The sequence below is a fragment of the Cibotium barometz genome, chromosome 1 (genome assembly GCF_041138505.1).
Source record: "Cibotium barometz isolate CiBa-2024 chromosome 1, ASM4113850v1, whole genome shotgun sequence".
In the NCBI taxonomy this organism is placed as follows: Eukaryota; Viridiplantae; Streptophyta; class Polypodiopsida; order Cyatheales; family Cibotiaceae; genus Cibotium; species Cibotium barometz.
This window is the reverse complement of record NC_141046.1, coordinates 76,288,830-76,354,962: the sequence shown is the minus strand read 5'-3', so window position 1 is coordinate 76,354,962 and position 66,133 is coordinate 76,288,830. Positions and strand designations below refer to the sequence as shown.

The following is a 66,133-nucleotide window of genomic DNA, read 5'->3' as shown; positions in this document are numbered from 1 at the left end:
TGATGTAAGTGTGGGGTCTATCCCCCAGGCGGGTCATCAGTGTCTACCGCCTCACTAGATGAGCTCGATATCTCAACACTCCCCCTCGAGCTCAACTCCATCTCATGTACACCAAGCGAAGCCTTGAATCTGCGGAGCTTCTCTGTACCCAATGCTTTGGTGAAGATGTTAGCGACCTGATCCTGTGTGCTGACATAAACAAGGTCAATGTCTCCTGCCAAAACCTTCTCTCTGACAAAATGGTAGTGGACATCTATATGCTTCGTGCGAGCATGAAAAACTGGGTTCCTGGCCAATTGTATATTGCTAATGTTGTCACAGAAAATGACAACTTGTCCATCCACACCACTGATAGACCCAAATCTGCAAGTAGCTTTCTCAACCAAGCTACCTCACATGCTGCCATAGTAGCACCTCTGTACTTAGCCTCTGTAGTACTGGATAGAGCAACCGTAGGCTGCTTCTTGTTGCTCCAAGTCACAACAGCACTCCCCAAAGAAAACATGAAGCCACTAGTAGATCTTCTATCTGAGATACTACAAGCCCAATTAGCATCTGTGTACCCATGTACACATATCTCTGTCCCAGTTTCATAAAATAGTCCACAATGCAAAGTAGACCTCACATACCTCAGTATGCGTCTCAATGCATCCAAATGCGGCTTCCAAGGGACCTGCATAAACTGACTCACCAACCCAATAGCATAGCTCAAATCTGGCCTGGTGGTCGTTATGTAGATCAAGCTTCCTACTATGCACCTATACATTGTAGGATCCTCCAAAATCTCTCCTGAATCTGCACTCAACTTGCCATTCTGATCTAATGGCACTGAGATAGGCTTACAGCCTATCATACCATACTTGGATAACATATCCAAGCTATACTGTCTCTGCAGTAATCCAATACCATGTGGTGACCTAATCACCTCAATGCCCAAGAAATATCTGAGCTCCCCCAGATCCTTCATCTCAAACTTCTGTCTAAGCAAGATCTTTACATCAAAGATCTCTGCATCATGGTCCCCCGTAATGATCAGGTCATCTATATAGATGACAACAAGCACAACCCCTCTATCACTATGTCTCACATACAGCGAGAAATCTGCATTGGCTACATGAAAGCCAATAGTGACAAGATATTCAGAAATCTTGTCAGACGATGCTCTTAGTGCTTGTTTTAAGCCATACAAGGCTTTCTTCAACCTGCAAACATGCTCAGGGTGACCCACATCCTCATAACCAGGTGGCTACAACATATACACCTCTTCCTGCAAATCCCCATGCAAGAATGCATTCTTTACATCCATATGATGTAAAGACCATCATCATTGTTTTGACGCAGCCACTACTATCACAACTCTCACTATTGCCATCTTGGCAACAACTGGGCTGAAAGTTTCCTCATAATCAATGCCATATGTCTGCACATATCCTTTTGCTACCAATCTAGCCTTGTACCTTCTTATGCTTCCATCACTGTTATGTTTTACTTTGTACACCCACTTGCATCCAATGGCTTTCTTGCGTTCAGGCAATTGCACTAAATCCCAAGTCTCATTTCCATATAGTGCATCCATCTCCTCATCCATAGCTTTCTCGCAACACACATTTCCAACAGCCTCATCAATGCATATGGGCTCTACAACCTGTATAACTTTTTCCATGTATGCATAGTGATGTGCCACATAACCATCATAGGTAAACCTCTGCACAGGATTCTTCACTCTCCCAGATCTTCACAGCTTTGCATTCATGGCTTCCATAGCCTTCTTTACACTAGGTGTTCTCATATAGCTAGTATCCCAAGATTCTCATCAAGGCTCATCTCTGAGCCACTAGACTCTCCATTAACATGAGAATGCCCTGCAGAAATGTCAGGCATACTAAGGGACTCAACCACTTTCTTTTTGCCTTTATGTGATGTACTAATCACATTTTCAGGACTGGTATTATGGCGTAGCCTGCCACTCCATGGTCTACCAACTGAACCACTAGATGACTCTCCTGGTCCACTTAAAGACTGTGATTGCTGACTTGCATTCTGTGCAACCACATTTCCATTCACATCAGTCCCAACAGCTTCTTTTTCAGCAGCATACCAGCTGCTCATCTCATAAAAAACAACATCCCTGCTTACCCTCAACTCACGTGTAGCAGGGTTATAACACCTGTATCCCTTTTGCTCAAGGGAATATCCAATAAACACACATTTTTCAACTTTTGGACCCAGCTTTGTCCTCAGCTCATCTGGCACATGCACATATGCAATGCATCCAAAGACTTTCAGATGAGACAAATTAGGTTTTCTACCAGTAAACCTCTCCTCTGGGAGTTACATCATGTATGGCTGCAGTTGGAGTCCTGTTCATGATGTAAACTGCTGTAAAAATAGCCTCAACCCAATAGCGATGCGGCATATTCTTCTCTCCCATCAATGCTCGCGCAATCTCAGCAATGTGCCTGTTTTTCCGCTCAGCAACTCCATTTTGCTGCGGAGTGTATCTGCATGTAAACTGTATCTGAATACCATTCTTCTTCAAAAATTCAGAGAACTCATTGGAGTACTCTCCCCCTCCATCTGACCTTAGGCACTTTACGTATTTCCCTATTTGCTTTTCAACCATAACTCTGAAATTCTGAAAATGAGTGAACACCTCATCCTTCTCCTTCATGAAGTATACCCACACTTTCCTTGTGTGGTCATCAATAAATGTCATAATACTTGCAGCCTCCCTTAGACATGGTCTTCGTAGGACCCCATACATCTGAATGCACAACATCTAGTGCATTTCTGCTCACATTTCTGTCACGTGGAAATACATGCTTTGTTTGCTTTCCAAATTGGCATGCTTCACATATTTTCTGCATACCTTCAACTTTAAACTTTGGCAGCCCTGTCACAATTCCTTTAGTCTGCATAGACTTCATTCTCTGCACATTCACATGTCCAATTCTTTTATGCCAAATGTCTGTGTCTACAACAATTTCTGAACCATTTGCAAACATCACAGCACTCACTTCAGGCATGTTTACATTCAATGTAAACATTTTGCCCACTCTGTTGCCTTTTGCAACCAACTTGCACTTGTCTTTAAAGTCTTCAACATAACAACCACCATCAGGGTTAAACCGAACCTGCAAACCCTGCTCAATCATCTGGCCAACTGAAACCAGATTCTTTGTTATGTTCGGAATATGAAGTACATCTGCAAGGTACTTCACTTTGCCATCCTGCATAGACAATGGCACATCTCCAACATGGGCAATTGGATGAGCAGTGTCATCCCCTGTTTCCACAAAACCTGGTCTTTCAAGGTTTTTCATCTCCTTGAAACACTCCCCATGACTTGTCATGTGGTTCGAAGCACCTGAATCAACGTACCATACATCATCTTTATGTGTTGCTTCAACATTTTCAGACATGGCATTAATGACATGCTGCATAACAAACAACCTTTCATTATCCTCATTGTTTATGCTCGAGGATGCATAGTTGTTTTGCTGCAATTTTCCATTTTGCATGTCAGCCTGCTTCTTATAACAATTTGCCTGCACATGTCTAGGCTTACCACAATAAAAGCATCGACGTGTATCATTATATTGCCTTTGTCAATTTCTACAACCTCTTTGACTCCCCCTACCTCTGAATTGGCCTCTTCCACCTACGTGTTGTTGTTGTGAATTCTGGGACTGTTGTTGTTGCAGTTGTTGCTGATTACCTGTTCGGCCACCTCCTTGGCCGCGTCCATGGCCTCCTCTACCTCGTTGTGAATTCTGGGACTGTTGTGAATTCTGGGACTGTTGTTGTTGCAGTTGTTGCTGATTACCTGTTCGGCCACCTCCTTGGCCGCGTCCATGGCCTCCTCTACCTCGTCCTCTTCCTGAACTTGTGTAGAAGGCCTATTGCTCTGAATTGTTTTTGTTTTGTGAAGACTGTTGGTCTTCACCCAAGCTCTTCTCTTCTATAATCAACATAGACACCAAATCTGAGAAATTGGGAATGTTTTCCTAAGTCTGAATAGACGTCTTGAATGCCTTGTATTGTGGCCCGAGACCACGTAGACAAACTTCCACCTTATCATCATCATCTACTGAAATGCCAATAGATGCAAGGGATTCCACAATACCCTTGATCTTCAATGCATAGTCATTCACAGACATACTCTTTTTCTCCACAGTATGAAGTTTATTCTTCAGCTGTATCTTTTGGGCCTTGGTATTCATTTCATAAAGTTTTACCAAGGTGTCCCATGCCTCCTTGGGGGACTTGGCATCCTGTATGTGCCCAATCATGGTGTCATGTATACTGATAGAGAGCCAATACATAACTTTTCTGGCTCCTTGGTTCCAATCCTTGAACTCTTTCACATCTACAGCAGTCGGATTGATCTCCGGTATCTCCGGTGCCTCTTCATGCTCACCTTCTATGTAGTCCCAGTAACCTTTTCCCATCAGGAAATTTGTCAACGTGAACCTCCAAGCATGGAAGTTGTTCTTATCAAGCTTCTTAGCAACAATCTGGTTTATGCTATCATTTGACATCTTGCCAAACACACAAATTTACCAGAAACAACACTCTGGTTTGTCCTGCACAAACTGTTGTATTTTTTTGCAGTGGTACTGTACTACACTCAAATGTCACAACCAGTGACCTCAATGTACATACATACACCTAATGGCAACTGTTGACCTCCTTGCAGCACACACAATGTCTGCACAACCAATCTGTCTTCCTGTAGTTCTTAAAACAGAGTTCTGCATAGAATCGATGACTTACTTGCAATGCTCGAAATCGCCTGCTTTCTGAAAAACAAAGGTCCTAACGTGCCCAAAATGTGTTTCTGGCCCAAAAAACTCTGTCCAATATAGTTGCCCTATAGCTTTAATCCCGCGAAGAAAGCTCCTCAATCAGAGATCGTTTGCCGGTGCCTCCCGTAGAGCTCCCGACAAGGGTGTAGTCGCCAACACAAATAGGGAAGAGTAGATGAAGCTCTTACCCTCGTACCACTTCATGTGCTTCTCTTGCTTGTGGCTCAGCCCTTAGCATGAACCAGGCTCTGATACCATGAAAAGATGCAGGGGAGAAGAGAGCTCGAGATCTTGCAAGCACACACATACTCACAAAACCCTAAAAGAGAACACACAAGGTGAGAGGCTGAAGATCTTCTTCTTCTTCACACAACACTCAACACACCATATACAAAGATAAAAGTACACACAATATGAAAAGGTACTCAACCAAGTTATAGTGTGAACCCAACTAAATGAGCTGGCGCTATAACTATGCCAGTCTCTAGAATGGCTGTCACACAGCTTGTCATCCCACTGGCCGCATATCACCCATGATCTCACCAACCATACCAGTGGTGTAAGTGTGGGGTCTATCCCCCAGGCGGGTCATCAGTGTCCACCGCCTCACTAGATGAGCTTGATATCTTAACAAGGTGGAGCTGGAAAAGATGGAGGATGCCCAAATCATCCTGGAATGGGTCAAGTTCCCTCGAGGGTGGGGTGGTCGCACAACTAAGATGCTAATAGGATGGGACGAGGCTTCTCAGAGTGCTGAGATTGAATTCATGGATGGGAGGGTGGGATTACCAAGGTTAGCTGCCATAGGAAGAGGTGGAAGGGGGTCCCTAGGTGGTACATAGTTGAACCTCTTCCGACTACAGTAGCATATTGAGAGGATATTTTTGGATGGGCGATCGGACTACCACGGGAGCATGTATTGGGCATGCAGAGAGGACGCAACATAAAGACAGGATGAAATGCAGAGGAAGGGTGAGATAACAAGACTCCCAATTTAGAGAGTCCCACCAAGCATGCCAAATCTTAGTGTACTTGTAGTAGGGCTCGTTGCTCGACACACTTAGTGGTCACTCTTCTCTGGATAGTATGTCCAGAGTCCTCGATGCTCACAATGCAACACAAAAGACACTTGGAGTGGAACACAACACAAGAAGAGACAAAGACTATAGGAGGAACAAGAACACTTACACTACTTCAAAAACACTAATACATGTCCTTCGCTATACCATGGACACTCAACACAGATCACAGTGAAGAGGACGACACAACTCAAGTTGATGACAAGTGATTGTAGAACACAAGGTACAAAGTGGTATGAAGGATGAGCATGAAGCATGTCCTTCAGGATGATGGTGAGGGATGAAGGATAAAGGATGTCCTTCAAGGTGAGTAGAGGGACCATATATGCATGAGGCCGAGTCGGTGGCATCTCCAGTAGATGCTGTGAGGTGGTAGTCTTTGGGTAGAGTCTCCTATCTCTAGGGAATGCCATTGGAATGTCAATCGGAGTGGTAAGAGTGTCAGTTTGTTGGTGCCATTGGAGCTTTTAATGTTTTTGGTGCCATTGGAGCCTTCAATGCTGCTGCTGCTGCGTGCATCTCTTTGTGTTAGTTGTGTTGCACCTCCAATTCTGATGGTTCCAAATGCTTGGTGCCTTTGTTGACTCACTGTGGCGGTGTGATAATGTTACGTTGTTGTGGTTGTTCATCAATGTGGGAACCCTTGGTGGCTATACAATTAGCATAGCCATTGCTAAGTTGATAATTAATGACGGAACCCTTGGTGGTTATAATTAGCAGAGCCATTTCTAAGTTGATAATTAAGCCAGTTGATCATCCGATCATAGTATAGATCTCCCTCTCTCTCCCTCTCTCTCTCTCTCTCTCTCTCTCTCTCTCTCTCTCTCTCTCTCTCTCTCTCTCTCTCTCTCTAGTCATGTGTCATGTGTGTGTACGGGTAGTGGGAGTGTTTACTGGCCTCTTCCTCCCCTCCTTAGAGTTGCCAGTCTCTTCCTCCCCCCTTCCCTCAAATTTGCCAATTAGTGCTCTCTCTCTCTCTCTCTCTCTCTCTCTCTCTCTCTCTCTCTCTCTCTCATGTGGCAAGGGGAAATTAAAAACGCAAGGGGAAATTAAAAACCTTTTGAAGCTTATATAAACATCTCTCTCTGTGTGTGTGTGTGTGTGTGTGTGTGTGTGTGTGTGTGCACGCACGAGAGAGAGAGAGAGAGAGAGAGAGAGAGAGAGAGAGAGAGATTACTGTAAATATTGCACACACACACAGAGAGGAGATTAATGTAAATATTGCACACACACACAGAGAGAGAGAGAGAGAGAGAGAGAGAGAGAGAGAGAGAGAGAGAGAGAGAGAGAGAGAGAGAGATTAATGTAAATATTGAAGTGTTAAAAAACATAAAGAGATTTTAATGTAGATGATTAATGTATTATTATAATTAAATCAGGTTATCAAATTATATAATTAATAATTTGAGATAAATATATTATATATATATACTTATATTGTACATACAAATACAAAATTCTATGTATTTATATTATACATAGGAGCATATATATCTAGATTACATATATTATATATATTAAATATTGAAGTGTTAAAAAACATTAAGAAATTTTAAAGAAAGAAGTAGAATAGACATATACATGCAAAAATTTAGAAAAACAACCTTTCCTTTTTGTTTTTTTATTAAGTTTTTATAATGTAATTATTGAAGTGTTCAAACACATAAAGAGAATTTAATGTATTTTTATAATGTAATTATTGAAGTGTTCAAACACATAAAGAGAATTTAATGTATTTTTATAATTAAATTAGATTATTAGATTAGAAAATAGATTATATTAGATATATATAATAATTTGAGATAGATATATTATATTTATGTAATTATATTATACATAGAGATACAAAATTATATGTATTTATATTATACATAATAGCATATATATCTAGATTACATATATTAAATATAATATATATTAAATATTGAAGTGTTGAAAAACATTAAGAAATTTTAAAGAAAGAAGTAGAATAGAAAGATATATGCAAAAATTTAGAGAAACAAACTTTCCTTTTTATTTTTTTAAAACTTTTTATAATGTAAATATTGAAGTGCTAAAACACATATGTATGTTGAGCTTCTACTTGTGGTTGTAGCTCTCCTTCAGTGATAGCCTATGTTGTGTGAGTGATGACCTCTACAGTTTGCTTAATATCTCACCTTCCTTCTACTTGCCCGAGTATATGTGCTGCTTCTTCTTCATTTAACCATCTACCAACCCAAGCCATGATAGAGGTTTTGCACTTTGTTTTGGTGAGTCTTGCATGCCATATGGATTTCATCAAGAAAGTAAGTAATCTACCCAACTTTCTAATTGGCCATGTTGGTATTGCACACACTAATTGTAGAGGCCTACCAACTTTGTAGTGGTATTATGATTGGCCCTTATGTATCTTGTGAGCCATGTTGGTATTACACTAGTTGTGGGGGTCTATCGACTTCATAGTGGTAATTAGCTGCAAGGCTCTTGTCAGTGGGGCTACTAGATGTGGCAACTTCTTACTCAAAGCCAGGTTCTTGAGACTTGCATAGAGCTTGCTTCTCCTTTTTTGATAGCTCAAAATACTTGAATTATCCCAACACTATTGGTAAATGCAAGGCATTCTAGATAAGTTTGACGTTCAGTATGATGTTGATTTGGGTCTAATCCTCAGTGGTGATTCTGCTAGTCATTATGGTTGACTTGGGTCTAATCCTCAATAGTGATTCTCATTAGCCATTATGGTTGGACTATATGTGGAGACATGCTCCACATGCAATTTCAAATTTACTCCCCCCACGGTATAGGTTGTTTCATATTTCCAAGGCCTAAACTTGTTAGCGGGGCTTATAGTTTAGGCCTTTTGCACACAAGAAATCATTCTAGGGTGTGAGAAACCATGAAGGTCATGCCCTCCATTGGCATAACCATAAACTTTACATGTATTTCTTTGCGCTCTTGCATTAGCTCAGTCCTGAGGAAGGAGTCCATACCTTCCTTTTTGTTTTTTTTTTGGGGGGGTTTTTTGTTAGGGGTGTCTACAAAGCGCCTACTTCCTTCTCATCACTACTCCCCCTTTCTCCCTTTGAGTTTGGATTTAAAGCTTAATACATATTTGATAATTGTAATGTTCTTCCGCTTGGTATTTTGAGATAAGATTTTTACTAAAACCTGAGCTATAGAAAGTTGTGGCATGTGCTCCAAACCGATGCTACTTTATGAAGATGGATTAATAATAATAGGCTAATTAGTTTTTAAAAGGAAACTATTAGGGTTTGATAGAGGTGTTCTTGATGAGGCGGTATGAGCATGAATGTGATTATTGTAAAAAAAACAAAGAGTATTTGAATTTTTACAAGAGTTAAGTTACTTTTATGAAACAAATGACACAAAAAATGGTAAGGGATTGGTTTTTTAAGATATATTTTAAGACAGATGGCACCACCCCAGGGTGCATGCTGAACCCTTAATTTAATCTAATTCCTGCTGAGTGAAAAATAAACTTTGTCGTCCCATTTGATGCTAATAAGAAAATATAATTTTGAAGCCGAGTACAATCAAGAAAGAAGATGTGAAAATAACTCCTTGATGTCAGGTAAACTAATTTGTAAATCACTGATTAGAAAGAAGTTGGAGTGATTCGAAATTTGGTGGAACCCAAAGGTAGATGCATCAACTAAGAAATACGTCAAAGTGTATAAGAGTTGTTGCGAAAATCCACATGAAAGATTTTTGTTCATGTCTTTCTTTTATTAGAAATTGTTGGTGTCGTTATTGAATAACTCTGAGATTGTTATTCCTGAAATTTTGCCAAACATGTCTCGAAAGCTTGATAAAGTGGTAAAACTTTCCTAATTTTTGGTTATTTTAATATTTTAAAAACCAAATGTGTGAGGAGGAAAAGTAGAGGCTTTAAGCTTTTTAAAAGCTTTGAGTTTATAAGCTTATATTATACCTTTATAGTATAAGCTTATGTTTTAGCTTTAGTACTAAGGCTTCAGCCATTAATGCTTTTATAAAAGCAATAGCTAAACAAGGCGGCCAGCTCACAATGCTCATGGGGCCAACAAGAAGACAACGACCAACAGCATGCATGTGAAGAAAAAGAGGAAGGAGAGAGAGAGGCAGTGGCGATGGTGGCCAACAATTAGCAAAGAGAGCCTGGGCGACCCGATGGCTAGCATGATGAGAAGGTGGAAAATGAAGAGAGAGAGGGGGAAAATTCAGTTGACTGTTGTGATTGAATTTGTGTGTGTGTGTGTGTGTGTATATATATATAAAGTTTTGTTTAAAGCTTAAAGAAAAGAAAAGCAATCAATGCAAGAGAATGGTTGCAAAATTCGAAGAGAATAAGCAGCGATGGGAATTAAAAAAGAGAGGAGAGATTGGCGATTTACGCTTATGGTAGCATAGAGAGAGAATTTCAAAAAGGTGGAGAGAGAAATTAAATTTTGAGCACCCGTGAGGCTTTAAGGAGAAGAAAAAATATGATGAAAGGAAAAATATAAGCCATTGATTATGCAATTTCTCAATATGGTAGGTTTAGCAATTCCAGTTAGGGAATTGAAGCTATTATCCTACTAATTGCATCTATACGGCTTGATCTTTGAGGGGTTGAGAATTGAGAAAGGTGGTTTTTGAAAAAAGGTGATATTGAGCTCTGGCCCTTAGTCTTATTCTTGATCTTTGAGGGGTTGAGAATTGAGAAAGGTGGTTTTGCAAGCACAGGGGTGGTTTTGGTTTGAACAAAGGTGGTTCTTGAAAAAAGGTGATATTGAGCTCTGGCCCTTAGTCTTATTCTTGATCTAATGGCTCATGAAATTCCCATAAACCATCCAACCTCTGTTGCCCAAAGGTTTTTATGACGTTCTTCTCTTTACCCTTTGGATTTTTTAAGAGTTCCTCTCTTTGTCCAAGCATTTGTACCCTTGTTGTAGCTTTTTGCAAGCTTTTCTTTTTCCCATGATATTTTCTCCTTTGTTTTTGTTGAATTTCCCAAAAATCAAACCTTTGGCCTTCTTTGCACCAAATAAATTGTGTCAACCTTGATTTTTAAATTTTTCTTTAAAAATCCTTCTACTTGAGTGGTCCCCAAAGCTCTGATGCCACTATCAAGACCTTTCGAGAAGGAATTCCAATTTCTCAACACAAAATTAAAGCATAATATATATTTGCACAAATTAAAAGCGCAAACCTTAGAGATGGGGAATAGAGTAGAGGTCACCGTCGACACAAGATTAGGTTGAATCTCCCCCAGGATAAGTGTGGCCCTTGTACCACTCACCCATATTTATATGTCTTGAAAAAGCACTTTCTTTCCAAAAAAATAATTTCAAAAATAAGCACAAGTGCTTTTGAGTTTATAATCATGCAAGCTCTACAAAAAAATAGCATGCATTAATATAAAGTCTTGGGCCTACCAAAAGTATAAAATATTGTTTAGTATGTACAAAGGTATGAGGCCTTAGCCTTACAAAAATATTGATGCCTAAATATGAAACCATAAAAGGTGTTCACGTGTCTTCCAAAATATGTCATAGTGGTCTAACACATGGTCCACCTACAATTAACATATAATCCACCACTCAATCATTGCCTTTATCCAAAATAATATTAGTCAGTGTACATAGCTGATTAAACAGTGCACATAGCTCATTAAACACATTAATCCTGACCATATCATACCAGCACACACAGCTGATTAAACACATTAATCCTAGTAAACATCATACCAGCACACTCAGTTGATTAAACATATTAATCCTGGTAGATGATATAAATAAAAGGTGTATCCAAAATAAAATATCTTGAAATAAAATAATGGAGGTTCCCATACAAGTGACAACCCTTTGTCATAGAAACCAATAGCTTTTCTGTGAATGTAAATGCAAAAGTTTAAAAAATGCAATAAATTTATAATCTATTTTCTTTCTTTCCACAATATTAAATACACTTTCTGTTATGTATCATCTTTCATTTCTATGTATGCCTTTATAGAAATCCTCTTACAAAGCTCTTTAAACTATGCTAGAGGGAAAAAAAATTGTTATTTTTTATAGAACATCTCCAAATAAGCATTTTCATCAGCTCTAAATGTGTTTTTCTATCTCCCCTTTAGAAGACAAAGGGATATGCTTTAAGAGGAGTTATTAAAGGACATAGTTGTGCCATAATTAAAGAAACAGACGTGATCCAATCACAAGAGCAATGACTATGAAGTATATGGGTGCAATAGGTGTGAAAACTTGTGATGTTATGGTGACCCATTTTGTGCCAATGATTAAAATATAAGTGTGAAGAGTTGACGAACAAGTGTAAATTGAAAATTTTGGTAGATGGATTGGCATTAGTGACAAAGGTGATTCATGTTATAGGTTTAAAATGGAGTCGTAATGTTAACCAATGGACTGGTTAAGATTTTTGTTATGCAAATAATAATTATGGCAATATAGGGTGAATTTTCAAGAGTCGTGTTATGTTCCTAATTCATTGTGTTACTCTAACCATTGTGCTCAAAGTTCTTCTAGTTCCTTTAATCTTAGTTATTATTACCTTTCTTACTCTATTAACAATTTTTATTGTTGTTATTGGGCTAATTTAATCTAATTCCCGCTGAGTGAAAAATAAACTTTGTCGTCCCATTTGATGCCAATAAGAAAATAGAATTTTGAAGCCAAGTATAATCAAGAAAGAAGATGTGAAAAATAAATCCTTGATGTCGGGTAAACTAATTTGTAAATCACTGATTAGAAAGAAGTTGGAGTGATTCAAAATTTGGTGAAACCCAAAGGTAGATGCATCAACTAAGAAATACGTCAAAGTGTCTAAGAGTTGTTGTAAAAATCCACATGAAAGATTTTTGTTCATGTCTTTCTTTTATTAGCTCAAATTGTTGTTGTCGTTCTCTCTCTCTCTCTCTCTCTCTCTCTCTCTCTCTCTCTCTCTCTCTCTCTCTCTCTCTCTCTCTCTGTGCACGTGCACAAGCATACATGCATCTGTTTGTGTGTGTGTTGGGGGGGATATACAATCTCTTTGCTAGAACAAGAGCATGCTTTTTGCATCCACTCGTGTACTTATATTATAGAGACATTATTTTATCTTAGAGAAGTTCATACATCACTCTTTAGAAGTGTCCTATAAGATATTTACATAGGTTTTGATTCATCTAGTAATGATAATAATATTCATATTCATATTCATATTCATTACATGATAATGTTGACCTTCTTGATAATCTTAGGTTAATCAAATAGATAGAAATGGGCTTGGGCATGCTACTTTAGATTAATCAAATCATGTTTTACATCACTCCCTCTTGTGTTGGTTTTGATTTAAAAAATGTTACTACAAACAATATTATTTTTTCATCAAAATCAACGCAAGTGGGGCTAATGAAATGATTAAGGAAATCATGTTTTTACATCGGTCCCACTTGTGGTTTTGATGAAAAAATAATATTGTGTGCTTGAGAATACATTGAGTGGCATAGTGAGAGACAATAGTACTTGCAATAATATTGGTGTAATATTATTTCACAAATCCCCAATCTACCATAGAAGGATAGATCTAGCTAACAAAGCATTGAATAATCAACCCTTCTCTTTTAGTAACAATAGTGTTTCTTTGCACGTGAGTTTCTTGGTTAGCCCTTTTGACATGTCCCCAAGAGAGAATGAAATCTTTTTTAACTATTGCTACTTATTAGGGATCTTTATAACTTTTATATATTGAAATCACTTACATGAGCTTCAAGCAAAAGACAGTAGCTTGTTGTTGATGGTAGCATGTTTGTGTTGGAAAAGCCTGTTCATGCTCCACCCTCATTTTGTTATTGTGGGTGATGGCGGATGTGCTCTATTTTGTAAGGCCCTCTTTATGAGGAGTAGCCGTTGTGTGGTGAGAGCCTACTAGGGGCACCCTGCGCCGGCAGTTCTTCCTAGTTTCAACACTGAATGGTGGCCAAGTGTGGTGAGATGGTTAAGAGGCAACTTATGTGAACTTGGCACTCTACCAAAGTAGGATGCATGCTTGTGTAGGCTATGTGACTGTATTAGTGAGTGCCGAGGACACACCGTTCTCAGGTTGCAAGACCCGTTTGAGGGTCCAGACAACCTTTGATGACCGTCGTAACTATGCATAGTTTTTACGCGAGTATGTTGTAGTCTAATATGGTCCTGATATGGTTAATTGGTCTTTTTGAACCGACGTGGCCGACCCACATCCATACCAACCCTGGGTACTATATATAAACTAGTTTGATAGCCTTAGTTCATCGTCGAGTTCATTTGTGTTCAAGAACTCTTGTAAGCAAGCCGTCCTCTGCCCATAGTCTGTCTAGATTACTATCAAACTTCCTTACTCAGAGCACACGACAGCAATCAATTTGTAATCAAGTTTGTAAGTAATGTTATTATTTACTCTACTTCTCTTTGCAATTCAGTGCTCTGTATTATGTTGATCTTGCTTTCGCTCTTGTGTATTCTTATAATTGACCTTCTCATGGCCTTATTTATCCTCAACTGAGATATTTGTATTGGTTTTTCTTTCAATATCCAACATATAACCATCAGTATTTCTTACATTTAATATAAGAAATATTTCACAAGCAAAAATATTGTGACAAAATGATAAATCATGTTTTTTTATGAAATAGGTGTAGAGACACGCTTCAATGGACTCAAGTTTTACAAATAAACATAGGAGTCGGAGTACCATGGCAAGGTGGAGGAGCAAGCTCAAGTTTTACATTCAAAGTAGGAGTGGGAGTACCGTGGGTAGGTGGAGGAGCAAAAATTATACAAAAGCTCGAGTTTTACATTCAAAATAGGAGTGGGAGTACTAGGGATAGGTGGAGGGGTATATTATACATTCAAAATAGGAGTGGGAGTACTAGGGATAGGTCCAGTTTTACATTCAAAATAGGAGTGGGAGTACTAGGGATAGGTGGAGGGGTATATTATACAAAAACTACTAGAAGAAACATTGCAACCATATTAACAATGCTCATAAAGCCCAAATTCTTAAGCCAAACACGAAGATATTAAACCTTGGAGATAAATATTAGCCCAATAACAACAATAAAAATGGTTAATAGAGTAAGAAAGGTAACAATAACTAAGATTAAAGGAACTAGAAGAACTCTGAGCACAATGATTAGAGTAACACAATGAATTAGGAACATAACACAACTCTTGAAAATTCACCCTATATTGCCATAATTATTATTCACATAACAAAAATCTTAACCAGTCCATTGGTTAACATTACGACTCCATTTTAAACCTATAACATGAATCACCTTTGTCACTAATGCCACTCCATCTACCAAAATTTTCAATTTACACTTGTCCGTCAACTCTTCACACTTATATTTTACTCATTGGCACAAAGTGGGTCACCATAACATCACAACTTTCACACCTATTACACCCAAATACTTCATAGTCATTGCTCTATCACGTCTGTTTCTTTAATTATGGCACAACTATGTCCTTTGATAACTCCTCTTAAAGCATATACATAATATCCCTTTGTCTTCTAAAGGGGAGATGGAAATACACATTTAGAGCTTATGAAAATGCTTATTTGGAGAAATAACAGATTTTTTCCCCTCTAGCATAGTTTAAAGAGCTTTGTAAGAGGATTTCTTCAAAGGCACACATAGAAATAAAAGATGATACATAACAGAAAGTGTATTTAATATTGTGGAAAGAAAGAAAATAGACTATACACCTTTTATTTATATCATCGACCAAGATTAATGTGTTTAATCAACTGAGTGTGTTGGTATGATGTTTGCTAGGATTAATGTGTTTAATCAGCTGTGTGCATTGGTATGACGCTGTTTAATCAGCTATGTGCACTGACTAATATTATTTTGGATAAAGGCAATTATTGAGTGGTGAATTATGTGTTAATTGTAGGTGGACCATGTGTTAGACCACTATGACATATTTTGGAAGACACGTGAACACCTTTTATGGTTTCATATTTAGGCATCAATATTTTTGTAAGGCTAAGGCCTCATACCTTTATACATACTAAACAGTATTTTATACTTTTGGTAGGCCCAAGACTTTATATTAATGCATGCTATTTTTTTGTAGAGCTTGCACGCTCATAAACTGAAAAGCACTTGTGCTTTATTTTTGAAATTATTTTTTTGGAAAGAAAGTGCTTTTTCTAATATATATAAATATGGGTGAGTGGTACAAGGGCCACACTTATGGGTGAGTGGTACAATGGCCACACTTATCCTAGGGGAGATTCAACCTAATCTTGTGTCGACGGTGACCTCTACTCTATTCTCCATCTCTCTTGTTTATTTTATTTGGTTTACTAAGGTTTACGCTTTTAATTTGTGCAAATATATATTATGCTCTAATTTTTGTGTTGAGAAATTGGAATTCCTTCTCCAAAGGTCTTCATAGTGGCATCAGAGCTTTTGGGACCACTCAAGTAGAAGGATTTTTAAAGAAAAATTTAAAAATCAAGGTTGACGCAATTTATTTGGTGCAAAGAAGGCCAAAGGTTTGATTTTTGGGAAATTCAACAAAACAAAGGAGAAATGTCACGGGAAAAAGAAAAGCTTGCAAAAAGCTACAACAAGGGTACAAATGCTTGGACAAAGAGAGGAACTCTTAAAAAATCCAAAGGGTAAAGAGAAGAACATCATAAAAACCTTTGGGCAGAGGTTGGATGGTTTATGGGAATTTCATGAGCCATTGGATCAAGAATAAGACTAAGGGCCAGAGCTCAATATCACCTTTTTTCAAGAACCACCTTTGTTCAAACCAAAACCACCACTCTTCTTGCAAAACCACCTTTCTCAATTCTCAACCCCTCAAAGATCAAGCCGTATAGATGCAATTAGTAGGATAATAGCTTCAATTCCCTAACTTTGGAATTGCTAAACCTACCATATTGAGGAATTGCATAATCAATGGCTTATGTTTTTCCTTTCATCATATTTTTTATTCTCCTTAAAGCCTCACGGGTGCTCAAAATTTCATTTCTCTTTCCACCTTTTTGAAATTCTCTCTTTATGCTACCATAAGCGTAAATCGCCAATCTCTCCTCTCTTTTTAAATTCCCATCGCTGCTTATTCTCTTCAAATTTTGCAACCATTCTCTTGCATTGATTGCTTTTCTTTTCTTTAAGATTTAAACAAAACTTTACACACACACACACACACACACACACAAATTCAATCACAACAGTCCACTAAATTTCCCCCCTCTCTCTCTTCATTTTCCACCTTCTCATCACGCTAGCCATCGGGTTGGCCAGGCTCTCTTTGTTGATTGTTAGCCACCATCGCCACCACCCCTCTCTCCTTCCTCTTTTTCTTCACATGCATGCTGTTAGTCGTTGTCTTCTTGTTGGCCCATGATTGTGAGCTGGCCACCTTGTTTAGCTATTGCTTTTATAAAAGCATTAATGGCTTAGTACTAAAGCTAAATCATAAGCTTATACTATAAAGGTATAATATAAGCTTATAAACTCAAAGCTTTTAAAAAGCTTAAAGCCTCTACTTTTCCTCCTCACATTTGGTTTTTAAAAATATTAAACTAACCGAAAAATAAGAAAGTTTTACCACCTTCTCAAGCTTTCGAGACATGTTTGGCAAAATTTCAGGAACAACAATCCCAACGTTATGCATGTGTTTGTGTGTGTGTTGGGGGGGGATATACAATCTCTTTGCTAGAACAAGAGCTATCACACCATAAGAACATCTCTCTCTCTCTCTCTCTCTCTCTCTCATTTTCTCATTTTCTCATTTTCTCATTTTAGAACCTCTTTCTACTCTTTGCCTCTCTTACTATTGTTCTTGACTTAATAGGTTAAGAAGTTAACACCTCATAGCTTAAAAACTAAGGCTTTAAGATAAGATCTAGGAATAAAGTTGACCCCCTTTCACAATTAGTGATCATGTAGCTTAAGAATTGAGGAGTTGAGCCAACACCTAGGGTTCCTATCTAACATCTATTTTATTTTATCATAAACACCAATGTTCATAAGGAAACAAACAAGCTAATTGAAGCTCCCATCATGCACTCATATTTAATACAAGGGTTGTTTATCTTGTGTGACATTGAGGCTAGTAGAGAGAATGAGAAAATTGATGGGAAGGCTAGCAATCATAAGCATTCAAAAGTGATGGGAAGGGTAGCAATCATAAGCATTCAAAAGATGCCTTATCAATGCATTATCATTATTATTATTCTAAACTTGTGTTTAAGGCTACATGAAATGGCAAATACTTTTTTCTATGGGTTCAACACTTAATAATTTATTTGACTCTCCAAAAGAGTGACGGATTGACTCCACATTTTCACCAAAATCTACTAGTGGGACACCCAGTGCAAAAATTAACTTGTTATATACAAGCTAGCAAATAGATGCATAATTCTTAGGCGAGTCTTTTAGAATTCTGAATTTATATCATATCTACTTATGCATAAGTAATTTTGGTAATTTTGTGGGCCACACTTACTTAGCACGGCATCTAGTGCACGAATGTCACTATTGTGGCCACGTTCGAACATCATCTGTTCTATAAAGCTCCACCAATGTCTAGTGTTAGCATTGTTGCGACCAGTAGAGTCACCTACCACTAGGAGAGAGAGAGAGAGAGAGAGAGAGAGAGAGAGAGAGAGAGAGAGAGAGAGAGAGAGAGAGAGAGAGATTGCCACATAGAAGCTATCGTTGACAAGAGCCTTCCATGTGGCTTGTGTAAGTATGATAATGAAATGGAGGAAGTAGCACACCACATGCCACATCCTCCATTTCCTTATTATAGTCACAAGTTAAGGTAATCAAAGACCTTCCTATTGACATTTAGATGGGGTCATTCTTTAAAGGGTGTGTTCAAAAATTCATTTATTCATTAGTTTCAACACACAAAACACTTTTAGATGGGGTCATTCTTTAAAGGGTGTGTTCATTAGTTTCAACACACAAACACCATGAGAGTTAAGGAGGAACTAGCTATTCTAGATGCAACCAAGGTTGAAGTTTTGCATTTCTTTGACCATCTTATATTCACGTTTGTAACAAGGCCACTCGGTTTAAAGCAAAAGGACTTGGCTCTAATCGAAGATTCTAAAATTACATTCATGAAAAGGTTTGTCTCTTTGCTTCTTGTGACAAGTAGAACCTAAATATTTATACATCCAACATGACCATGCCGCTCAATCTGGAGCAAAAAGAATCGGCTCTAATCGAAGATTACATTTGTGGAAAGCTTCACCACTTTGCCTTTCTTGTGACTCGTAGAACCTTAATATTTATAAATCCAACATGACCAAATATGTTCATAGGAAGAAAGGTGGGGTGGGGGGGAGACAAATAAGAGATCTTTTACCGCACGTCAGCAATAACTAGGCAATCTTGCTTATAGATCTACACCCCTCTCATCCAAGTTTGTAAAAGCCATTATTTACACTAGCTTGAAAAGAATTTTGTAGCAAAGTAGTTGGGCTTTACATGAAACCAAACCTAGTTTCAGTCAAGAAGTGACACCAAAAAGTTTATCAAGGCTAGGAAAGATACTTGAGTGAAGGAGCTCTTGTGTGATATCATTTGTGTAGATAACCCCTTTGTGCAACACGCCTCCCAAAATTTGGCAATGTGCCTTGACCTACAACAACGTGCTCTCTAGTAATTGTGGTGCCTTGGATGTATTATCACATTTCCAATAAAGCAAAGAGAGAGTAATTGTGGTGCCTTGGATGTGTAGAGTAGAATCATATTCCTCCTCTAACCTCTCAACACATTTTCAATAAAACAGAGAGAGAATCATATTCCTCCTCTAACCCTTCAACAAATTTCCAATAAACGGTGAGAGAGAGAGAGAGAGAGAGAGAGAGAGAGAGAGAGAGAGAGAGAGAGAGATTTTCGTGCTCTCCCTATCTTCTCTCCGAATGTTATGAGCACATGATGAGATGAGTCTCGTGCATGTAACAAGAATCAAGAATTGATATCTTTCCACACTTAAGCTTCAATACTTATTCTTTCAACAAGAAATTAGAACATGTTTCTTTCCACACTATTTTCTAACTCGAGTTTCAATAGTAATGTTTTAAATGTTAGAATCCTAGTGAAAAAGAAACTTTCACCTTGGTTGTACCCGACCTCAGTGAAAAAGAAAATTCATCCTAAGTCCGAGTTAATTAAAACACGGTCCCCTCCAAAAGCAAAAATTTATTTATGATAAATGGGAGCCTTAGAAGAACTTAAGTATCAAAAAAGGGACAGCGTCGCCGCTCAAGCCTACAGACGATGGCAAATGGCAACGTGTTGGTTAAATTTTTGATTAACTTAGGCCCAGAGATAAGAGGGAGATTAAGGTGCCCCCTTCCTCATCCACATCTCTGCCACCCCAGCCATAGCCACAGGCAGTTCTCTGAAGATGCCCGCGCATGATTGCACTTGTTGTTGCCCTTCCTCCCACTTTACGCCCGCGCCGCCCGCAGAGCTGCTCTGTAAAACCCTAATTTCTCCCCAGCCTGCTCAGCCTCGCCTACATTGGGGGCAGCTCAGCCCTACTCTCTCGCGCAGGCCGCCCTTTCAGCCCCCTCCCAAACCCTTATCCCACAGGTCTTACAGTCCGCCACATCCTAATTCCGCAGGTCCCCGACCTTAACATCTCAGGTCGCAAACCCTAGTTCTGCATCACCTGGAAATCCCCCCCCCTCCTCCTTTCTCCCCCTCTCTTCCTCTGATTCGCCATCGCCGATGCCTGTACCCCTTCCTTCCATGGCTTCCCTGCAGGCTTTTCCCCTTGTTTCCTCCTCTCTGCACAATAGCTCAATGCCACATGGCTCCTCTGTCATGGTTCCTCCTCTGTGTCTCGAAATCCCCCTCCTCCTTCCCCTGCACAGGTTTTCCAGCTTTTCTGCGAGAAGGGGCACATACCGGACCCTTCGCCATAGTTGTAGCGGGCTTGGCAGTAGCAGCAGCTTAAGGTCTAGGGCAAAGTTTGACGTTGTGGAGAAACGGCTCGGCTTGAAAGTGGAGAATGTGGCGCCCGCACCGGCTGCCTCGCCTGCCAGGACCTCAGAGGCCACTCCAGGCCATTCGGACACCTTCCAAAACGTGACATCTGAGAAAGGTAAGGGCCATCGAGCCTGTCTGTATGCTAGGATGACGATGGAATTTTCCCTGTTTGAGAAAAATGATCTTAAAGTGTTAGCAAAATCAATGGGAAGGGGGTGAGAGAAGGGATGTGTGTGTGTGTGTATGTGTCTGATTTGTGCTCAGAACTTTAAAGCTGTCATACCCTCATGCAACCCTCTGTGTGGTTACAGTACCAGTTCTGCCTGCCAACTGTGGGAAGGCTGCACAAATCTTGCTCGTCCAACTCCCTTGCCCGTGGTATGGGTGGAGTGCGTTGTGTTACCAGCCTCCCTGAAATAATGATTGTGTAACCAGTCTTAGTGGAACAGTGGTTATTCTCATGCGCACCAGTCTTACACGTTCTAACTCTCTACCCATTCCATGGATGGGGAGTGCTGTGTAACCAGCCTCAGTGATACAATGATTGTGTGTGTGTGTGTGTGTGTAAACGTTCATGTGCATTTACATATGTATGAATTGAGAATCGAATAGTGAAACCACGATCATGATGTAATTACTCTCATGCTCACATACAAGCATAATAAATGTTCGTGTGTGTAAATGTTCATGTGCATTTACATATGTATGAATTGGGAATTCGGTAGTGAGACCATGATTGTGATGTAATCTTACTCAACCCAGTTTGTCTTGCGCAAGTCTAGCGTACATCCATTCAGATGGCCACAGTATGAGTGATGCGAAGAGACCTTATGAGTATAGCAGAAACTTAAATGTGTTAATATTATGTGGCGACGGACCTGAGTATCCTCATACTCCCAGGCAATCCAAGTAACCCATCTCAGCTACAGTTCCATCACAGTCCCACTATAGCAAAACTTGTTGCCTTTCGTTTGAGTGTTGTTTCTTGAACCCTCTTTTGGGGCTCCTTAACATCTTTGATGGAGAAAACACACCTTAGTAGGACAATAATAACATTATCATCATCTCAGCATGCCGAAGTCAAGGCCTTGAGAATTTGAATGCTCAGACACTGGATCTACGCAGTACAAGAGGTTGATTTGGAACCCAACTTATGGTGCTAGACATTGCTTGTGGAGCTCGATTAGGAAGATAATCTATGGTCTACCCGTTAAGCAGGAATGTGGAAAGTTACCATGATTAGCCTTTTAGGCTAGTCAAACTCACATGAAATAAACTGTCTCTGCCTGATTGATGTTACATTTGTGGAAAATTTCTGGAGATAGTATGCTGTTGTGGTTTGCTTTATAATATGTTTATGACTTGCATACTAGTCTGATTCTGATTGTGTTGCTGTAAAAATTTGTAATACTGCAGAGCTGCTTTTGGGCATACAAAAAGAAGTTGAATCAAAGAGGATACCACTGAGAGCAGGGTATGGGATGGAAGAGCTGTACCGTAACTATAAAGATGCTGTAAGCCTTTGGTCATTTGATTAAATGTGCTGTAAGCCTGTCTGGTCTCATGTTTTTTTTTTCACAAGAAGATGCCTTTTGCTTGCTGCTGGCGTTTGGGGCCCAGTATCTTATGTCAGTTGTTTCTGCAGGTGCTGGAAGGTGGGGCCAGTCAAGACAAAGTTGTAGAGATCATGGCCACAGTCTTGGATCGTGTCTTACTGCAGTTTGAGGTTTGGCAGCTTGTTTTGTGCCCTTTGTAATCATTTGCTAGCATCAACACGTGGCACTAGTGCTTGCATATTCTGTGAACTGGATGGGATATAGTCAATGACTCTATTGTCTTTTTTCCAGGAACCATTCACGTTCCCGTCATACCACAAAGCAATTAGGGAGCCCTATGACTATTACACATTCGGGCAGAACTACATCCGTCTCTTGTTAGACTTCAGGTATGATTAGAACTTTATAAATTGGGTCTGTCTTCCCAAGTTTATGGTTGGGATTGGGAGACTTCAGCACCATGTGTTTCTTGTTCTGCCCATCGTTCCACTCTAAATTTTTCAGGAATTCTTTTTTGGGGAATGCATCACGGTTTGATGAGATAGAAGAGCGATTGAAACAGGTGATTGTCATACTTTGCTAATCACCCTATGTCCTCTTATATTTGACATGTTGCAATAGTTTGTTATTTTTTTTTTCTGTTTTTATATATACATGGCTGCCCTTATCATTGATCAATTAGCCTCTTATATTTGACACGCTTGTGGTATTTCAGTTTTTATGTATACATGGCTGCCCTTATTATTGATCAATTAAGAATGCTGTGGAGGGATGTAGTTGATAAGTTCATGCTCCTAAGCTAACACATTGTGCTAAGCTTTAACCCAAAGTTGTATTTTCTGGCATTGACCTCACATATCAAGAGATGATATATGCTATGAAAGGTCAAGGGACAAGCAAGTAAAGAAGCCCAGGTAGAAAGGATTGTATGCCAACATTCTAGTTAAGCGTTTAGTCCATTTGTCAACATGGCCAGTTTGGCACGAGCAAACATACATTAAGATTCAATCTGTCAACATAGTCACTTCACTAGCAGCAAAGGCCATTTTCTTATGTTTGATGTAGTCTTTCACTTTTTCTTCAATGAGTTGTCTACTTTTCTATGTCATGCTTCGCATGTGGTTGTGCTATGTTATGAGTTGTGTCTATATTCTGTTTTCATACATCATCTATTTTTTGAGTCTTGTGAATCTATGTTCACTTGTAGACCAAAACATTTGTCTAATAAATTTTTTTGTGAAGTAACATGTGGAAAAGCCGAAATTTTGGACAGCTAGCTTCACTTGAGATTATGTGCTCTGAAAACGATTCCAAATGGGTCTGAAATCTTATGTATAGATGTTGATACATCATGGGATTTTACCTGCATGAAAGAGTAACTGATCCTTGAGTAAAGCATGCTACCATCTTAGCAAACTAGGCAATGCATTTGATTGCTGCAAAATCCCAAATCCTGTTATCCGTGGATTTAGTAGAGTGGAGGGTATTGCGTGAGTAATTTTTTGGGGTTTATTTGGGTTGAGTTATTTATAGCTTGCTTCTTGTGAGGAGTGATGATTATTGGATCGAGCTCGTTCTTGGAACGCATCCCTTTTTTTCCCCCCCTCAATAGCCTTAGGCCCAAGATCCCCCCCCCCCCCCCCCTAGCTACCATTTTTCACGGTGTGTAGATGCCTGCCCATAGGCGCTTTTTATCTGCCCGTTGGCGATGCTGCCGAGGAAGCACCATATGGGGTTTTGAAACATATGCTTATGGACTTGAAGCATTATGTGATCATTGCATGTATTGCACTCAACAGATGCTGGCAACCATGCTATTGGTGATGCTTCACTCCTAGAACAACATAGCTTTTGTGGGTCGAAATGTAAGTTTTGCATAGGCTCATTGTCCCGATAGTGCAGGACCAATTTGGATAGATGGCCGGGCTGGAGTTCGTGGGCTGGTCGAGCAGGCCGACCGTCAGAAGGGAGCAATTATACCCTATAAAGAGGCCCTTCCTCTTTCCTCTGAAACCGATCCCGTCAAGTGGGAAGACTCCGTTGGACACCCACACGCGTAATAGCACAACTTTAAAACCACAATTTGAAATGGACAACTTAATACAACTTGAAATTGAAATGAAATGATATGGAAAGATGGACACCAGCACTGGGGGGCCGGAACGGGCCGACCCCCCCCCCCCCCTTCAATATATGATATATTTATTGGGAGTATTTAACAAATACAATGCTCCATGGGTTCCAGGAACCAGATGATGTCCATGTACATATGAATACAGTACCAAACAAATAGGTTCGAAGTCAACGTTCGAAGTAGATGCTCGAAGCAGAACGACCACTAGCGTGGTCCAGTCTCTACGGTCCTGTGCTTTCACTGGACTCTGCGGAGAGCGCCTCACTGGTGTTCCGAGACCACGCACAAACAGGCGCTCTCGTACTAACGCCTGGCTCTCCCGATCTCAGCACCTTTGGACCGAGGTTCTCCAATAGAGCTTGGACTACCCGGCATCGAACGGGTGTTACCGAGGAGAGAGTCCCTTATTAGATTTAACACAAAGTACTTTATTTAAATCTGGAAATTCACTTACTTGTGGTTGGCAGATAGAGGACCAATACCCGTGGTATTTGTGTAGAAGGTGTAGCCACCCAAGAGGTGTGAAGACGTGCAACCTCTTTCAAAGAAGAAATGGAGCGGCAGCCTTAGGAGAGGTAACACCTGGCTGAAACCTGCTGGATAGAAGAAGCAGCCACCTTGTTGAGATGGCACAGCCGCCTCATAGAGAACTTAACGCAGCCACCAGGACCAGTACAACCGCAAAGGCCACAGCCGCCTGCTGTGAGAGAAGGAGCACCCACTTGCAAGGGAGGAGTTGCCTGGCTGCAGTGAGGAGGAACCGGCTGATTTGAATGGGCAGCCGCCTGTTGATGGTGGGCAGCCCTGCTGAAAGACAGGCGCAGCCTGTGCAATATGCAACCGCCTGTAGAGGGTATTGAAGTGCAGCCGGCCTGCAGTCTGCGTTCGCTGGGGGTACAGCCGCCGCCTGTAGGAGAGCATGCGCAGCCACCTGTAGCATGTACAGCCGCCAGCAGCGATGGAGGAAAATAGCACCACTTGAGAGCATGCGCCGGCTGTATGCAGCAGTAGCAGAGCCGCCTTTGAATTTGCTCCGCCGTCAGCAAGCGATGGAGCGCAGGGTGATGGAGGCGCACAAAACTCGTATCTTTCAAAGGTGGTCGCCGGCTTCTTTTATTAAGGTTGGAGGAGGAGTAAAACAAAATGTGCTGGCTGGCTCCCCACGCTTGCATGTGGGCGGCCAGCTCTTTGGGAGTGTGGGTAGGTGACCATGCACCCACCCCCACACACTCACTTAAGTGGGGCTCCCCACCTTGGCCCCTAAGTGGGTGCCCAAAGGGGGTGCCCACTTTTAAGTGAGTGTGAACAAATGACCTTATTAAACAAAGGTTAAAATAAGAAATATTAAAACAACATGTGCAATATACTTACCACCTGTTCACATGCACCAAAACTCGTCAGAAGACAGAGCAGACTTCACGACTCATTGGTAGGCGTCCCCGCTCAGTAAGTGACACGTCAAGCAGGCAAACACAAAAATACAAGTCATGCAAAAATAGTTTCAAACATGCAGAACATGAGTGCATGTGCAAATAGTATCATGGACATATCTCCCGTTCATGGAACAAGTACAAAATATCTGTCGGCACAAAAATGGCACGACGTAAAACATAAAAACCTGGTCTTCCTATGGAGTGACAGTCCCATAGGTAAGACACAGTTCCAGGCACGAGCCTCCCTATGGTGTGACAGTCCCATAGGCAAGACACGGCACAAATACTGGCTCTTCCATGGCGTGACAATCCCATGGGTCGAACATAGTCCAGGTCATACACGGGTGGCACCAGTCTGGCTCCCGTCCATACGACACCATCCTGCTAACACACGGGTGGCACCAGTCTGGCTCCCGTCCATGTCAGCAAAATACTGGCCTCTTCACATGAGACACCGGCCTGGCCTCAAGTGAACGAGACGCAAAATCTGGAGATGGACCAAATGGTCGGCCAATTGGTGACACCCTCATTCATCATCTATCTTACAGCTTGAGGACTTGTTACGGTAAGCATCAACAGAGGCACTATGGTGGCATCAAATCCAAGACAGCAACACTCCACTTCAGCAGAGGAGCAAAAGCAAGCATTCTGCCACACATTGCAGAACAGGACATTTAGAGAGTTGGTCAGTAGATAGGTTGTTCTGGAAAGGATTTGTTGGATAAGCAAGGCTGGGCATTGTTTAGTCTCTGTACCGAGGCTGTTCATATCATCTAGTCAAGGAACGAGATATCCTAAGATCAAGGATTCAGATCTGTAATGTATTCATTTCAGTTTCATAATGAAGCAAATGCATGGCAAGGTGGGAGTCCTTCAGTGGGTTATTGGGACCCAACCAGGTGCCTCACGCATTCTCTCTTCCATCTCGCAGATTATGCACCACAGTGATTGCACAACTTAGTTGTGTATGTTTAAGGCTTCCACATGTGACAAGGACATTTCTCCATATTCTAAGTGTTTCAGGACTTGTTTAAAATTAGGCGGCAGCTCTTGGCTTAGCTATCATGCCACGTGTTGTGCTTACTCAATGCATGGTATCTGGCACTCAACTTATTTGTGTTTGCAAAGATGCAATAATTATACGGTCTACATATCTTTACTAATAGTGCATTTGTGTTGGCAGAGTCATAATGTAGTTCTACTTGCAAATCATCAGACGGAAGCAGATCCAGCAGTCATGGCTCTTCTACTGGAAAGCAGCCATCCTTACATTGCTCAGAGCCTGGTTTGTAGCTTGAATGTTCCACAGTGCATAATTATTTTGGTACAGTTGCCAACATGTCTACTAGTAGTATAGATACGAGATACATTACATGGTGTGTAAACAAGGGAATGGTACTTTTCTTTTGATTCTTCATCACAACTGTTGGACAGACTTACATAGCTGGAGACCGCGTGGTTCAAGACCCATTTTGTAAACCTTTTAGCATGGGGAGGTATAATTTTCTCCAAATTTGTAATCTGTTTACAATGAGGATTTATCTACAGATCTGCTCTCTAATGCTGATTGTTCTCAGGAACCTTCTTTGTGTCTACTCCAAAAAGCACATCAATGATGAACCTGAACTAGTAGACATGAAGAGGAAGGCCAATGCACGGGCTTTGAAGGAACTGGCAGTATTGTTAAGGTATTTATAGTTTCTTTGCCTGACTGTATTCTTCATCTGAGTAATAAGCTTCTTTTTAAGGATCACTCATTTTAGTGGGGTTTTTCCCCCCCAAGAAAAGATCCTTCCATTAGTTACCAAAAATGCAGCTGAATCGGCTAAGAACATGACCCAGTCTCAATCATGGGAGACTAGAAAAACAACAGGGGACAGGAGGTGCTCTTCCTTGTTGACTGACTGCCCTCGGAGGAAGCGTATCTCACACAATGGGGGGAGGGAGGAATGGCCAACCAGGTGGCCAACCATTGCCAAGTAACTTTCCTATCTCTGACCCTGAGGGAAGGACCACTGTGTGAGGGCAAAAAGACGAAAGGACCAGATGTACGAGAGATCAGAGCAAAACAACACAGCATGAAATATGTGAGTGAGTCTATATATAATGGTGAGTGCAATGTGAGGTGACTTTGAGTAGAAAGACCAAGGCAGAAGCAAAGAGGATGTTGAAGTTGAAGCACAGTCGGTGACGAAGGCTCGCGTTGATGTGAGGCAAGGCACTTCGAGAAGTGGTCGGTGACGAAGGCTCGTGTCGGTGGAAGCAAAGGCACTCCGAGGTGGTAGTGGCAGCGGAAGATAAGGTGATGTAGGCTTTGGTGACAAGGGTGCTGCTGTACCTGAGGTGGTAGATGAAGAGCAGAGGGAGCTGCCGTCCCGAGTGGTGGTGGTGGTGCAAGCTCTGGTGACAGGGGTGCTGCGTACTTGAAGGGTGATGAGGAGCAAAGAGGGTTGCTGTCCCGAGTGGTGCAAGCTCTGGTGACACGGGTGCTACGTACTTGAAGTGGAAACGAGCAAAGAGGGCTACCATCCCGAGTGGTGCAAGCTCTGGTGACACGGGTGCTGTGTACCTGAAGCTGTAAAACGCAGATGATATGCTGATGTGAGCCTTGATGTAAGCACTGATGTAAGCGTGATGGAAGGCTGAAGATAAACGCTGATGTCAGCCCAGATGTAAGTGCTGCTGATAGGCTGATGTAAAGCTAATGTGAAACGCTGATGTAAAAGGATGTAAACGCTGAAGTCAACCCTGATGTAGGCGGCCTGTACCAGCAGATGTAAACTGTCAAAACCCCACCGGATCTCCTCGTGGAACACTCCTGGTACGAGACTCGAAGCTTGCAAACAAACAAACAACAAGAAGGGGGTGCCAGCCGTGGGCAAGCCCACAGTCTTGGCTGTCCCCACCGAGCCACGAGCTGAGCTAATGTCAAATCCCCACCGGATCTCCTCGTGGAACGCTCCTGGTACGAGACTCGAAACTTGCAAACAAACAAACAACATGGGGGTGCAGGCTTGACTCACCTTCCCACTATGACAGCCATGGGCAAGCCCGCAGTCTTGGCTGTCCCCACCGAGCCACGAGTTGAGCTAACTAGGTTGACGTACCGACCAATCTCCTCTTCGCGACGTCCCATACTGCCACGAAGCTACCCTCGCGGGCCTCGAGATTGCTGCCGGCCTCGGCTGCGTAAAGCAGGTGCACGTCTGCACTAGATCCATGCTCTAGACCATAGAGCTCTCACAAATCACGCGAGACTCTATATGACTAATGACTAACCTTGGCCACCCTTTTATAGGCTCTTGGCCGATCATCGAGCGTCCACACTTGGGCGCCCGCGCGTCCATACTTGGGTGCCCGCCCGTTAGTCTATCCCTAACTCAGCTCGCCAATCAGCTTGCCTAGCTCCAAGCTTCCCCAAACCTCGAAGCTAGTCTTGTGTGCGCGTAGCACACGGTAGATACACACTGTGCACATGACATACTCCCCTTCCTCTAAGAGCTCACTCTTGAGCTCACTAAAAAGCCAGGGTAATCTCTCTGAAGAGTAGTCAATGTCTCCCATGTAGCATCCTACTCAACACGATCCTTCCACTTGATCTTGTATTCCGTAATAAGCGTATTATGCAATCTTCTTTCACGAAATCCAAGAATCTTTTCAGGTTCATGCGGAACAAATGTCATGTTCTGGATATCTATAATTTCTTGAGGAGTAACTAACTAGTCTGTTCCACCCAGTACTTCCTTAAGTCTACTGACATGAAATACAGGATGAACTTTCACATGAGAAGGAATCCAATTCATATGCAACTGAACCAATCCTTCGTGTAATACGAAATGGTCCACAGTATCTAGGGGATAATTTCGGAGATCGACCTGTCCGTAAAGTCTTGGAATCTTTCGGAACTCACAAATACACCATCGTTCCTTCAGAGAACTCACTGGGTGAACGATGTCTATTAGAATAAAATCTGTCTCGGTCTTAAGCACTTCTAATAGATTCCTTCGCAACTTGTAACATTTCCTGCATATCTTGCAAAAAATTACGTGCTGCATCATGCTGAAGTCCTGAGAATCCTACTGTAACAGGTGATCTAGGTTGAAAACCATACATAAGCATGAAAGGAATAAAACCTGTACTCGTATGCTTAGTACTGTTATCTGCAAATTCTAACATAGGAAGATAATCCTCCCATGAACTCTGTCTTTTGGATACATATGCTCGAAGCATATCCTCCAAAATCTGATTCACTCTTTCAGTCTGGTCATCAGATTGAGGATGATATGAGGAACTCAAATTCAAAGTTGTTTCCAACTTCTCAAAAACAAGTTTCAAAAAATCACTCGTAAACTTACGAGTCCCTATCATTGACTATGTCCTGCGGTAACCAGTACAGTTTAAACAATTGCTCAATAAACTGCCGTGCTAATTGCGTAGTTGTAATAGTCTTCCAGGTCGGTAAAAATCTAGCCATTTTTGTCAAGCGATCTACCACAACCCAAATAGAATCGTCGCCTTGATGTGTTCTTGGCAATCTGGTAATAAAATCCATGGAAATACTTTCCCATTTATTACCTTGGATTTGCAAAGGATGCAACAACCCAGCCTGTCTAAAGCGTTCAACTTTATTTACCTGACAAATTTGACACTTGAGAACATAATCTTCTACATACCCTTTCATCTTTGGCCAATAAAAAGTGTGTTTCACTAACAACAGCGTCCTATGTACCCCAGGGTGTCCAACAGAAGGGCGTCGTGACACTCCTTAAGAATCTTAGAGCTAATATCTGGGATCTGTGATACACAAATTTTGTCATTACGGAATAGTAAACCATTCCGAATCATCCACTGGCCACCGGCAGCCTGAATGGTAGACTGCTCAGTCATTGAGTCTTGGTCAATCAGTGAGCTCCCGTCCTGGATCTTCTGTCAAAATAGACCAAAATAACTATCAGTCCTGCAAAGCCCTCTCAATGACTGAAATAAGTGAGTAGAAATCTCGGTGAACGACAAAGTATTCACCTCTCAAATTCGACTAAGGGCATCTGCAACACTATTCATGAACCCTTTCCGATAATGGATCTCAAAATCAAAATCTTGCATTAACTCAGCCCAACGAGCTTTCCTTTCTCTCAAATCATCCGCATCACACACATACTTGATTGACTGATGATCAGTCAATACCACAAACTTGGAGCCATATAAATAATGTCTCCAAACCTTGAGGGCATGAATCACAGCATAAAGCTCCTTCTCAAGGTTGGCCAACGAGATTGAGTGTCGTCTAGCTTTTTACTTTCAAAAGTCTGAAGGCCATATCCAAATCGTTCTTCCAAGTGATAGGTTGATTTGACTTACGTCCACGACCTTTCAATAAGTCAGTCATCGGTAGTGTGAGCTGAGAGTACTACCGCACAGATTTCCGAAGAAAAACATCAAAACCGAGAAAAGAACGAAGTTGTTTCACGGTTCGCGGTATAGGTCAGTCCAGAACCTTCTGAACTCGGTTATAGTCAATGCTCAATCCATCTCTAGTGATCTTATGTCCCAAGTAAATGATGTCTGTCATAAAAAACTCACATTTACTTAACTTAGCATATAGTCGATTCTGTCTTAAAATAGATAAGACAATCGTGAGGTGTCTAACATGATCCTCAAGAGTACGACTATATATCAAAATATCATCCAGGAACACCACCACAAATTTTCCCAAATGTTCACGAAAAAGATCGTTCATCATGTGCTGGAAAGTGGCTGGAGCATTGGTTAACCCAAAAGGTAATACGAGAAACTCGTAATGGCCATACCTAGTCCGAAAGGCAGTTCTTTCGACATGCCTTTCATGAATACGTATCTGGTGATAGCCAGTACGTAAATCGATCTTCTTGAAGTATTTCGCTCCTGCTTCCGGTCAATCAGGTTATCTGATCTAGGGAGAGGATAACGGTTCTTAATTGTCAACTTGTTCAATCTCTTGTAATCTATATACATTCTCTAGGTGTTGTCCTTCTTTCTCCGAAGCAACACAGGTGCACCCCAAGGTGATTTACTTGGACGGATCTGACCCATCCGCAAATAATCTTCGAGTTGTTTAGCCAACTCATCTTCGTCAGCTTGGCTCATCATGTAAGGTGGAATACTGACAGGATGAGCACCAGGGATTAAGTCAATACGATGATCTACGGCCCGTTCCGGTGGTAAACCTGATGGCAGTTCCTTAGGAGATACATCTTGAAACGAATCAAGTATCTTGAAACGAATCAAGTATCTTGAAACGAATCAAGTATCTTCTGTAATTCTTTGCTTTCAAACACACTTAATTCATTTACATCCATGGAAGGGATGAGAAAGGAAGAAAGTGGAGAAGTCGTCCCTGAGAGGGATAAATACAATCACCTAAAATACTATATTGAGTGTCATGCTGAAAAGAAAAAATATGACTAGACCAATCTATCTGGACTTGAAGAGTCTTAAACCACTCAATCCCTAATAACAAGTCTACATTTTCTAGGTGCATAACATAGCATTCCAGAGTATCTTTGTAGTCCTGAATCTGGATTGGAAGTATCTCCACCTTTCGATCCCATACTTGCCTTCTCGCAGGTAGGCGTACCTCATAGGTATGATCGCTGGGTGTCGTATCAAGACTCAATTTCTGCACAAGTTTGTAGTTAACAAAGTTGTGTGAGCTGCCAGGGTCTAGAAGAATGTGAATTTTATGGCCATTCACTTCTCCATAAACTCGGAGAAGATCATGCAAGCCAAATACTTTAGAGTTGAACAGACAATCAGAACATGCACTAGGGCGAGAAAGTACTGTAACTGACGTACCTGTCAAAGACAACTGATTAGCTGCCTATGGCTTGGGTCCTGCGTTGGCCTTTGCACCCTTTTGCTTCGGGCACTCATTACGCATGTGTCCTTTTTCTTCGCAGATAAAACGTCCTTCCTTCTTGAGCTTTAAAGCCCTAAGGGGTCGTTTCTTCTTCGTTGGTGTCGAAGTTGAATTCTTCGAAGGTTGGTCCGAAGACTTTTCTTCAGTCGTGTTAGCCATAGGTGCAGAGAACTTTCGTTTATGCTTGTTCCCCTGCTCGGTAATGGGTTTCGACTTGGAAGAGACCATTGTATCATCATAGATACGAGCTGAATGAATGGCCTCGTCCAATGTTTTGCATTTGCTATTTTTAACTTGTAAACGATATGAGTTTGGTAAACCAGCTACGAAGAACCCCAAATGAGTAGTGGGATCCATCTTTGTAGCTTTCATCTGCAAGTCCCTAAACTTCTGGAGGTAGACCTCATAAGTGAGGTGCTGCGAGGTCATGGTCAAAGCTGTAAACTGGGCAACAACATCATAATCATCCTGTTTCTTGAGGAATTCCTACGTCTTCGAATTGTGTCCAAGTTGTTGGCTTAGGGTTGAGTTCCTTCCACCAAAGCAAAGCTTTGCCTGAGAGGAAACCTGTTGCTAACTGGATCTTTTTTCCATCATCATATGGATGAAACTGAAAATGGACGTGTCACTTATGTAGCCAAGTGTCCACGATCTCCTTGGTACGCTGCTTTTGCTCGCCCCCGAACGGTTCCGGAGTAATGTTGGGGCCTAAAGCAGAGGCCAAGGTATCCATACCTCAAAGAGTAGAGAGGGTAGTGGTCAAGAGAGAGAGAGAGAGTTCTGCAAGGCTTGCATTTGAGCGGCAATTTGTGCCTGACGTTCCGAAGAAGAATCTTCGAGAGCAACTTTGAACTCTTGGAAATCCGTTTTTGACACACAAACGTTGCCTGCGTTGCTGACGTCATCTATCGGGCTGCCTTCGCCAGCCTTCCTGCCGGCGCCACCTATGCTCAAGTGTCCAGGGCGGCCTGCGCCGGCCTACGCCTAGGCTTGGCCGCCTGCACAGGCCTGGCCGCCTGGCTGTATAGGCCCAGGCGCCCGCCAGTCTGGTCGCCTGGCTGCGTAGGCCAAGGCGCCTGCCGCCTGGCTACGTAGGCCTAGGCGCCTGCCTACATAGGCCTAGGCGCCCGCTAGCAAGGCCACCTACGTAGGCCTGGCCGCCTGCATAGGCACAACTGCTTAAACGCCTGCCCACCTGCAACGCCCAGTACGACCAGATGCCACGATCGCCTCTCGCGCTTTCTCTCTCTCTTGTTCAACCAAAACAAACGAACATGCTTTTTTTTTGTTTTCTCTCACTTGAAACTGTTTATACAGTTCAAAACATCTTTCCTCTTCTTTGCAAAGCAAACAACCCTTTCTAGACCACAATCGCTATCATCATGGGTTCCTATGATAAAAAAACAACATACTAAATCTGAAAAACAGCAGTATGCACAGAAAAACAGCAAGCTTTTTGAACACATACCTTTCTTCGACGTCATCTTCTCTACCTACCGACTTGCTTGTTCACGAGGCATGCTCTGATACCACTGTCAAATCCCCACCGGATCTCCTCGTGGAACGCTCCTGGTACGAGACTCCAAACCTGCAAACAAACAAACAACATGGGGGTGCAGGCTTGACTCACCTCCCAACCATGACAGCCGTGGGCAAGCCCACAGTCTTGGCTGTCCCTAGCGAGCCACGAGCTGAGCTAACTAGGTTGACGTACCGACCAATCTCCTCCTCGCGACGTCCCATACCGCCACGAAGCTACCCTCGCGGGCCTGGAGATTGTTGCCGGCCTCGGTTGCGTAAAGCAGGTGCATGTCTGCACTAGATCCAAGCTCCAGACCATAGAGCTTTCACAAATCACGCGAGACTCTGTATGACTAATGACTAACCTTGGCCACCCTTTTATAGGCTCTTGGCCGGTCTTTGGGCGTTCACACTTGGGCGCCCACCCGTCCATACTTGGGTGCTCGCCGGTTAGTCTATCCCTAACTCAGCTCGCCAATCAGCCTGCCTAACTCCAAGCTTCCCCAAACCTCGAAGCTAGTCTTGTGTGCGTGTAGCACACGGTAGATACACACTGTGCACATGACAGCTAACTAGGTTGACGTACTGACCAATCTCCTCCTCGCGATGTCCCATACCGCCACGAAGCTACCCTCGCGGGCCTCGAGATTGCTGCCGGCCTCGGCTGCGTAAAGCAGGTGCACGTCTGCACTAGATCCAGGCTCCAGACCATAGAGCTCTCACAAATCTCGCGAGACTCTATATGACTAATGACTAACCTTGGCCACCCTTTTATAGACTCTTGGCCGGTCATCGAGCGTCCACACTTGGACGCCCGCCCGTTAGTATATCCCTAACTGAGCTCGTTAATCAGCCTGTCTAGCTCCAAGCTTCCCCAAACCTTGACGCTAGTCTTGCGTGCGTGTAGCACACGGTAGATGCACATTGTGCACATGACATACTCCCCTTCCTCTAAGAGCTCACTAAAAAGCCAGGGTAATCTCTCTGAAGAGTAGGCAATGTCTCCCATGTAGCGTCCTCCTCAACACGATCCTTCCATTTGATCTTGTATTCCGTGATTGATAAGCGTATTATGCAATCTTCTTTCACGAAATTCAAGAATCTTTTCAGGTTCGTGCGGAACAAATGTCATGTCCTCGACATCTATGATTTCTTGAGGAGTAACTAACTGGTCAGTTCCACCCAGTACTTCCTTAAGTCTACTAACATGAAATACTGGATGAACTTTCACATGAGAAGGCAAATCTAATTCATATGCAACTGAACCAATCCTTCGTGTAATACGAAATGGTCCACAGTATCTAGGGGATAATTTCGGAGATCGACTTGTCCGTAAAGTCTCGGAATCTTTCGGAACTTGCAAATACACCATTGTTCCTTCAGAGCAACTCTCTGGGTGAACGATGTCTATTAAAATAAAATCTGTCCCGGTCTTAAGCACTTCTAATAGATTCCTTCGCAACTTGTAACATTTCTTGCATATCGTGCAAAAAAATTACGTGCTGCATCATGCTGAAGTCCTGATAATCCTACTGTAACAGGTGATCTAGGTTGAAAACCATACATAAGCATGAAAGGACTAAAACCTGTACTCGTATGCTTAGTACTTGTATATGCAAATTCTAACATAGGAAGATAATCCTCCCATGAACTCTGTCTTTTGGATACATATGCTCGAAGCATATCCTCCAAAATCTGATTCACTCTTTCAGTCTGGCCCTCAGATTGAGGATGATATGAGGAACTCAAATTCAAAGTTTTTTCCAACTTCTCAAAAACAAGTTTCCAAAAATCACTCGTAAACTTAGAGTCCCTATCACTGACTATGTCCTGCGGTAACCCGTACAGTCTAAGCTGTAATAGTTTTCCGGGTTGGTAAAAATCTAGCCATTTTTGTCAAGCGATCTACCACAACCCAAATAGAATCGTGGTCTTGATGTGTTCTTGGTAATCCGGTAATAAAATCCATGGAAATACTTTCCCATTTATTACCTGGGATTTGCAAAGGATGCAACAACCCAGCCTATCTAAAGCGTTCAGCTTTATTTGCCTGACAAATTTGACACTTGAGAACATAATCTTCTACATACCCTTTCATCTTTGGCCAATAAAAAGTGTGTTTTACTAACAATAGCGTCCTATGTACCCGAGGGTGTCCAGCAGAAGGGCGTCGTGACACTCCTTAAGAATCTTAGAGCTAATATCTGGGATCTGTGATACACAAATTTTGTCATTACGGAATAGTAAACCATTCCGAATCATCCACTGGCCACCGGCAGCCTGAATGGTAGATTGCTCAGACATTGAGTCTTGGTCAATCAGTGAGCTCCCCTCCTGGATCTTTTGTCAAAATAGACCAAAATAACTATCAGTCCTGCAAAGCCCCCTCAATGACTGAAATAAGTGAGTAGAAATCTCGGTGAACGACAAAGTATTCACCTCTCAAATTCGACTAAGCGCATCTGCAACACTATTCGTGGACCCTTTCCGATAATGGATCTCAAAATTAAAATCTTGCATTAACTCAACCCAACGAGCTTTCTTTTCTCTCAAATCATCCGCATCACACACATACTTGATTGACTGATGATCAGTCAATACCACAAACTTGGAGCCATATAAATAATGTCTCCAAACCTTGAGGGCATGAATCACAGCATAAAGCTCCTTCTCAAGGGTTGGCCAACGAGATTGAGTGTCGTCCTTCTTTTTACTTTCAAAAGCAACCGGTCTACTATCTTGAAATAGAGCAGCCCCGATGGCATAGTCACTGGCATCAGTTTCAAGAACATAAGGCCTACTAGGATCGGGTAATTTATCTTTCAAAAGTCTGAAGTCCATATCCAAATCGTTATTCCAAGTGATAGGCTGATTTGACTTACGTCCACGACCTTTCAATAAGTCGATCATCGGTAGTGTGAGCTGAGAGTCCTTCCGCATAGATTTCCGAAGAAAAACAACAAAATCGAGAAAAGAACGAAGTTGTTTCACGGTTTGCGGTATAGGCCAGTCCAGCACCTTCTGTACTCGGTCATAGTCAATGCTCAATCCATCTCTAGTGATCTTGTGTCCCAAGTACCTGATGTCTGTCATAAAAACCTCACATTTACTTAACTTAGCATATAGTCGATTCTGTCTTAAAATAGATAAGACAATCGTGAGGTGTCTAACATGATCCTCAAGAGTACGACTATATATCAAAATATCATCCAGGAACACCACCACAAATTTCCCCAAATGTTCACGAAAAAGATCGTTCATCATTTGCTGGAAAGTGGCTGGAGCATTGGTTAACCCAAAAGGTAATACGAGAAACTCGTAATGGCCATACCTAGTCCGAAAGGCAGTTCTTTCGACATGCCTTTCACGAATACGTATCTGGTGATAGCCAGTACACAAATCGATCTTCCTGAAATATTTCGCTCCTGCTAACCGGTCAATCAGGTCATCTGATCTAGGGAGAGGATAACGGTTCTTAATTGTCAGCTTTTTCAATGTCTTGTAATCTATACACATTCTCCAGGTGTTTTCTTTCTTTCTCCTAAGCAACACAGGTGCACCCCGAGGTGATTTACTTGGACGGATCTGGCCCATCCTCAAATAATCTTTGAGTTGTTTAGCCAACTGATCTTTCTCAGCTTGGCTCATCTTGTAAGGTGGAATACTGACAAGATGGGAACCAGGGATCAAATCAATACGATGATCTACTGCCCTTTCAGGTGGTAAACGCGATGGCAGTTCCTTAGGAAATACATCTTGAAACGAATCAAGTATCTTCTGTAATTCTTTGCTTTTAAATACACTTAATTCATTGACATCCATAGAAGGTATGAGAAATGAAGAAAGTGGAATCAATACACAATGGAAAGCGGTATACAAAGAAGAATCCATTATATTTCCAAAATCAACTGTATTTACAAGAGGTCCCTGAGAGGGATGTATACAATCACCTAAAATACCATACTGGGTGTCCTTATGCTGAAAAGAAAAAATATGACTAGACCAATCCATTTGGACTTGAAGAGTCTTAAACCACTCAATCCCTAATAACAAGTCTACATTTTCTAGGTGCATAACATAGCATTCCAGAGTATCTTTGTAGTCCTGAATCGAGATTGGTAGCATCTCCACCTTTCGATCCCATACTTGCCTTCCCGCAGGTAAGCGTACCTCATAGGTATGATCGCTCAGTGTCGTATCAAGACTCAATTTTTGCACAAGTTTGTAGTTAAGAAAATTGTGTGCGCTGCCAGGGTGTAGAAGAATGTGAATTCTATGGCCATTCACTTCTCCATAAACTCGGAGAAGATCATGCAAGCTAAATACTTTAGAGTTGAACAGACAATCAGAACATGTACTAGGGCGAGAAAGTACAGTAACTGACGTACCTGTCAAAGACAACTGATTAGTTGCCTTTGGCTTGGGTCCTGCGTTGGTCTTTGCACCGTATTGCTTTGGGCACTCGTTACGCATGTGTCGTTTCTTCTTCGCTGGTGTCGAACTTTGATTCTTCGAAGGTTGGAAGAATTTCCTTCAGTTGTGTTAACCATAGGTGCGGAGAACTTTCTTTTATGCTTGTTCTCCTGCACGGTAACGGCTTTTAACCTTTTGAAGAAACCATTGTATCATCATAGATACGAGCTTTGTAGCTTTCATTTGCAAGTCCCTAAACTTCTGGAGGTAGACCTCATAAGTGAGGTGCTGCGAGGTCATGGTCAAAGCAGTAAACCGGGTAACAACATCATAATCATCCTCTTTCTTGAGGAATTCCTTCTTGAAGACGTCTTCAAATTGTGCCCAAGTTGTTGGCTTAGGATTGAGTTCCTTCCACCAAAGCAAAGCTTTGCCTGAGAGGAAACCTGCTGCTAACTGGATCTTTTTTCTATCATCATATGGGTGAAACTGAAAATGGACCTGCCACTTATGTAGCCATGTGTCCACGATCCCCTTGGTACGCTGCTTTTGCTCGCCTCCGAACGGTTCGGGAGTAATGTTGGGGCCTAAAGCAGAGGCCAAGGTATCCATATGCGAAAGAGTGGAGAGGGTAGTCGTCAAGAGAGAGATGGAGTTTTGCAAGGCTTGCATCTGGGCGGCAATTTATGCCTGACGTCCCGAAGAAGAAGCTTTTAGAGCAACTTTGAACTTTTGGAAATCTGATTTTGACACATAATCGTCAAAAAGATTGGCATCGGTATCTTCCGTAGCCGGCAAGCCTTCACGTTCGACAAGGGGCTCCAACTCCGATTCTTGGGTCGACATCACGAAGAGGGCAAGTGGAGAGAAAATTCGATATTTGCACAATAAAAGTGCGAGGGAACTTGAGAGCTTGAGAGCTTGAGAACTTGAGAGATGTGTGGCAAGAAGCCCACTTAAGAGGTTTATATAACCTTCCCCAAAAGCAACTTGAGCTTTTGCTTTTGTGTGTTAAAAAAAAAATAAAAATAAAATAATATATATATATATATATAAATATGTATATATATATATATGGATAGAGATATATTCTGGTTTCTAAAAAAAAAAAAACACATCTTTAAACCTTAGGTGGGTCTTTAAACCCTTTAATAAGGTTTAACCCAAAAAAAACGAAAGCACAGCGTATGTTTGTTTTTTTTTCAAAAGAAAACAAAAGCTAAAATCGACGCTGGTATGCTTTTGTGTTTTTGCTGCCGCTTGTGCACGTGCCTTGCTCCAGCGCATAGGTGTGGCCGCCTGCGCATAGCTGTCTGTCCACGCTGCAGGCTGCGCACATGCTTTGCTGAGTGCGCATAGGTGTGGCTGCGTGCCTGCCTGCGCTGCCACATCGACAGCACACGTGCGCTCTCATCTGCCTGGCTGGTGCTGTTGACTGCGCACTGGTGATGCCCGCCTATACGCCTATGCCCATTGCCCGTGTGCAAGACCCGGCCAGCAGCACCCGACCCTGCGCATACAACAGTCGGTGTCCTTCTCTCTCTCTCTCTCTCTCTCTCTCACGTGCAACCAAAAGCAAACGTGTTTTTTTTTTCTGTTTTCTCTCAACAGTTCATGCGAGTGCACAAACACCTTCAGCCTTCTTCTTGCAAAGCAAAACAACCCTACCATCTACCTACACCCTCATCACGGGTTTCTTTGATGAAAAAGCACATACTAACTGAAAAAACAGCAGCATACATAGAAAAAACAGCAAGCTTCTTGAACTCATACCTTTTCTTCGACCTCATCTTCTCTACCTACTGACTTGCTCGTTCACGAGGCATGCTCTGATACCACTGTCAAAACCCCACCGGATCTCCTCGTGGAACACTCCTGGTACGAGACTCGAAACCTGCAAACAAACAAACAACAAGAAGGGGGTGCAGAACTGACTCACCTCCCAACCATGACAGCCGTGGGCAAGCCCACGGTCTTGGCTGTCCCCACCGAGCCACGAGCTGAGCTAACTAGGTTGATGTACCGACCACTCTTCTCCTCGCGACGTCCCATACCGCCACGAAGCTACCCTCGTAGGCCTCGAGATTGCTGCCGGCCTCGGCTGCGTAAAGCAGGTGCATGTCTGCACTAGAACCAGGCTCCAGACCATAGAGCTCTCACAAATCTCGCGAGACTCTATATGACTAATGACTAACCTTGGCCACCCTTTTATAGGCTCTTGGCCGATCATCGGGCGTCCACACTTGGGCGCCCGTTCGTTAGTCTATCCCTAACTCAGCTCGTCAATCAGCCTGCCTAGCTCCAAGCTTCCTCAAACCTCGAAGCTAGTCTTGCGTGTGTGTAGCACACGGTAGATACACACTGTGCACATGACATAAACGTTGATGTTAACCTTGATGTAGGTGGCCTGTACCAGCAGATGTAAACGCTGATGATAGTAGAGAGGGCTGCTGTCTCGTGTAGTGGCCATATGGTACCGGAAATGACAATGAAGTGGTATGCCAATGATGAATGATAGGCAAGGCTTTATATATTGAGGGGGGGGGGTGCTGGTTGGTCAGCCTAAAAGGTGTAGGCCAATAGCCCAAAAAAAACCCCCCCTAATAAAACATAAAAATACCCAGAAAAATCCCCCTTTTAGGCCCTTTTAGGGCTTCACTGTTTTAACACCCCCCCTCGCAGTCCAAAAAGGGGACCGTGATGCTCCTCATGATGATCCATGTGAAGAAACAACACTATTTCCGGCCCTAAAAAGGGACTTTCTGGATATTTTATGTCACATGCACTGTGCACTGTAGTGCATGGTGACAAGATGGCTCATCATCATCAGTGCAACATTGTACATTATTAGTACCTTTTTAGGATGATAATTGTCGTATGCCGTGACCCCATTGTAATCCTTAGTCCAGGATAAGTCAGGCACGAGCTACGTAGGTCATTCTCAGCCTTAGACAGACAGTCAGTTAGTCAGTCCAAGTCCCTTAACCCACTTGAAGAGATGCATTCATGCATGTAGAGTCAGTAGAAGCCTTAGAGTTTGCATCAGGACATGTGTGCATTTATGCATAGCATTCATTCCATATGCATATAGGCCATCTAGACCATTGCAGAAACCTTCATATATCATCTAGTAGTCATCAGTATTTATCCAGAATTATTCCCATATTTTTCAGCATTTTTTGGGCGTTTTTACATCATTTATGTATTTTATCCAAGACAGAGGCACATTCAGCCTACAGATCCTCTTGCGTTTTCAGCATTCATCCAGCTTTCAGCACCCTCATATGCATCGTTTTGCTACAGCCACTTGGTGAAGGTAAAACTCAGCATTCATAATCATTTTCAGCATTCATACATAGTCTAGAACAGTCCCAATCACCGTACCCTTATTGTCAGTCCACCGTCAGTCTCTTGCGTTTGGCTTATTGTCAGTCCACCGTCAGTCTCTTCAAAGTAATAAAGCAAATACTATTACGGTAACGGGATAGGGGGCCCTTCAGTGGGTAGTTCGGGACCCCATAAGGTGTACAGTTTCCATCTCTCTCTCTCTCTCTCTCTCTCTCTCAAAATCTCTTAAAGTTTGAAGTCTTAAAGTGGATTGCTAAACCCGGGAAACTCAGGATTTAGAAGACGGTGTGAGCATTTGTGTGATAGGATCCTCAAATTACGAATTCTTTCGCTGCATGTTACACTGGTATCAAATTCAGCTTGTCCACACACACCGTATCCTAGCGTGAGGGCATCCTTGGATGGTCAAATTGCGTTCCGGCACGACCACCGACTTCAGTGTCATGTCTACAGAGGAGAGTACCCATTAGCCAGAAGACGTCTCCCTCGAAGGAGACCTTACTCTTCCGACTACAGCAGACACCATAGTTGTACTCAGAGCTCAGAACCAGCTTCTCATGGAGCATCTCCAACTCTTGGAGCCAACAGCAGCACGTCCTCCTTCGCCTCCAGCAACCCCTGACTACATCTTCCTCTTCTTTCAGATGGAACAACAAAGAAGAGAAGACGAGGCTAGACGGAGAGAAGAAAAAGCAGAAGCTGAAGCAAGAAAGCAGCAAGAAAAATCAGAAGCTGAAGCAAGAAGGCAGCAAGAAAAAGGAGAGAGACGAGACTATGAGAAAGCCCAAAGCAAGATCGAAGAAGACCAACATCAGGCTGAACTCGTCGCTCGGGAGCACCCACGAGAGCTCGATCGAGAACGTATGTTACTCGAGCACCAAAGGGAAAAGGAGGCCATGCATCTTAGATACCAGCACCTCTCTTCAGCTTCCCTAGCCTTGGTGCCACTAGCTAGTAGTCTGCGACATCGACTACATCGAATTTTAGTAAGTATGATGGTAAGTGTGATCATTTAGCAGTTGATTAGTCCTTGGTGGCAGCATTGGTCTCTAGTCTTCATACAGACTAGACCACAGGTGTCACAGCTTTTAGCTGGGATACGTTTGTTCATGACCTAAAGACTAGATTTCTCCCGCCCCAGTTTATGACTGGTCTGGCAGATGAGTTCTATGGACTCAAGACAGAATGGATCTCCAGTGCTTAAGTTTTCCGGAAAGGTTATCACTTTAGCATAACAGTTAGGGCTATTTGCGCAAGTCAAGATGGATCAATTCATTCGTGGATTAGATCCCAACATTCGGTTCACAGTTCACAACTTTGAACCCAGTACATATGACCAAGCTTTGACTCTCGCTCAAAACGAAGAAATGAAGATGAACGGAGGCAAGCCCAAGCAGTCATCACAGTCCAGTACCAAACCCCCGCAGCAGCAATCTGCTGCGCAGTTAGGGAAAGGTAATGCATCTTCTAAAGATGCTAAGAAGGATGGCAGTAATAGCTCCAGTTCAGGGGTAAGAAGGATAAAGAATGTAAGCCTAAGAAAACCCTTGATAAAAAGGCTAAAGCAAGCATCACTGGAGGTTATCTTGCTCCAAAGGAGCAAAAGAAATACCAGTCAGAAAACAGATGTTTTTTCTGTTTTATCATAGGGCATGGTAAGAAGGATTACCACAAATGGCAAGTGGAGCAAGCCTCCAAAGCACCTTCTGCCACAGTTGCCACAGCATCTCCAGCTCCTCTAGCCCCGCCTACTACCACCAATGCGGTTTATCTTTTACCTTCTATGCATCCTATGCCATCCGTGGTATTTGATGCTAAGTAGGAGGGTGAGAGCGATGCTGTGCAGAAAAGCCTCATCCGAGCTTATGGCTTTGCCAAGGGCTGGCAATTTGTAGTCCTGTTTGACATGGGCAGTTCTGAGGACGCCATCTCTCCCCAGTTGGCTAACAAGATGAGCTGCACATTAGTGTCATATCATCTAGATGTGGACGGGTTCACACCTGGTCTCCGCACCCATATATCTCAGAAGGCACATTAGTTTGCCTTTGAAGTTCAGAAGGCCTCATTCCAACGAGATTTCATTGTCTCGCCTCTTTTGGGGTGTGACATGATCTTAGGAATCTAGTGGTTTCATCAATATGAGCCTATTCCGGGTTAGGGGCAGGACACTTTTACTATCTGTAAAGGTTTTCGTGAGGCCATCATGATTCATGGGGATAGAAGCATTCTTGGTATCCCATTGATTTCACACCTCCAGGCCCGACGAGCTATCCGCAAGGGAGCGAAAGGAGCACTACTTTATGTCCGTGCTCAGACCATAGTAGCAATAGAACGGGAACGAGAACGAGAATGGGAACGAAAGCCCTATCAGGGGAACGAGAACGGGCCACAAGGGGAACGAGAACGAGGGGGAACGGTAAGGGGGAAACGAGAGAGAAAGAGAGAGGGAAAAGTAAGTAGCCTTGCTGCCTTGCCTTGGAAAGTAGGAGTCGAAGTCTAAAGAGACTCGAGAGAGGATCTCACTCGTGACTCAGAGCTCTCAAGTACGCACGTCGCACGGACCTAGGAAGTATGCGGATAGGCGACACAATAGGGTACATCTTTCAAGAATATCCACAAGTGGATCGCAACAACAGATACACTTTTTCTCTTTTTTTTTTTCTTGGCCAAACATAAAAAACGTTTCCCAAAGGGGGAACGGCAGCCAAACATTCCATGTAACCGTTCCCCCACGTTCCCCTGGCCGTTCCCATGCCAAATCGTTCCCCCATGCACGTTCCACCCGGTTTAGGCATCTCAGCCTTGGGGGAATGCGTTCCACCGTTCCCAAGGGGTGGAAACGGCGTTCCCTTGCTACTATGGCTCAGACAGTCTCTACCTTATCGGTAGCACCTATCTCATCCTCAACCCCACAGTTAGCAGACCTCCTGTCCAGACATCGGGACATTATGCTTAGGGACGATCTTCCGCCTAATCTCCCTCCATCACGTCTTGAGGACCATCATATCGATTTGGTCCTGGATCAGAACCTCCTAGCAGGTTTCCCTATCGTCTTTCTAAGACTTTAGAGGGCAAGCTAGAAAGACAGTTATCTGAGCTCCTCTAAGCCGGATTCGTTCAGCCTTCTTCCTCACCATTTGCTCCACCCATCCTATTTGTCCAAAAGAAGGATAAGTTTGCACGCCTTTGTGTAGACTATAGGGCATTGAATAAACTCACCATTAAGAATAAGTTTCCTATGCCAAGGATTGAGTACATTTTGGAGCGTTTAGACGGTGCAAAATTTTTCACTAAGATCGACCTCAAGAGTGGTTACCATCAGGTCCGCAGAGCGTGGTCACTACGAGTTCGTAGTCGTACCTTTTGGGCTTACAAATGCACCCGCAACCTTCAATAAAATGATGTCCAGGATTTTCGCAGTCCTTATTGGTAAGTGTGTCTTCATCTTTCTTGATGACATACTCGGCCACTGCGGAGCAGCATGAGAAAGACGTGGAGAAAGTCTTGCAACTTTTGTGAGATAATGGGCTCTACATAAACGCCAAAAAGTCTATCTTCGGCGTTAAAGAGGTTCAATACTTGGGCTATATCATCAGTTTCGATGGGATTCGACTGGACCCCTCAAAGGTTTAGGAAATCTTAGATTGGGACATCCCTCGGACTGACTGCCCAAGAGATCCGTTCTTTCGTAGGTCTTTGTCAAGCCTATAGCACCCATGTTCACCAGTTTTCCAACCTTGCAGCACCTCTCACCGACTTGCTCAAGGGGGTCAAGACTCGTAAACAAAAAGTCTCAGTCCACAAGCAAGGCGCTTGATGCATTCCGTGCACTTTAGAAAGTTGGCTCAGAAGTACTTGTTTTGAAATTAGCATCTTGGGATGAATCTTTTGAGGTCATTATCGATGCAAGTAATGTTGCCATAGGTGCAGTTCTCCAGCAGGACAATAGACCTGTGGCCTGCTATAGTCGAAAGTTGGATGTCGCCGAAAAGGATTATTCGGTTTATGACAAAGAGCGTTTGGGTGTGATCACAATGCTGAAACATTGGAAGCCTTTTTCCTTTATGGACAAGTCTTCACAGTAAAAACATACCACCAAGCACTTAAGTGGCTTCAAACCATGCCAAGTGCCCAGTGGAGTGATCGGCAAGCTAGGTGGAGTCAACTCTTCTAATAGTTTGGAGGAATGATTGAGTATATCCCTGGTAAGCATAACCTGGATGCAGATGCTCTTAGTCGAAAGTCTAGCATCTAGGTAGTGCAGGAGTCTACCATTCTCGAAATCATGGAAAAGGACTTAGATAGCATGAAAGACCAGTATGTTGACTTCCCTGAGTTTGGTACTCAGTATAATTTGGTCCTCACTTTTAAGCCTGGCCATTGGTTGATTGTTCTTCAAGAACCGTCTCTATGTCATTCGAGAAAAGCGATGAGCGCTTCTCCATGATACCCATGACTCCTTAGTTGGAGGACATAGAGGTATCAACAACACCCTTGAGAAATTAGAACGGTCCTTTTATTGGCCAAAAATGAGGCGTGATATATATTGTGGTGCTTGTGAGTCTTCTGCTGTACCTCTCTCCTTGATTAGAATGTTCACAGTACTAGACGTCTGACCTGTAGTCTTGGTTTTCTTGCATTTATATGTTTTGTTTTGGTAGGTCTTAAAAAGTAGTATAGAAACATGTAAGACAACTACCTCAGATGTTTTTTGTTCTTTCCAGGTAGGCTGGTTTTGCTGGAAACTTTCCCACATGTTTGCATCAATTATACTTTCAAGGCTTCACACTAAGAAGGTTTGGTTGTCTTGTAGGAAGGGAGGCCAACTTATCTGGATGGCACCGAGTGGAGGTCGAGATCGGCCTGATCCAGCTACGTTCAAGTGGAAACCGGTAAGTGTCAGCTCCATGGATCATAATTGATATAAAACCTTTATCCAACAAAGTTTGCAATGACGATGATATTTTGTCAAGAACTTTCAAATGATGTAAAGAGGCTGCTTTCTGACCTGAAACATACTTACCTTTTAATCAAGGGGTGTGACATGTGCCTGCATGCAGAGTTTTTTGGGGGTTTTGTTGGGTTGGAGGGGGGGTGGGCTTTAGGTGGGTGCATGCGGTGTGGGGTTGTGTGATGCTGGATGCGCCTGATGCTTTCAGCAATCGGCTCTACCATAGGCCTATACGATACGACAAGTGTTTTCAAAGCCCAGTTTATGGAAGGGAGCTGATGGTTTCTTCTTGAAAGATGAGAGGTTGCAACATCCTAGGTTACATGTGGTACTGCGATAATTTATAGACTTTATGTGTGGCATCCTTTCAATTTAGGCAAGCTGTTTATCTAATGTTTGTTATTGGATTGCACAATGCAGCTACATGAGTGTTGTGGGAATAAACTGGTTAATTCGTGCTTTTCACATCATGTTTTAATGTTTAAACCTCACGATGGGTACCTCAGAATGCTTGCCACGGTAGGAAGTTATTGAGTATTTCAGAACCCAGCCTGTAACATTAGGCAGGATGGCTAGTTTTAGAGGCATGATGAGCAGATTTGGCTGTAAACTGTGGCAGGTATTGGCAATCAGAATTTTGTTGCATCCCTCCCTGGCAAGGAGGGGGTGGCCAGCCAGATTACCACCAGAAAAGATGGTGCCACGTTTCCTAAAAGAAACAGATGACTCATCCCATGGCACTATTCTTTTATTGCTTTTTAAGTCTCATTGCTGGGTGTTTTGATTTTTTTTAAAAATAAAAAAGAAGCAAGTTTGGTGGTATAAATGTTCCAGAACTGTTGCGATAACTAGGCGATTTGTACAGGCCACAAATGAGGCTTTTGGTTGTATGTCTGGCAGGCTTTGTTTGATGCTGGCTCTGTTGACAACTTGAGGAGACTCATTGAGCATTCAAAAGCTCCAGGGCATATGTACCCCTTGGCCCTTCTTTGTTATGATGTTATGCCTCCTCCGACCAAGGTTGGCTTGCATAACTACTCATTGATATTTCTTATTATTTTCTCGTAACTTTGATAAATTCTACTTCGTGTACATGGCGGTCTCTGTTATAAAGGTTGAAAAGGAGATCGGGGAGAAGAGGCGTCTTGGGTTTACAGGGGTTGGCATGTCTGTTGCTGCGGAACTTCTTTTCAAGGACGTAACAGTTGATTGCAAATCTCCTGACGAGGTACCAAAGTTGCATTTAAATTGAGTAGCCACCTCTCTCTCTCTCTCTCTCTCTCTCTCTGTGCTCACATGTGACCTGCATTGCACGTCAGATACCTAAGATCCGGTAGAGGGAGTTTCCCGGAGAGACTTGCTGTCAGATACATTGATCAGTCAGACATGTCCATGGGCACAGAGGACCCTGCTTGATTTCATTGGGTTTTTAAATGAGATAGTAAGACGTCTATGTAATCCCGTCAGTTTCTGATGGATGATACACTCTGTCTTATAGGGGATTCTAGGGTATTTCTTAATGTTTTCTAGTTGCATTTTCGAGATCTTTGATCACAGTTTTATCAGTCACCGTGTATTATTCTTGGTCTCATGATGCTTAGACTTTACCTTTCTTTCTGCCTCTCTCTCTCTCTCTGGCTTGGCTATGACATTAAAAGATCTCTCTCTCTCTCTCTCTCTCTCTCTCATGTGCCTGCATGTGCAGGTTTAGCTCTTACTTAATATCAAGAAAACTGGTACTGTTTTTCAGCAGCTGATTTTAGAGTTCACAATGCAGGCAGCTGAACGTTTCACTCAAGAAGCTTGGGAGAGAGTCAATGAACATTATGCTGTACTTAGTCATGCAGTGGAGGACAGAGAAGGCCTACTTGCCTCTACCAATTCAGTTACTCTCTCACAGCCTTGGACTGTAAGTTCACTTGTTTCAAAGGAGGAGTCGAGGATTCCATGCCATTCTTCCTAACTAGACTGTAAATTTTTGAGGGGTAGCCGAAATTTTCCTATATACAGGCCTCGTTGCAGAACCATAGGTCCATATATATATATAGGAGTAAATGGTCCTGCCCTTTTTTTTTTTGTAAGTTAACGTTTACCAGAGCTCAGGAATGTTGGTTGCATGCACTCGTAGGAGCATTAGTGGTGCAGGGACCCAGAAGATTAACCATTATTTTTCAAGAAAGCTTTTAAACATTTTTTGTATTATCATTTAGTTCATTTTTCCAGGCAAAGCAGGCACTTCTTTGACAAGTCCCATTGTGGTATGGCATAAGACAACTACTTTTTTCAAACTGGTTCTCCTTGTTTTTTCGAGTATGGTTCCCATGCAAGACTCTTTACACACATAACTGCAGTCGGGGGCTTCTTCTAAACTGTTTGTTGCACTTGGAGGGTTCCTCATCTCCAAGCCCCCACCCATTTGTAATTTTATGGCTGTTGTGTAAGCGGCCTTACAAATTACATTTGGGAACAACTGCAGTTACAAAATTTGCAAAGAGTACTTTCCCTGCCAATATTATTGTGCAGTTGAAGATTTCGTTTATGAATGAAGCGGGAACTCTGGAGCAAATGTAGAACAACAGTTCTGCATATCCAGACCTTGAAGTATGCAGAAATCTTGCAAGAATGGAGGGAAGAAAGGCATGGTTCAAACATCCACAAAATGACCTTGGGTTCTAAAGTTGTGCATTGGCACATGCAAAGAGCTATGCCTTGTACACATGAAAACACTTGATTTGTAAAGCTGCCTATTGGTTGTTGTCTATAGTTAACTAATAGAATTTGTCTTCATCTCATTTACTTTCCAACATAATACTGTTTTTAGCTGTATGAATTTCTTTAAAGTTAACTGAATTTATTGTGTTGCTGTTAAGTTTATTCGAGCTTGCTTTTGCAGTCACATGCTAACCTCCCCTCGGATGTTACTCTTGTTAAGATGAAATAGACCAACTGGCTGTGTGAAGTTGGATTATTGGATTACGGTGAAATGAATACAAACACTCAGCCCAAAAATGCTGGAAAGGTTGAAGAATAAATATACTCGTCAGAACTGATGACGTTAGTGGGGATGTTGTAGTATCTAGTCCATACTATGCATAATGGAGTTCATAGTTATATAGTCTTGTGGGTTGACTACCATGAGCATATAACATGCATGTTCCTAAAAGGTGAATTTGGGCATGTTCCTGGATTCATCTAGGTATATATACTTATCAGAACTGTCTAGATTTGTATGTCCTGACGTGGGTTCTATTCACTTATGCTAAAACACTGGGCATGCAAGATTCAAATCCATCTACGAATCCCCTACTTGGTTGGAGAAAGCAAAATAGTATTTTGTTTTCATTATGTCTGTCTCAGTAGGTATGCTGGTAGCCACCTATTTGCGAGCAACAGTTATTCCCTCTTGTGACGTGTTTTATAGCAAATTTTCCAATGGATTTGACTGATGGGCGTTTTGGAGTCTATTGGTTCATAGTCAACTGTATTGCTCAAGAATCTTAAATCTCTTATTGATCACAGTTCTTTCATTGGTTTTTAATAGCCTCAAGCTGTCATAGTGTATGTCCTTTTCCTTCTACAGAAGCAATCTTGTAATGACATTCAATTAGGTCAGTCTTTGAATGTGATGTTTGAATTTAAATAGGTATGACTCCGAAGGTTTGAGTCTCTTAGTGTCATTTTACACCATGTTCTACAAATCCATCAAATAGTTATGAAGGTGCTAGCTTGCGATGGTGCTTGATTAGATAGAGTGGCTAAAAATTGCCGCCTCACAAGGTTGGAGTGATTTATATGAATTCTTCCTTGCGTGGCCATCGTTTTCAAACATGCTTCGATTGGGACCAAACTTTGCAAGCATGTGTGAAGTCTCTTGGTGCTTGAGTTTTTCCTTTGCTCTTTAGCCTACTCTCAGGAGGGCCTTTCCCTCTTTGGTTGTTTGGCTTCTTCTTAATGAGTTTTGAGCCTTTTGATGCTAGTCATTGTTCTCTTAATTCTACATACTCTAAAAAATATTTGCATAACCTTGTTTTATGTATGCTAATCAAGTAACAGCTTTTCCAAGCCTTCCACTTGCTAGCACAAGGTGACCTACCAGTAATAATGTCTAGCCCATGGATCAGTAAGGGCTGAAGGCCAAAAACTGAACTTGCTTCAAGTTTAATGAGATTTTTTAATGGATTGAAAAGAAAATAACCCAATAAGCTTAGCTTTGTTATCATAAAAGTTTTTACTTTTATACAAGTGTTTTACCATATAATGGTTGAAGATTATTTGTTAGCTATGCTCATCTAAGTTTTAAAGCATGGATTTGCTTATTATTGAGGTATTCCTAAAAATGAAGTAACCTTGAACATGAGTCAACCAATTCATATTTTATTAATCTTTGATAAAAAATTCCTTGTTCTTTTGTATTAAAACCTAATTCACTTTTGCTTCCAATGAATCTCATTAGCTTGAAATCATGCCTATAATGTCAGCTTTCCAAGAGCCATAGCCATAAAGAGGTGTCCTTAGCGAGGGGAGGGTCAATGCACTAGGGATGATCTCGCCCACTGAGGTGAGCCATTGTTGAAGCCCTCGGTGGGGAAGAGGGTCAGATGTCCCTCGAAAACCTGAAAAAATGAGCACACGGTCCCTCGTTTGAACCGAAGATTGCAAGGGAGATATGACAAGTGAAGGCTCCGAGCCACTCTGCCGAGGGGGAGGGGGGGGGATCCGAGAGGGGATTATGCCAGTCGAGGGATGGCTGAGTCGATGGCAATGGTAACTTGATCTTTGCCTTGGATTCCATTGCCTGTCTCTGGGGGAGTCTCCTAAAGCTAGCCCTCTCCCCCAGAGGTGAGGGGACTAATGCTGAGGCCACCCCCAAGGCAATGTGGGAGCGAGCACCCAAGGGGTGGTCATTGGGCATCCTCAAGAGGGGGTTCCAAATCAAGGGTTGGTGAAGTCTTTCCTTGGTCAGAAGCAATTGGGAGAGAGAAGGCCTGAGGTGACCTCAAGCTCTAGTCAAATTGGTTGCAGAGTGGTCTCCTCGAAGGAGCTGAGACCGTGGTGGGAACATGCCTCCGTGAAGAGGCACCACTAGAGGTCTAGGGGCCACCGAGAGAGGGGTTGTGGGGACGAAATGTGTGTGAGAAAGAAAACCTTCCAAGCAGTGTTCGGGAAATACATTTTATTGAGTCGGATTGAAAACCTTCTCATTGTAATTTGAAGAGGAAATTGACCATTTTGAGAATGCATTTCTCTATAAATTTTGCAAAATACAACTAAAACTTAAATTTTTTTGAAGAAGATTCTTCTCTTCTCCCACAAATTTGAGCAAGCTTTGCACAAATTTGAAAAAGTTATGAGTTAAGTTGATCTTGCGAGCTCTAATGGTTGCCCAGAAGGTGCCAATGTTATCTAGGATGCTCCTATTCCATGGATCAAGATGGGAAGGTGAGGTTCGAGGCGGCGGCGGCGGCTGATGGCTTTGGAGAGGATTTTGTAGGCACTTCCAAGGAGGGTGATGGGGCGCCACTATTATACCTCCAAAAGATTATCTCCCTCCTTGGGAATCAGGTGAATAAGTCCCTCCAAGAGCCACTCCCACATATGGCCGCCGGAGGAGATCATGATCTTGTTGAAGGCGGCCCCTTCAACCTAAGGGGTAAGAGGGTAAGAGGACCGCCTGAGAGTATGTATGAGTGAGAGAAAAAAGCCCATACAGATGGTATGGCAGAGAGGTGGCACAGGTCTCTCCTTAAAATCATAATAATAGAGGAATCCACCGTTTCCCATATTTAGATGAGCACTTTCAGTGTTTAAAGTGAAGGACCGTGTAGAGTGTTGAAAGTGGAAGATAGTGTAGTGTTACCAGATATATAGTGTATGTGACAACGTACGTACATGGTGAGCACTCGTTTCAAAATTGTTCTTAGATGTTCCCATTGGCGATTCTCATTGCACACATTAGCAACATCTAAGTTTTTTTTTTTTTTTTGGGGGTTATGGATCATACAACAATAACTTCAAAATACAACAAAAGCATGTCAGCAAAAGGCCTGTAGCTCTATGTGAACACCCGTTTGAAAGTTGTAAGACTTAAAAATTAAACAATACTACCAAATTGAGATTGTGAAAAGATGATTGTTTGTTTGAAGCACTCTAGGGTGGATTGAATGAAAGTAGAAGCAAGAGTGTGAGACCATGTACATAAAGAAAAAAGTGTGGCTCACTCTCACCAAATAAGAGAGGTCAGAAGGGCTCTTTCCAGTGTGGTAGAAGGGCCAGTCGAGAGTCCCATTGCAATAATCGGGCACTACAGGTTTGTCCAAGGAATGCAGGATGGGGAGAGCATCCAAGGTTGAGAAGGGAAGGCTGGGAATGGAGCGAAGGTTGGTGTGTTTTTGTTTTTTGTTTTTTTTTTTGGGGGGGAGGGGGGGTCTCTCAGAGTAGGACGTGTTGCTAAGAGCTCGCTTGTTAGGCTAGCGGGCCTTGACGTGGTCTCGAGAGGTCAATTGGAGTCCTCCTTATCCTAAGTGGGTTGGATGTAAAATTCAACTTTTTTCTTTTTTTGGAGAGAAGATGTATTTATATTAATAAGATTTAGTTACAACAAAAGGGGAAATATCGCATGTGGCAACACATGTACTAGTCATAGTAGATATCTTTAGCATTGTCTAGGAGCTATGAGCTATAAAGGTCTGTGAGAATCCTTAGTTTAGCTAGGAAGGTATCTGGCTTCCACTTAGGGCATTGCATGTGCGGGCACCGATGAAGTTGGATGTAAAATCCAACTATTTTTTTTCTGAGAGAAGATGTATTTATATTAATAAGATTTAGTTACAACAAAAGGGGAAATATCGCATGTGGCAACACGTAGCAGTCATAGCAGATATCTTTAGCATTGTCAAGGAGCTCTGAGTTGTAAGGGTGTGTGAGAATCCTTAGTTCAGCTAGGAAGGTATCTAGCTTCCACCCTGGGCATTGCATGTGCGGGCATCGATGAAATACTAACTTATTTCTAGATATCCAGAGCTGATAGAGAACATTGTAGCAAATCTAGGGCCAGATGGTCGCTAGGGCAAGGTTGAGGTGCTTAGCATCGCCCAGCAGGGCCTGCTTCCAGGTAAACTGGTGTTGGGTTCCTCGACTTCAAGCCACCTCCTGGTGCCTTTCCACATCGTCTGGGCACTTGGGCAGGCCCAAAATGTGTGGAAGGCAGTTTTCTTATGTGTGTTATACAGAAAAGGTAGAGCGGTGAGATTGGGGTTCTGTTAGCTAGCTTGTCCTGTGTGGGGAGTTTTTGGTGCAGGAGTCACCAAAGAAAGACATCGATTCAGGATGGCTGTCCATATTGCATCTGTGCGTCGAGCCCATATTTCCATAGTATTGGGAAGATTCCACTTGTGGCCTAGTGTGCCAAACCAATTGGCTTGGCAAGTGTGAATATTAGCTCCTTTCATATCTGGGAGTGGTTTCCCTGTGTCTGATGCCTAGTTGGTAAACCAGATCTCTAGCTTCAGGAACACAACAGTTGCCCATCGTGGGGGAAGCGCTTCAGCACCAAAAGGGATAAATTGGATAGGCCAAACTATCGGGTGATGTCTTCCCAATCAAGCCACTGGGTTGATTTGTTATCCCACAAATCATTTCATGTTTGTATGCCCTTCTTGTGGAGTTTACTACCATGTAACAATCCCTGCGGCTTACCACCCTCCATGTTACATAATAACCACCAGATGCTCTCCTAGGGCTCCATCTCGAGTGAGGGGTCATTGACCGATCCACCACAGTGATGAAAGAATTTCTTGCCATCCCACCACCAACTCTTGCAATAGAGCGGAGTGCTTGATTTTTTATTTACCCCCGTAGTAGTAGCGAGCCTGTGTGCCGCCATGACAAGTTCAACCATTGTCCCAGCAGCAATCCCTTAGCATGCTGAATGAAGTGTATGGTGATTACACCCCAAGGTCAAAGAAGTTTCAATTCTCTGCAGCCACTTGAGTGTCAGGGTCTTGGCTTTCATAGTCATGTTAGTGATTCCCAGTCCACCTTTTTGCTTAGGCGAGCATACTTCCTCCCACGGGACTACATGCCACCCCTTGTCTCATGAGTAGAAAATCCCTGAACAATTTATCTACCTTGGCCCAGTCTGTTGTATTGAGGGCACAGTATGAGGCTAGACAAACCACATAAGACAATAAGACATGCTTGAGGACCACCAATCTCCCAGCGACGAAGGATTGCTCCAGCGGCTATCTTTCCTTGCAGTCTCGGGAACAACCAATAAAACTTTGTTTATTTGTTGATGTCAACCCCAATGGTAGTGGGACAACCTAGCAACCTAAGGGTTATGCCGTGTGGAATCCATTTAAATCCAAACTTGAGGTCCTAGGGTTTATGATCTTCTCTTTCTAGCAGCAAAGCCTCTGCTTTATATGTGTTGTTGATCGAGCTTGAAAGCTGACAGAACTCATACACTACCTGCAAGAATGTGTCAATGTTAGCCTCCTCATAAACTAAAATTGAACTGTTGTCTCATCAACGAAGATTTTAGTGGCCATCTCGTGATCTCCCTCTCGGAGAGGGAGTCCCTTAATGAGGCCTCTCTCTTGGAAGTACCGGACATTTGCAAGCAGGGGTTCGATAATAGCAGTAGCTGAGAAACGAAGAGGAACTAGCGGGCATCCTTATCTAATAGAACTTTGCAAGACACAATCCCCAACGCCGCCATCCCATTAATGAAGAATTAGCATTTACCAACATAGTAAGGCTTGGACCATCCCCACCGGGGCACGTCCAAAACCCATTCTATTTAGAACCGTAAGCATAAAGTCCCATCCGAAGTTGTCATATGCCTTATCCAAATCAAGGTTGAGTAGCATATAAGGTTGATTGAGGACCATCTCATAATCTATTCCTCCACAGTGGATGTTGAGCAGCACTGAACAAACCGAAACTGATTTGGGTCCACAACTCTAGGCAAGATGAATTTGATCTAGAGCGTGAGGGCCTTAGCAAATATTTTGTTAGGAAGTGTTTGGCATAGTGAGAGGATGCCAGTCCTCGTCTACCAATCTGTGGGCTCTTTTTGGTATGAGCTTGATATGCCCCCGGTTCACCTCCTGAGTGAGTTCTCCGTGTTTGTAGGCATCATTAATCATGGCACATAGGTCCATGTTGAGCAGAGGCCATAAGTGCTAGTAGAATTCTATGGGAAGGCCATCCTGTTTTGGGGTCTTCTCCTTACCCATCTTTCTAGTATAGCAAACCCGAGTTCCTCTTCCGTGAAGGCCCTACTCAGAACTGGGAGCGAAGAGTCTTCAACTGTCCTGGTTAATCTTGAGAGAAAGTTCTCCCGATCTTTCTCTTATAGTATGTACTCTTTTCTTTTAGTTATATGGTAGTAGAGAAGAGAAGGAGATAGAAGAAAATTCAACCATCTATCTCTCTTGTGTGTGTGTGTGTGTTTGTAAGCTCTCCCTCTCCCCCGCATTCTCTTTATGGTATCAGAGCTCCGATTTGTGTGAGAGCTAAGGAGGCAAGCAAGAGGTAAGATTGAAAGCAAGCAAGGAAGCGGTACATAGGTAAGAGCATCATCATCTCTTTCCCGTCGTGTTTAGGTACAACACCCCTTGTCTCCAGGAGCTACACATCTCCAATTGAGGATTTGTCTTTGCGGGCTTGGAGGTGCATAAAAGGTGCGTAGTACTTTGTAGTGATACTTTGCGGGCTAAAATTGTGTTTTAAGCACATTTCGGCCTCTGTTCGATCACTGCAAAATGTTTTCGATAGTTTCTGAAAGTTCTGCTAGAGAACTATCTCTAGTTGAAATCTGGTTATTACAGTGCAACAGTGCATTTTGGGAGGACAGATAATGTTTGCACATGTATAGGTGATCTTGGGTGTATGTACATGTACTGTGGTCACACTGGTGACGCCACACCCGCTCATGCGCATCCAACACCTGTGAGGAAATGGGGGCACCAGTGAGAAGAGTGCCGAAGAAATCTGTGGGTGATGGCTCTCACATTAGGGGGGTTTGTAAAAATGGAACCATCTTGGCCCCTCAACTTGCGAATATCCTCTCTCCGTCTATGTGGGCCTACAATCTCAAAGAAATCTACAGTGACCCTGTCTCCCGACTGCATCTAAAAAGAGGCTCTGGCATAGTATATGTACTCCACATGCTACCACTCCTCTATGGATCCGAGCTTCGTACGAATGGCAGCCAGTCCACGGGCTATCTGGTGCACTCTCCTGAAGTCGCTTGTAGACAGGAAAGACTCTTGTGAATACTCCTCTCTTGCTCTCAGGAGCCAGCCAATCTGCTCTCTGCTCTACCTAAAAGACTGCTAATCTCGCCCCAAGACTTGCATCCAAGGCTCTTGAGGCTGATCTCGAGTGAGAATCAAGCCTCTCCCAAGTTCCCTCTATCCTGCTGTAGATCTCTGGGTCTTGAATGAGGCTATTTGGAATTCGGATACTCACATGTTTGTCCTTCCTTCGGGAGAGAATAACCGGTCTGTGATCGAAAAAGAAGTAGTGCCAACAGAAAAAGAAGTAGTGCCAACAGAAATACCACTCATGCCGCCACACCCACAAGCCCACTCGTCGTCGACATAAAACCAATCGAGTCTGGATCCACCTCTCCTCTATCAGAGCCTCATGCCCCACCTTACCTCCACCAATGTGGAGGGCTTTTGTGGGCCCTCCATAGGCCATGCAAGTTGCATGGCCCGAAGCGGTGCTACCCCTATTCTCAAGGCATGTTTGAAGACAGGCTATGTGTGTGCCTCGATGGGACAGAGATGAGAGACTGATCTCAATAGCAAGGGCCAGGAGGAAACATCCAATGCAGTGGAGGTTGGCATTTCACCACAAATATCTATATGTACAAGCTCTAGAGAAGTGTTTATATGATTCTTGCTTTACCAAGGGGTCTGATCCAGTGATGGCGGATAAGTGCATAGTGAAGTGGGAGGCTATCTCCCCTTCATCCTCAGTTAACAAGCCGTCAGACACAACATCAATTTGCTGATTCTTTCTTGGTGGTGTTTTTCTCTGACTTGCAGAAAGAAGAAGCTAGTGGGTGCATCTCCCTTGGCTAACCATCGAGTGCAAGAGCGAACCCTCATCGCTTTAATCTCTGATGATCGATTGTGCATGCAGTAAGAATCTCTGTTGCTAATTAATATCGTGCTGATTGGATCAAGTCCCTCATGTTGCACTACATGAATGAGGTTCTCTCTCAGCTTTTGAGCTATTGTGAGCCATGTCCTTCCGAGCGTGGCATTGATTCTCCCATACTTCTTACAAAAGTTTGTTGCATATCTGATGCATTTGTCCCAGCATTCCAGTGGGGGCCCACCTTGGGCTCTTGCTGCATCCCAGGCTACCACAATCCTTGCATCAAAATCCACCTTCCCCATGTGGGAGATATTGATCTTGAAGGGTGGATGTCCATTTCTGCGCGACGAGGGGCGGAGTTCGATATGGCAAAGGAGACCTGAAGAGGGGAGTGGTTAGAACAGCCTTGGCCTGGGAGGGTCTGAAGGTCCCAAGGGGGGGCACCCACCATCCTCCCTTGGATATGTAACATCTGACCAGTTTGGCTACCCCGCCAATCATACCCAGCTTGCTTGCTAGACCACATGTAGCTGCATGCACCGGCCTTCTTGCATCGAGGGTGAGAGCGGTCTACTATCGTCTCAACCATATTGAAATCAGCAACGATGATGTCATCTTCCCCCTCAAGTACTGTGATTAAGCATTCCCAAAGGGCCGCTTTCTCAACATAGTCGTTAGGTGAATAAACGGAACATAAGGTGAATTGAACATAAGGTGAACTGAACAGTGGGGTTTTTTATCTTCAGCGTAACCATTCTCCTTTTTGAACTGTTCCATGCATGTCCAGCTAGGCTTGAACAGGATGGCCATACCTCCCGCAAGGTGATGGGGTGCGTTAATGCAGAAAGAAATTCCACCTCTCGCAAGATTGTGGGGTGGTCTCTATTAGTATATGTTCAATGCCTGCCTCTCAGCATGTATCTAACATTAATGTATGGTGCACATTTGTACAGTCCCCATTATAAGGAGAAGCCATTGGTGCACATATCATTAGTAGGAACCCCAACTTAGATGTTGGAAAGGTCATAGTTGTGATCGTTTGTTAGGAGATGATGATGGGTACAAGCGTTAGCTGGGGTCCGAGAATATTCCCTTAGATATTAATATTACTTGGAATATTCTCTCGGATACTAATTTTATCATTAGTGGGTGGTTATCGGTTGGGACGCGTTATCCAGTTTTCAATTCCTATAGACACAGGAAATCAGCTTGCCATTTATCAAAGAGATTCAAAGCCTCTCTTTTCTTCCTGGTGGAGCAGCACACCCCCTAGATGTTCCAAGAAATGATTTTCACCTTGGTGTGCAAAGACATATTAAACATCTTGAGACATGTCCAGCTCAATGGGCTCAAGAGCTACCAGTGCGTCATATTTGTTACCCAAGATAAGGGTCTGTCCCTTGGCACGGGCTTCTTATTCTTAACTATCACCCTGGACCCGTGATCCTTGGGTGGTTCTCTGTCTCTTTTCCAACGAGATGGCTTTGCTCTTGTCGTTAGAGCCATGAATGCAGCAATGACCTCTGAGGGGGTTGAGGATGTTTCCACACTCTTTTTGGAGTCCTCACTTTGCATGGGAGTTGGTTCCGTGGCTTGGTTGGGGGTGTAAGATTCCTCCCCAGCCTCTCAAGGTGTCTAGTATCTTCCCCTGTAATCAAATCCCTCTTCAGATATATAAAAGATCTTGTTTCTACCTGTTTTGGCCTAGAGAGAGAAAATGTTTCTAGAGAGAGATTATTCAGATTTTGAATATTTTTGGATGGAAAAATATCTCTTCTTATTAAAATTAGTTTTTCCAAAACAGAAGTTCAAAAAGATTTTCAGAAGGTGCATTAGAAATCAAGTATAATCTGCTCAAGAGGCCTTATAATCAAGTATAATCTGCTCAAAAAGATTTTCAGAAGGTGCATTAGAAATCAAGTATAATCTGCTCAAGAGGCCTTATCCTAGGGGTCCAGATTTTCTGAAAATTTTAAATTAAGGTTTTGAGGGACCAATCAGATTCTTTCAAATGTGTGGAGAAGATAAATAGAAGAAATAAAGAAAATCCCTCCCAAAAATGAGTAAATACTCACATAAGATGAAGAGTGGACTAAGGACCAAAGGAAATACTTAAAAAAAGGATTTTTGACACCTCACAATGGGAATTCCCCCCTCATGAAGGAGGCGCCTATTTCACATGTTTGGTGGAGTTTTAAATTATCAAAAATTGAGATATTTCATCTCTCCTCTCTCCTAATTCAAGTCTAGTTCCAAAAAGTAAGCTAAACTGACCTAAAAATGGACAAAAATTGACCAAACTGATCTGGAAAATTCTAGAATCAGTTTGCTTGGTTAGGAGCTCACTTTTTCCTATAAATAGAAGCCTCCCCCTTTGTTGAAGCTTAATAGTGTTTTATGCACTATTACTCTACTCCTCCCAAGAGCCAAGAACTGTGAATTTCTTAATAATTCACTAGTTTTTGACCATTCTCTCTTCTAAAGATTTGGTGGCCACTCTTGTTGCAAACAAGAGTAGATTCCTCAAACCATCAAGCCAAAGGAAAGCTCCCAAAATTCATGTAAGTTAGAAATCTTATATTTTTCTTTATTCTTTTAATGGTTTTCTAATTTTTGTTTTGTTTGAAATGATAAATGGATGCTATGCCTTGTTGGAAAGGCTTTCCCCCTCTCTCATTCTTAAAATCGGCCCTTCTCTATCCTAGTTAAGTAATCTAATTGTTGAAATTAAACTTTTCCTATTGTTCTCTTTTAAAAGTGAAAATTGATTAGTCTAGAATGCTTTAAACCAATTGGGATTAATTTTTAAATAAATTAAAGTAGAAAAAATTAAAAAACAGTCAGCCATACAAAGGAGGTTATGGTAAAATTTTCTAAAATTTTGTGAAATAAATTTCATCTTTTATTATTCTAAAAGAATAATCCCTATTGTTTGTGTATTCTAAAAGTGTCATTTTCATTCTATGCATAGAAAAATGTATAGTAGAAATATATTTATTCTAAAAGTGTTATTTCCATTAAATATAAAATATTGGTTAATTTTTTTATTACAAAAGTGTTACTTTCATCAAAATGAATTTTTATGCATAAAATGATGCATAAAAGAATTTTTTTAAATTATAAGAGTGTTACTTTCACTAATATTGATTTTTATGCATAAATAGATGCATAGAAGAATTTTTATTATTATAAAAGTGTTACTTTCACTAATATTGATTTTTATGCATAAAATGATGCATAAAAGAAAATTTTATTATTAAAAAAGTGTTACTTTCACTAATATTGATTTTTATGCATAAAATGATGCATAAAAGAATTTTTTTAATTATGAAAGTGTTACTTTTACTAATATTGATTTTTATGCATAAAATGATGCATAAAATTTTTTTAATTATAAAAGTGTTACTTTCACTAATATTGATTTTTATGCATAAATAGATGCATAAAAGAATTTTCTTATTATAAAAGTATTACTTTCACTAATATTGATTTTTATACATAAAATGATGCATAAAATATTTTTTTAATTATAAAAGTGTTACTTTCATTAATATTGATTTTTATGCATAAATAGATGCATAAAAGAATTATAAAAGTGTTACTTTCACTAATATTGATTTTTATGCATAAAATGATGCATAAAAGAATTTTTTTAATTATAAAAGTGTTACTTTCATCAATATTGATTTTTATGCATAAATAGATGCATAAAAGAATTTTTTTAATTATAAAAGTGTTACTTTCATCAATATTGATTTTTATGCATAAATAGATGCATAAAAGGATTTTCTTTTTTATAAAAGTGTTATTTCCATAGAAGTTGGATTTTATGCATAAATAGATGCATACATAATTTTTTATATCAAAATAAGAGTTCACTTTAATCCTATGTTTAAATCCCATGAATATTGGAAAAATGAATAAGTAAATACTCAGTGAAGGAAAATTATACCGTTTCATATTCTCTAGGATGGTCATGAGAAAATTCAAAAAAACTATCGAAGTCGGAATTTTAGATAAATGATTAATTTATTCCTCATAGGAATTCGGGACTAGTTTTGAATTCAGTTAAGCAAAATACTCAGTGAATGAAATTCAGTAAAGTAGTGATTGAAATATTGCCCTTCGAGAAAGATAGTTCAAGGAGAACCTTTCCAGACTCAAACCTTGAATCAGACTATGACCAAGACATAACTCCTTCCTCAGTTTCAAGAAAAGACGATGTGACCAGTTCAGTAATCTACACTCAAATCACCCACCGAATCTAAAACTAAGTTGAGACCTTTGGTTTTGATCTGAGGATCAATAATTCAGAATTCGAGAAATTTTGTCTGGGAATCCAGACCTGTGATCTAGAAGTCTTGGGATACAGAATTAAGATATACTCATTGTATTCAAAAGAAAATCAAAACTGAAAACTTGCATAGAAACCCTGTTTTCTTAAAGGACTGTCTTACGCCAGAATGTTGGAGGGAGCATTTGGTATATGTGTTTTCTAAGGGAAGTTCGGTTGCAACAGCTGGCGGGGAGTGTTCAAAGGACGGCTCACGCAGCAAAAACCTGCCCAGGTCTTGACTAGCCGTCTGGGTATGGTGTAAAATGGTGTGCTTCCGATACGATGGGCGAGGGCCAACGAAGCGGTCCCTGAGTGAAGTGCCAGGACACCTAAGGAGGATCCTGGAGGGTTCTGACCATGCGATGCACGGGCTCGCGGTGCTTAGGACACCCATGCATATGTCGTGGAAGATATATATGTATGATGACGAGAAACTTATTGTAATCTGTTACTGGATCTCGTTTGCTGACCTGCTGGTCAACGGAGAGTCCAGAGTGATACTGTTTTGTGAGAAACAAGGATTGAATGGAAATTTTGAGTTGTAACATCTGTACCCAGTAATTGTTTGTCAGTGGATTGTTTTATAAATTAAAGTTTAAAGAGGAGTGTGTGAGTATCTGTATTCTAAAGCAAAAGTTCAGAAAGGCTTTCAATTATGGGTGGGTGAGTACTTTTCTGACTCTACTATTCCAGTGGTTGGGCGGTGGCTATCCCATGGGCCGGATGGGTTTAGGCTGGAATCAGTAGAGTTTTAATAATAAAATTGATTAATAGGATTACGCTTAGAACTTGAGTAGTTAATTAAAAGCCTGAAGACTTCTCATGATTTAATTAGGAAAAAAGCGTTGATCTCTTCAAGTTAAGTCTGTAATAGTTTTCCTTCTATCTGGTTTATTCAGAAGAAGGTTAGTTCAGTATCTTGACCTCGTTAGAAAAATTTGCTAGAAAAATTTGCTAAGAAAATATAAATGGTGGAATCATCCCCATATTTTGGGCATGGAAAATTTTCCCAGTTTTGGTTTTTGGAATGACTACGAGCCTAGTCTCGTGCTCGAACATTCGAGGGCGAGGCCTCGAGTGGGAAACCTTGCCCCGCGCAAGAGGAAGCTGCTTCCGCTCTGCTACCATTCGGGAATCCGGTGCACAGAGGGGACAGTGGGATCTCATAGTTGGTATCAGAGTGCTGTTGTAAATTTACGTAACAGCAGCAAAAATTGCTTAAAGATTTTAAAGGGAATATGGGAAATAATATTTTCGCTTGTGAATATTATGTTGAAGGAACTTCAAAAATTGAAAACTCATAAATTGAATTGGAATTTATAGATGGATACCTTGAATCTATCTGGCATTCCTGAACTCTCCCAGAGTCAGGATATGATAGCCTTTGCATTCGAGCACCTCATCAACTTTGCTATGACCCGAGTAAGCAGAGTGAGACTCGCGCGTCATTTTGAGAGTCTTTACTTTCCTGATCCTCTTGAGCGATGTCGGTATATGTGGTTCTGTGGAGGACGATGTATTAATGTCAGTACCAGTCTCAGCGTCAGAGGCTCAGACAAAATATTTTCTTAGCCATGATTCTGATAAGGCTAGGACTTGTTCAGCATGTACAACTCTTTGATCATTCACCCAGGAACTTCAGAACTTCATGCCGAGTTTTTAGGCTTCTTAGCCGCTTTATCCCTAGAGATAGAATTATAGCACCTCTTTCTGTAATGAATCGTGTGTACCATGGCATTCTCCTTCGCAGTTTTGCTTCTTTATGCATATACAATTGAGGCAGTGATTTTGGGAGCCGTGATGCTCTATGTATATAATCGAAAACTTTTGATAATAAATGATGTTTTGCAAAAAAATTCCAAATTGTATTCATGATTGTGAATATGGTTAATCTTGTTCAAGAAGTATGATTGTGAATATGGTTAATCTTGTTCAAGAAGTATGATGAAATAATTATCTGTTTAAAGAATAAATCACAAAAATTAAATAATCATAAATCTATTGTCAAAGTTAAGTTGACGAAAATCTCGTTTTGTCAGAGTCGTTTCATGAGGCACGCAGCCCGTGCAAGGTAATTGGATCCTCTAACCGATGACGAAGAGTTAGATCCGGACGTTCAAAAAGCCCTGCATAGATCCCAACCTGGTCCCTTCAAGGGTGAAGGGGAGCAGTTAGGTGAAGTAGCGAAAAAGTGGATTGAGGCAATGGAGGAATACTTTGATGTAACTGGCTACAATGAGAGAAGCAAGATGGCTCTCGCCAGGTGAAGTAGTGGAAAAGTGGATTGAGGCAATGGAGGAATACTTTCATTGTAACTGGCTACAATGATAGAAGCAAGGTGGCTCTCGCCAGGTTAAAGATTGTGGAAACGGCCAGGGTCACTTGGAGGAATCATTGTGAGACTAACTGTCTCGACCGGAATACCCAGACCTAGACCGATCTTAAAGCTTACCTCAGAAAGAGGTTTTGTCTTCCAGGCTTCCTTGAAACTAAAATGAATGAGTTAGGATAGTCGGACAATTGAAGAGTACCATCAAGCTTTTGCCCTTCTCCTCAAATATTCCCCGCAATTGGATGAAGAGCAGTTGATGGCCAGGTTCATTCGAGGAATGAACGAGCCATTGGACACCTTAGTAAAGAATGCCAAACCTATCTCAATGGCCGAAGAAGTAAGAATGGCAAAGGACTTTGCCAAACCCTTTGTTGTTAAGGTCTCGCCAAAGCCTGCACCCTCTAACTTTAAAAGATTCCAATCCCCCGGGAAGTACTTTAAACTTTCCTCCCCCAAAGAGGCAGTAAGGCCCAATTCAAAATCAGGATGCGGGAAGATTCAGAAGTGAAGGAAGACCCTTCCCCCAGAACACTTTCTCAGGAGCCCCACCTATTTCAAGGATTCAGAGAAATAAGCTCAGAAGTAAGAACTGTTGTTTTGGATGTCAGGGTTTTGGTCACCAGCTGAAAGACTGCCCACTCCTGCTATGTCAAGGGGACAGGGAAGTCAAGGACCGAGAGTGCAAAGACCAACCCCTTCCTATTAGTCAAATCAGGGTCCATCTCGCCCAAATCAGAGCAATCCTAGGAGAACTCCAGCTCAACAGTCTGCCTCTGTCCAGAGTAGCCTCAAAACTCCTTCCCAGAAGTGGGGCAACCAAAGAGAAAGAGTTCCACCTCAGACTGCAGCAGCCAGAGTCGTCACAATTGCAGAAGTAGTGGAAGAGGAAAGAGGACAGATTTATGCTGCAATTGAAAACCAAGGGCCAAATTGCCAATTCTTCGTCATTCATACTCTAGCTAAGAATCAGGGTAAGCCTTTTAAGCTTTTGATTGATTCAGTCAGTACTCATTCTTTCATTTCCCCTAGATGCTTGCGTAAGCTAGTCTTAGATCAGAAATCAGGGAAACCTATGCAAGTTGAATTGGCAAGTGGGAAGATTCTTTTCACTCACCTTAAGACAGATCGTATTCAGTTCAATATAGATGGAAATTTAACTGAGTTATATCTCTGGGAGTTTTCGACGGGATCCTTGGAATGGATTGGCTCCACAAAAATCAAGCTGACATTCA

General features: G+C 42.1%; 1 protein-coding gene across 4 annotated transcripts; it reads left to right on the top strand.

Moving 5' to 3' along the window:
- Positions 1–20,113: 20,113 nt before the first annotated feature.
- ATS1 (phospholipid/glycerol acyltransferase family protein) lies at positions 20,114–49,910 on the top strand. Of its 4 annotated transcripts, XM_086806404.1 has the most exons (13): positions 20,114–20,982; positions 22,284–22,381; positions 22,513–22,593; positions 22,715–22,812; positions 22,928–22,985; positions 27,174–27,275; positions 27,425–27,486; positions 27,568–27,678; positions 46,981–47,059; positions 48,019–48,138; positions 48,233–48,346; positions 48,896–49,027; positions 49,342–49,910. In XM_086806404.1, the coding sequence occupies exons 1-13, from the start codon at positions 20,607–20,609 to the stop codon at positions 49,360–49,362; spliced, it is 1,452 nt and encodes a 483-aa protein (XP_086662530.1). In that variant the 5' UTR covers positions 20,114–20,606; the 3' UTR covers positions 49,363–49,910. The 4 variants fall into 4 exon arrangements, 3 of the variants coding, with proteins under 3 accessions (XP_086662530.1, XP_086662521.1, XP_086662542.1); XR_015267098.1 differs by having other exon boundaries at positions 47,738–48,138; positions 48,896–49,365; XM_086806395.1 differs by having other exon boundaries at positions 48,896–49,910.
- Positions 49,911–66,133: the final 16,223 nt, after the last annotated feature.

What these genes read in the sequence shown, in the direction of transcription:
- ATS1 (XM_086806395.1), top strand. Translation starts at nt 20,607, where the DNA reads ATGCCTGTACCCCTTCCTTCCATGGCTTCCCTGCAGGCTTTTCCCCTT. An exon ending in AAACGTGACATCTGAGAAAG is followed by an intron (nt 20,983 to 22,283) that starts GTAAGGGCCATC and finishes GTAATACTGCAG; the next exon opens with AGCTGCTTTTGGGCATACAA. An exon ending in TAGAAGAGCGATTGAAACAG is followed by an intron (nt 22,986 to 27,173) that starts GTGATTGTCATA and finishes TTGTGTTGGCAG; the next exon opens with AGTCATAATGTAGTTCTACT.